This window comes from Nicotiana sylvestris, chromosome 2 (assembly GCF_000393655.2).
Source record: "Nicotiana sylvestris chromosome 2, ASM39365v2, whole genome shotgun sequence".
In the NCBI taxonomy this organism is placed as follows: domain Eukaryota; kingdom Viridiplantae; phylum Streptophyta; class Magnoliopsida; order Solanales; family Solanaceae; genus Nicotiana; species Nicotiana sylvestris.
Genome location: NC_091058.1, coordinates 16,973,070 through 17,043,835, shown reverse-complemented (window position 1 = coordinate 17,043,835; position 70,766 = coordinate 16,973,070). Strand labels below are relative to the sequence as shown.

The following is a 70,766-nucleotide window of genomic DNA, read 5'->3' as shown; positions in this document are numbered from 1 at the left end:
ATAATATGCAAAATGAATGAAATGAAACAAAGGACGAAGAACACCAACCTTCGAACCTCGACAATCCTAGAACGACAAACAGTGCTCCCTACGGAACTCGAACCGGACTTCACTGAACAAGGCACAACAACGAAAACCCCGGAACAAACTCGACGAACCCGACCTCGACTCAGCTTTTGGACTTTGGACTGGAACTCGACTTCAACTCGACCTCACTGACGGACTGTTTGGTCGACGACTGTGGGGTCAACGGGCAGTGTTTGACGGGGAGGGCTCCTAGGTTTTTTCTAGGGTTTTGTGGTGAGGAAGAAGGCGATGGGGTTGGTGGTTTTGCTGGAAGTGAGGAGGAGGGGGTTCGACTGCTGGGTAGTGACGACGAGGTGATGGTTGTTTGACGATGGTTTAGGGTGGTCGGAGGTTTTTGTGGACTGGTTTTTGTCGACTGCTCCTTTTGGCGTGGGGTGGCGTTCGGACAGTGGAGGTGAGCGATGGTCGTGGGCTGTGTGAGACGGTGGAGGGTCACGACTGGAGAATAATGAAGCAGCGATGGAGGACTGCTTGTGGTCGTTTGAACGCAAGGGAGTGGGTTGCGACTGGTTTGGTGGGTTACGCCGGGAAGATGAGGACGGTGGCGAGGAGGCAGTGAAGGTGACGGGCTGTTTGGGCAGTGGTTTTGGGGTGCAATGACAACGGGGGTCGTCGTGGGTAGTGGTCGACGATGGCTGCTGGGTTTTTGGACGTGGTCGACGATGGAGTAGGGGTTGTCGACCGGGAAGGTGATGTTTGGTGATGGGTGGTTGCTGGTTGGAGGTGGGTCGTTTGGTGGTAGATGAAGGGTCGTTTGGGTGGTTTACCGGAGGGGTCGTGACGGGGGGTGTTCGAGCGTGGGGAGGGGGTCCGGTGGTCGAAGGGCTTTTCCAGTAGTTTTTTTTTTTGGTTTTTTAAAGAAGACCGGGGAACAGTGGTCGTTTGCAGTAGGTTTTCTCCTTCTTCTTTTTAAGAAGAAGGTCTACAGTAGCTCCCTAAAAAAAACGGAAGTCCCCCTTTTTGGCTTGTTTGTCCGTGTTTTGTAATATTTTGCCAAGAAAAATGAGCCCCACGCGTGGTGGGGTTCAAGGTTTATGTCCCCCACGCGTGGTGGGGTTCCCCGTGTACGGTGGACTCGGTTTATTATGGGCTAGGTCCGAAAATTAGGCCTAAAAACCGGGTAGTTTGAACCCGAATATTATTCTTTTGCCCGGAGCCGAGAAATAGAAAACGTTGCTTAACTAGTCCTACGTAAATAAAATAACTACCAAAAATAAGACTAGTATTTAAACAAAACTATATCTTTTTTTAAATATTTTTTCAAGATTTAAAATAGCTACAAAATATTAATAAAACCATTTTGTGTAATTTTCGTTTTTTAAATATTAAGATAAAATATGAGGTAATATTTTTGTATTTTTCAAAGTTAAAATGACTATAAAACCTTAATAGAACTATATTTTATTTATTTTTTGTAATTTTCGAAATTATATAAAGTACCAAAATAAAGTACAATTTTTTTTTATTTTTCAAGTTTATGAGAAATACATAAACTAAAATTTATATATATTTTTTTGAAATTTTTCTTTTTGCAACGAAATAAAGTAAAAATAGTTAAAATAGCTATACTAGTCCTAAATTAGATATTTAAGCTTAAGAACGTAAAAATTCCCGGGGAGGGTCAAAAATCACGTGCTTACAGCTGCCCCTCTTTGACTGGAAACACGAAGAGTTTTCCGACAAAGAACGACTAGACGTGTTTTTGACCCGACCATTACTTGGACGGACTACACTTAAGGAAAGGGAGGGAATGTGACCGAGCCCTGGTATCTGAGCTGCCTACATATCCTTGGTTATACAGGAATCAGGCCACGTGTAGTTCGGGAATGAGAGAGATAGTGAAGTGTACCGAGGTGGAGAGCCGATCGAGGTGCCGTTCCGTTGAGGTTCCGGTCCGCGGTCCTGTCATTACAACAAAAATGAAAACTGAAAAAGACTAACTAAGCCTATCAGCTACTAGTTACAAGGATTCCTATCTCTGGGTCTTCTGAAACTTGATCTTGAGTTTTGAATGGTGCTTCATACAGACTTTGGATTTGAACCTTGATACTTGCTAGTTGTAGGCGCTAGTTCTTGAGCAGATCACATTTGTTCTCCACTTCCGTGCTTTGGATTCATTCATTTTTCTTCTTTTTTCTTCTTTTTTGTTTTGTTTTTGTGACTAGCTTTTGTTGACCATCCCAGACTATTGATTCGCGTTCTTGAGGCGAGCTTCTAACTTGGATTGAATGTTGGGGATTTCTGTTGTAATCCTTCTGCTTTCCAGTGGGTCACTGCTTGATCTTTGACAGGCGGACTCCTGACTTCTTCGATCTTTGACATACCACAAACTCCGTTCTACAGGCGGGTCCCTGACAATCAAAACAAACAAAACAAACAAAATTTCCTAACCCAGTTTGCACTGGGGAGGTTTGTGAGTCGTTAGCAAAATCGTAGCCCACTGATACTACTGATGCAGTGCTGAGAGTGAACTAAACACTAGATTAGGATGTATTCCCTTGTTATACAGGTGGGCGCCTAACTTCAATGCTTGAAATGTAAGGACTGAAATGTATTCCTCTGTTCTATGGGCGGGCTCCCAACTTCAACACTTGTAATGAAAAAGACTGAAATGTGTTCCTCTCGTTATACAGGTGGGCGCCTGGCTTTAGGAAAATGACTCTTTTTTTTCAAACGTTTTTCTTTTCTTTTTTTTCTTTTCTTCTTTTCCCTTTTTTTTGGTATCTTAGGAGAAAGATTCATCAGACTAAGATTTTGATCCTAGGAGAAGGTTCGTCAGACTAGGTCTCTATCTTAGGAGAAAAATTCGTCAGACTAAGATTTTGATCCTAGGAGAAGGTTCATCGGACTAGGTCTTGTTTTTTTTTTGATATCTTAGGAGAAAGATTCATCAGACTAAGATTTTGATCTTAGGAGAAAGATTCATCGGACTAAGATTTTGATTATTTTTGGTTATCTTAGGAGAAATATTCATCAGACTAAGATTTTGATCCTAGGAGAAGGTTCGTCAGACTAGGTCTCTATCTTAGGAGAAAAATTCATCGGACTAAGATTTTGATCCTAGGAGAAGGTTCATCAGACTAGGTCTTTTCTTTTTGTTATCTTAGGAGAAAGATTCATCAGACTAAGATTTTGATCCTAGGAGAAGGTTCGTCAGACTAGGTCTCTATCTTAGGAGAAAAATTCGTCAGACTAAGATTTTGATCCTAGGAGAAGGTTCATCGGACTAGGTCTTGTTTTTTTTTTTTTTTGATATCTTAGGAGAAAGATTCATCAGACTAAGATTTTGATCCTAGGAGAAAGTTCATCAGACTAGGTCTTTTCCTTTTGGTATCTTAGGAGAAAGATTCATCAGACTAAGATTTTGATCCTAGGAGAAGGTTCGTCAGACTAGGTCTCTATCTTAGGAGAAAAATTCATCGGACTAAGATTTTGATCCTAGGAGAAGGTTCATCAGACTAGGTCTTTTCTTTTTGTTATCTTAGGAGAAATATTCATCAGACTAAGATTTTGATCCTAGGAGAAGGTTCGTCAGACTAGGTCTCTATCTTAGGAGAAAAAAAATTCGTCAGACTAAGATTTGGATCCTAGGAGAAGGTTCATCAGACTAGGTCATTTTTTGTTTTTGGTATCTTAGGAGAAAGATTTCATCAGACTAAGATTTTGATCCTAGGAGAAGGTTCGTCAGAGGTCTCTATCTTAGGAGAAAAATTCATCAGACTAAGATTTTGATCCTAGGAGAAGGTTCATCAGACTAGGTCATTTTTTTTTCAAAACAACTTAGGAGGAAATGCATCTCCTATGGGTAAAACTTAACTTTGAGGAAGTGCGTCTCCTGTGGGTACAATAAACTTAGGAAGTGCGTCTCCTATTGGGGATAACTGTTCTTAGGAAGTGCGTCTCCTACTGGGTGAAACTATTCTTAGGAAGTGCGTCTCCTATTGGTACAATGGATCTAGGAAGTGCGTCTCCTATTGGTAAAACTTAACTTAGGAAGTGCGTCTCCTATCGGTGAAACTTTCTTAGGAAGTGCGTCTCCTATCGGTGAACTTAACTTAGGATGTGCGTCTCCTATCGGTGAAACTTTTTAGGAAGTGCGTCTCCTATTGGTGAAACTTAACTTAGGAAGTGCGTCTCCTATTGGTGAAACTTTTTAGGAAGTGCGTCTCCTACTGGTACAATGGATTTAGGAAGTGCGTCTCCTGTGGGTACAGTAAACTTAGGAAGGAAATGTATGCCTCTGTTATCTGGGCGGGCTCCCAACTTCAACACTTGAAAGTAAAGACTGAAATGTATGCCTATGTTATCTGGGAGGGCTCCCAACTTCAACACTTGAAAGTAAAAACTGAATGTATGCCTCTATTATCTGGGCGGGCTCCCAACTTCAACACTTGAAAGTAAAAACTGAATGTATGCCTCTATTATCTGGGCGGGCTCCCAACTTCAACACTTAAAATAAAAAGACTGAATGTATGCCTCTATTATCTGGGTGGGCTCCCAACTTCAACACTTAAAATAAAAGACTGAAACCAACATATCCTATTTGAGGGCGGATGAACCCAACATATCCTATTTGAGGGCGGATGAACCCGACATATCTTATTTGAGGGCGGATGAACCCAACAGATCCTATTTGAGGGCGGATGAACCCGACAGATCCTATTTGAGGGCGGATGAACCCGACAGATCCTATTTGAGGGCGGATGAACCCAACAGATCCTATTTGAGGGCGGATGAACCCGACAGATCCTATTTGAGGGCGGATGAACCCGACAGATCCTATTTGAGGGCGGATGAACCCGACAGATCCTATTTGAGGGCGGATGAACCCGACATATCCTATTTGAGGGCGGATGAACCCAACATATCCTATTTGAGGGCGGATGAACCCAACATATCCTATTTGAGGGCGGATGAACCCGACAGATCCTATTTGAGGGCGGATGAACCCGACATATCCTATTTGAGGGCGGATGAACCCGACAGATCCTATTTGAGGGCGGATGAACCCGACATATCCTATTTGAGGGCGGATGAACCCGACATATCCTATTTGAGGGCGGATGAACCCGACAGATCCTATTTGAGGGCGGATGAACCCGACATATCCTATTTGAGGGCGGATGAACCCAACATATCCTATTTGAGGGCGGATGAACCCGACAGATCCTATTTGAGGGCGGATGAACCCGACATATCCTATTTGAGGGCGGATGAACCCGACAGATCCTATTTGAGGGCGGATGAACCCGACATATCCTATTTGAGGGCGGATGAACCCGACATATCCTATTTGAGGGCGGATGAACCCGACAGATCCTATTTGAGGGCGGATTAACCCAACATATCCTATTTGAGGGCGGATGAACCCGACAGATCCTATTTGAGGGCGGATGAACCCGACAAATCCTATTTGAGGGCGGATGAACCCGACAGATCCTTAAGACTTGAAAATGTCTTACCTCGAATACTTGCTGGGGATTGGGATGAATTTTCATTTTCTACCTTCCCCATTTTTTATTATTATTCTTTTTTTTATTATTTTTTTTTATTTTTATTTTATAATTATTATTATTATTATTATTATTAGCTTCCTCCTTTGAAGTCTAACCGCTGAGGATACCGACTTTCCAACCTTGTGTTGGACCCCTCGCAACTGCTAGGGATAACACTGTTGAGGAATTATTTACTTACCTGTTGGGGGTAAAATGTTATCAGCTGGGGGTACCTGACTTCCAGAAAATTTTCTAAATGGAAGGAAAATTTTCTGCCCCAGTTTGATAATATCCCTTGTGGCATGCGTTTCTGCCTCAATGCCATTTCCCTTACCTGTTTCAAATCAAACAAAATTGTTAGTTTAAAACATGGTGGTTGGTTGTGATACTCCTGCTGGGATGGTTTTCCCTTTCTCCCTCCTTGCTCTGTGTTCCACAACTTGTTGGGGATGATATTATGTGCTGGGGATAATCCCTTCCTGCTGGGGATATCCATCTTCTTTTGTGGCATAGCTCGGAAACTTGCATTTTCCCGACCTTTTAGTCTAGTATGGATTTCGCCAAATCATGCTCACTGCTCTCCTTGCTCTGTTCAACGGGCCTTGTCTTTGAGGTTTATAACCTTGGTTTTGGCAAGGATATCCCTCTTGATGCTCGTCAATCCTTTTGTCAATTCCCTTTTGCTAGGGATATCTTTATTGACACTGGCCTCGCGTTTGTTCCCCGCTGACTATACCACTTTGATGTACTAGTCAGATCCCATTTTGGGAAGCTGATGGCCTATTTTGAAGTCAATTCACACTTGTTCTGACCAAACAGACTCTATTGGGGATTTTTATGAAAGGAAAAGATAAACGAGGATAGAATAAAAAAGACAAAGGAAAAATGACTCTTTATCAAAAGAAACTACAAATAAAAACCTATCAAATGCAGATACCGACTCTACTGGTCACGACATGCACATGTGGCCTATCCTCTACCGTCAATCATTTTTCAATTGGCAATTCCCACTCGATTCTCAATCTTGTTCGACTTGTAGTGCCCGAAGGGTTTTCACTATCAAGTCTCTCTCATTTTGGTTTCTCTCAGCTTTCATCGCCTTATGGTGCCTGTGAAGGTTTTCACCAATAAGACTCTCTCGTTTTATATTTCTCTCCAGCTGGGGGATTTGGAGTGTTGCCGGTATGACTCTTTATGTTGGAGATTAGAGTCCTTTCTGCTGTGGAACAGAATGTTATGTTCGCCGGTAAGACTCTTCATTTGTCTGACTTGACATCTTTTGAAGACTGATCAGAAGGTCTTTCTTTGGACCGTAATATGGTTTTTTGGATAGGGCTAGAAAGAAAGGGTATTAAAGGCTCAAAAATGCATCGATTTTGGGTTATTAATTACAACCTTCGGAACTAGATTTATCTACAACAAACGCAACATCTGCCCCAGTTTCTTGCTTGGGGATATTTTAATTGATTTTTTTTCATTTTTCAAAACTATGACCGAGTCGTGAAGCGCCTACGTATCCTCTTTGAGGAATCAGGTCAAACGTAGTTCCCAATTCCTCTTTTCATTTGATTTTCTTTTTTTTTTCTTTGTTATCAATTTCTTTTCTTTTCTTTTTCTCTTTTTTTTCTCTTTTTTTTCGTTTTGTTGTTTTCTTTCTTTCATTTTTTTTTTGTTTTGTTACAAATTCCGAACGAGGGGTATGAAAGAAAAATAAATAAGGCTCAAAAGGGGTAACGAAGGATAAAGTGTTTGGGTAGCAGAACAAAATGTCTTCGTCATTCCAGTCTTCAAAATATGCCAAATGCAAACAACACGATTTAAATTTGTAGTCTCTTCTGATGGTGCTGGACTTGACAATTATATTCAACATCTGTTTGTTCATTTGTCACTTCTAAAGCACCGTTGGGCGACACTCTCATTCTCATTATTATGAACGACCCTCATGCCAATTTAGGCGAATCTTTCTTTAACGGTTTTCTTTGTGTTTAACTTGCCCCAGTTCCACATGACTCGGGCTCTGAATAATCTCAAACCGTCCTTATTTTCTTTAAATGGTCTGATCGCCTTTCCAGGGTTTTATGATTAACTTTAAAGACTAGGCCCAAAGTGTGTGCGCATGTCATGTCCCTAGAATCGGCATTGAACGAAATGATAAAAGGACTAAACAAAAGACGACTGGAACTAATAAAAGACCGAACTTTGTATTAGACTACCGGTGAAATGGTTTAAATAACAAAACAAGCAAAACAATCCAGAACAAAAATCCTAAAAACAAACTGGACAAGACAACATCCGACTCATAACCCTAATAATCCGAACAACAGAAATGACAACAAAATGAGCCACCACAAGCTTCTCTCTTGCTGACCAAGGAACAAAACGTCCTCCCACTTTATCAAAATTGGCATTTTAGCCACTGAGCTTTGCATCAATATTACCAGCTTCAACCTCATCAACCTCCGTCGGCAAATTCTCGAGGAGGTTCGAGTGCTCCATGTCACTGTTATTAATCGCAACCCGCCCTTCTCGGATCATTTTCTCTACTTCCCTTCTCCAGCTATGACAGCTCTCAATGTTGTGCCCTATGACATTGGAGTGGTAGGCGCATCGTGCTGCCGGATCAAAGCTCCTTGCAAGCGGATTTATAGTACATGCGGGGAGTGGCTCAATCGAACCAGCATGCCTTAGCCTTTCAAACAGACTGGCATAAGATACCCCGATGGGGGTGAGAGCCTTTCCTCGTTTCAGCAACCTCTTCATTCTTGCATGTTGACAGGGCCGGAAACCTGATCCAGGTGGCTTTTGGTAGGCTTGTGTAGGTGGGTAGGCATTTTGTGGAGTCGGGTGCCTGGAAAGTGAAGTATGGCGGGGAAAGAAGTGGTGTTGGGGAGTGGAGAAGCATTGAGGAGTGATGGAGCTACTCGGGTAGCTGGGAAAACTGTCATAAGCGGGTCGGGATGGTGAGTATGGGGGATCTTCCGCTATGGTGTTGGGTGCTTGGGAAGCGACAGAGTTCAAGAAGCTTGGCGGGGGAGGGGGCGGTGCTTTTCCAGTTATCCACGCCTGATACATGTCTGCCACATGTTGTCTCAGCATTTTTACTTCTTCCGCCAACCCGTTGTTCCGTTTGACCAATTGTTGTCGGTCATCAGTACCGACCCACTCGGTTCTGCGGTTCTGATCCATTGTCTTTTGACTTTGCTTTGCAGGGCGGAGTTACCACAACCAACCACTCTCTATATATGGACACATCAAAGGGAAGTCATCACGTTAGTGTTAGGGCATTGGACAGACAATCATATATCAATAATGTACCCAAGCAGTTAGGCAATTGTGCCCCCGGAAAATCTTCCACACTCTCTTTTATTTATTTATTATTATATATTTATTTTATTTTCTTTTTTTTATTATTATTTTTTCATTTTAGTGGTGGTCGAATCTTATGGAGATTGCCTACGTATCATGTCCCCGCATGAATCAGACCTTGCGTAGTTCGGACCGCTGAAAGATACACAATACAAAATATTTTTCAATTTTCATATTAAAACAAACTGGGTTTCAAAGGTTTGAAGATGGCCTACAAACCGGCAAATCAAACAACCCACATATTTTAATCAAAAGCTTTACAAACTCAAAAACAAAAGGCTAGCTCCCTTTCTCTGTTCGACAAATGCAACCAAACGGTTATTTTTGCAAATGTGGCCCCTTCCAAATTTCACATGAATTTTGAGGCCGGGGAGGATTATTTATGATACTTTACAAACTTGTCCGTTCTTTTACAAAAATAACCTTTTGACAACTGAAAGATACTCTAAGGCTATTTCGGCAAGAACGGTTTAAGACGCGGCCGAAGCTGGCTCGGCTTATCATGACAAAATTCAAACGGTATTCACCTGACCGCTGACCCTTTGTTTTTTTTTTCAAATTATAATGAAAACTTAGTGTTGCAAACACGACCCTTCAGCGCCTCGGGGACGAAGATTTTTTAAGGCTGTGTGGGTCCATATCTCAGAATGACCCAAAGGTGGCTGTTTACGCAAAGTCAGCCTTCCGGCGTCCCTTTCGGGAACATTCGGCTATTTATGACAAAACAGCATCACCTGACTTATTTATAACTCTTTTTTCATCGTTTTTCAAATTAGAAAAGTCAATATTGCAAACACGGCCTTTCAACGTCTCGGGGACGAAGATTTTTAGGCTGTGGGGGTCAACTGGACCAAGTCTTAAAAATGACTCAAAAGTGGCTGTTTATGCAAAGTCAGCCTTCCGGCGTCCCTTTCGGGAACATTCGGCTATGTCTTGATAAAACAGCGTCACCCGACTTCTTTATGACAAAAACTAAAATTTGACATGCATTTTTTGTTATTATTATTATTATTTGTTTTTTTTTGGCTTTTTAGCAAAAGGTGGGTTGGACCCGATGAGGGTTGCCTACGTATCTCACATCCGGTGAGAATCGAACCCGCGTAGTTCGGGCAATCAAGAATAAGTAGATGAACTAATTTTTTCTGAATTCGTGAAAGAACTACTTTAAAAGAAGAAAGGAAGTATATTTTTTGATTTTTGATTGATTTTCTTTTTAAAAGAAACACTTCTAAGATATATTTTTGAATTTTCATTTGCTCTTTTTTCCTTTATTCTAAAGAAGAAGAAGAAAATATTTTTCGGAATTTTGCTTTTAATAAAAGGAATGCTTCTCAAAATGTTTTTTTTTTGGATTTTGAATTTTCTTTTCAATTTTGAAAAAGAATCAAAATATTTTCGGATTTTTTTTTTTTATATTATATTATTTTTTGAAAACAATTAGAAAGACTTCCTAGAGAAGCCAATAATGGAGAAAATATTTTTGGATTATTTTAATTTTGTCATTTTCATAAACAAATAAATAACACATATTTTAAAAACAAGACTCTTTTTTTCATTTTTATGGCAAGACAAACAATTTTCTTTTCTATTAATGCTTTTTTTTTAATAAAACAAACTAATAAGACATATATTTTTTATTTTATATTCTCAAAATTTCGGCAGAGTTTCGACACTACTTGGACATTTGTTTTTTTTTTCTTTCTAAAAATAAGTAGTTATATCTCTACACTGCCATTTCCTCATCTTTTCACGATTTTCTAATTTGTGGAAAATGATGACAACATACAAAATCTTTTGAATTTTCATGCCTTGTTTTTATATGTATTTTTATTTTTTTATATTTATTGTTATTTTCAAAATGTGGCATGGGAAACATAAGGATTTCCAAGACATCTTGGATTTCGCAAATGTTCCCCATGCGCTTTTTCCAACATATGAAGCGTGGGGGACATATGGGAATTCCAAGACTTCTTGGATTCCACAAATGTTCCCCATGTGTTTTCCCAAAAAGCAAGCGTGGGGGACATAGGGAATTCCAAGGCTTCTTGGATTCCACAAATGTTCCCCATGCTTTGATTAAAATAACATCATGCTGGAAATGACCAAATGACCCATACGCCCTTGACTAAATACAACATGTAGCACATAGGATGCCGAAAGATTGTCTATTATTTTCAGGTTGCTTGTCCTAGACGGACCCAACCCCTATGTTGAGTCCCCTAAGTCAAATGCACATGATGCAAATAAACGTTCCTACTAGGGATCCGGCATGTGGCTTTGTTATACTAGGTTCAAAAACCTGGGTCGGTGTTCTAGACAGTGTACCCGAGCGGACAACTCGAGCTGAGGAAGGAGCTCCTTTCCGGGAACCAAAAGGCCAGCCGGCTTAGAAACTTTCCGAGCCTCTTTTATTTAGGGTATGACACTAACAGAATAGGGAGTCTCAACCAGTGAGCACATCCCCGGAGGTAAGAAGAGAAAGGTTTCGGCACAGTTTATATACAGTTCAAATAATATCAAAGCGGTAAAAGCAGCATTTAGCACATTAGGCTCAAAACATGTAATAATATATCGGATAATAAAGCCAAATATAACAATTATTCTAAGCTTGAATCCTTGAGCCCTGAACCAGTGGTTCTGGGTTTAATTTCCAGCAGCGGTTTTGTCATACTGGGTTTATAACCTGGGTATACGTTCTAGACTGTGTACCCGAGCGGACAGCTCGAGCCGAGGGGGGGCAGCGTACCGGGAATACAGAAGCTTCACCGGCTTAGCAACTTGTCCGAACCTCGTTCTAAATTGGGATTTGACACTATACAGAAAAGAAGTCGTACGAAGTACACCCTTCTTCATGATTCAGAAGACTCAGAAAGGATATGGGTTTCGGCACAGTTTATATACAGTTCAAATAATATCAAAGCGGTAAAAGCAGCATTTAACACATTAGGCTCAAACATGTAAAAATCAGATAATAAATAAAGCCAAATAATAACAATTATTTTAAGCTCGAATTCTTAACCCTGAACCAGTGGTTCTGGGCACCAAATCCCCAGCAGAGTCGCCAGAGCTGTCACACCTCCTTTTTCCGCACCCGAGGGTGCAAGGGAGTTTTTCCAATTAAAGGACAATCGAGACGGGATTGGTTTATTTATTTCAGAGTCGCCACTTGGGAGATTTAGGGTGTCCCAAGTCACCAATTTTAATCCCGAATCGAGGAAAAGAATGACTCCATATTACAGTCTGCGTACCAGAAATCCGGATAAGGAATTCTGTTAACCCGGGAGAAGGTGTTAGGCATTCCCGAGTTCCGTGGTTCTAGCACGGTCGCTCAACTGTTATATTCGGCTTGATTATCTGATTTTATACAAGTATGAACTTATGTGCAAATTTTAACTTTTAACCGCTTTATTATTATTGTTTTTACAAGAATGTGAACATCGCTTAAAACACGTCTTTGGACTGCGTCACATGAAATGCACCCACAATCCGGAACGCATTTTATTTGATGTTTTGAGATTTGGATTTGGGTCACATGAAATGCACACCCGAGTTTAAGAAAGTAGATTATTAAACACGCGCCTAAAGAGACTATCGTGTTATTATTTTGGGAAGGCCACGAAATTCGCTAAGCGGCCCTCCTGAATTCTAAATATTTTTAATATATATACATTTAGAGGGCCCCGCAGCTTCTACATTTTTGTTTGTCGAGGCTCGTCTCATTCATTATTTTTAAAAGAATTTGCAACGTCATGGAAATGCATCTCGGGCCACGCCATAATCAATATACCCGCGTTTAGAGACACATTTCGATTCCGTCGAGATTAGATTTGGGTCACATAAATGTGCACCCGAATTTAGGAAAATTAAATTATTAGAGGCGCGCCTAAAGCCACTAGCGCATTATTATTTTTGGGTTGGGCCGTGAAATTTGCTAAACGGCCCGTCCCGGAATCTAAGTATTTAATATACATTTGGAGGGCCCCGCAACTTGTATTTTTTTTGGCGAGGCTAGTCTCGTTTTTTTTTTTATTTTATTTATTTATTTGAGGGCAAACTTAAAGCAACTACGATTTTCTACCAATGAAATCATCCGAGGTTAAACAAAAAAACAACGATTCTAACAGGTAATAATATCCAGGGTAAAAATGAAAAAATAGAATAACCTCGTTCATATGCTCGCATTTACTTTAAGCATGCAGTAACTAAACATAGAATAAACATTTTTAACATAACAACAAAAATTGCATTGTTGACATTCATATATATCGAATATTCTCATTTATTGCCTTGAACCATAATATGCAAAATGAATGAAATGAAACAAAGGACGAAGAACACCAACCTTCGAACCTCGACAATCCTAGAACGACAAACAGTGCTCCCTACGGAACTCGAACCGGACTTCACTGAACAAGGCACAACAACGAAAACCCCGGAACAAACTCGACGAACCGGACCTCGACTCAGCTTTTGGACTTTGGACTGGAACTCGACTTCAACTCGACCTCACTGACGGACTGTTTGGTCGACGACTGTGGGGTCAACGGGCAGTGTTTGACGGGGAGGGCTCCTAGGTTTTTTCTAGGGTTTTGTGGTGAGGAAGAAGGCGATGGGGCTGGTGGTTTTGCTGGAAGTGAGGAGGAGGGGGTTCGACTGCTGGGTAGTGACGACGAGGTGATGGTTGTTTGACGATGGTTTAGGGTGGTCGGAGGTTTTTGTGGACTGGTTTTTGTCGACTGCTCCTTTTGGCGTGGGGTGGCGTTCGGACAGTGGAGGTGAGCGATGGTCGTGGGCTGTGTGAGACGGTGGAGGGTCACGACTGGAGAATAATGAAGCAGCGATGGGGGACTGCTTGTGGTCGTTTGAACGCAAGGGAGTGGGTTGCGACTGGTTTGGTGGGTTACGCCGGGAAGATGAGGACGGTGGCGAGGAGGCAGTGAAGGTGACGGGCTGTTTGGGCAGTGGTTTTGGGGTGCAATGACAACGGGGGTCGTCGTGGGTAGTGGTCGACGATGGCTGCTGGGTTTTTGGACGTGGTCGATGATGGAGTAGGGGTTGTCGACCGGGAAGGTGATGTTTGGTGATGGGTGGTTGCTGGTTGGAGGTGGGTCGTTTGGTGGTAGATGAAGGGTCGTTTGGGTGGTTTACTGGAGGGGTCGTGACGGGGGGTGTTCGAGCATGGGGAGGGGGTCCGGTGGTCGAAGGGTTTTTCCAGTAGGTTTTTTTTTTGGTTTTTTAAAGAAGACCGAGGAACAGTGGTCGTTTGCAGTAGGTTTTCTCCTTCTTCTTTTTAAGAAGAAGGTCTACAGTAGCTCCCTAAAAAAAACGGAAGTCCCCCTTTTTGGCTTGTTTGTCCGTGTTTTGTAATGTTTTGCCAAGAAAAATGAGCCCCACGCGTGGTGGGGTTCAAGGTTTATGTCTCCCATGCGTGGTGGGGTTCCCCGTGTACGGTGGACTCGGTTTATTGTGGGCTAGGTCCGAAAATTAGGCCTAAAAACCGGGTAGTTTGAACCCGAATATTATTCTTTTGCCCGGAGCCGAGAAATAGAAAACGTTGCTTAACTAGTCCTACGTAAACAAAATAACTACCAAAAATAAGACTAGTATTTAAACAAAGCTATATCTTTTTTTAAATATTTTTTCAAGATTTAAAATAGCTACAAAATATTAATAAAACCATTTTGTGTAATTTTCGTTTTTTAAATATTAAGATAAAATATGAGGTAATATTTTTGTATTTTTCAACGTTAAAATGACTATAAAACCTTAATAGAACTATATTTTATTTAATTTTTTGTAATTTTCGAAATTATATAAAGTACCAAAATAAAGTACAATTTTTTTTTTATTTTTCAAGTTTATGAGAAATACATAAACTAAAATTTATATATATTTTTTTGAAATTTTTCTTTTTGCAACAAAATAAAGTAAAAATAGTTAAAATAGCTATACTAGTCCTAAATTAGATATTTAAGCTTAAGAACGTAAAAATTTCCGGGAGGGTCAAAAATCACGTGCTTACAATAACCACTGACAGATTTCCTTGAGTCTGGGCAAGCTGCCCAACCAGAATCACAATAGGCTTTGATGGACCAGTCTGGATCATTAGGCATAAACACACCTAGAGTAGGATCACCTTTGAGGTATCTCAACAAACGGAAAGCAACCTTCAAATGCAATGTCCAATCTTGAGCTTGTGAGGAAGTTCGGCTTTCTAACTAGCTTTCTATAGTAAGTGAGGTCTGTTAAAGGCATCCCCTCTTTTGCTCTTAGTTTTACATTGGGATCAAGGGGTGAAGCGAGAGTACTGTACTCCAGGCAGTCATACTCTTTTAGAACGAACTTCTTTTGTGAGATGATAACACCATCTGCCTTGTACAAAACCTCCAAACCTAAGAAATAGTGCAACTTTTCGAGATCCTTGATCTTGAACTTATTGTGTAGGAAAGTCTTCAGCTGGTCCATTTTTGATTGGTCTTTCCCTATAAGTAGAACATCATCAACATAAACTGCTACATATGCAACTGAGTCCCCCTTCCTCTTAGAAAACAATGAGTAGTCATTCATAAAATGTTCATATCCCCTTGAACACAATGCCTCAGTTAATTTTTACACCATTTTTTGCTTGCCTGTTTCAAACCATATAGAGATTTATTCAATTTACTGGCCAAACCTTGACTATCCACCATAAGTTCTGGTGGGACTTTCATATACACCTCTTCATGCAAGTCACCATGAAGGATTGCATTATTTACATCCAATTAGAAGATGTTCCACTCACTCTTTACTGCAACTACAATAAGTGTCCTAACTGTATTCATCTTCACCACCGGAGAAAATGCTTCTGTGTAGTCCACTCCTACTTGTTGTGTGTAGCCTTTCACTACTAACCTAGTCTTGAACCTTTTAATAGTTCCATTTGCTTTGTGCTTCACTTTATAAACCCATCTACATCCTATTGCCTTCTTTATAGGAGGCAGAGGTACCAGGTCTTATGTATTATTGGCATAAAAGGCTTCAAACTTCTGAACCATAGCTGCTTGCCAAGCAGGGTTGATAGCAGCTTCCTCAAATGAAGATAGTTCACTATCATTGCATATGCTACTTACCAAATATTGACTGTCATGAACCAAGGTATTAGCAGAAATATGATGATGTTTAGGGAAAGAGGCATTCAAGGAGAAATCAGTATGGTTATGTCTGTCTGTATGTTCATGAGGAGTTGGTGTATGCACAAAATATATATAATCTTTCAAGTATACAGGTGTTTTGTGTTCTCTTAGTAACTTTCTTAAATTTTGGAGTTGGATTAGGTGTGTGATGTGTTAGAGGTGAATCATTGGTGTGTGGGAAATATGCATATTGTGATTGTTGTAAGCCTGCATTGTTTGGTGCATGTGAAGGAGGTAGAGGACCAGGAGAGGAACTCGTAGAGGAAGGTGACAATATATTGGATATAGTACCTACATTCCTTTGATCACTTATAGTACCTTCTTAAGATGACATTGTATTAGTATCAATCATGTGACTAATAGGAAGTGGATGAAGAGTTGAAGGGAAAAAGGAAGATTCAAAACTAATATTGAAGGGGAAAATAGACTCATGAAACACTACCTCCCTGGAAATGTGGATTTTCTTGGTGGCTAAATTCAGCACTTTGTAGCCTTTCGTGCCAAAGGGGTAGCCTATAAAAATATGTGGTGTTGTCCTTGGTTCAAACTTATCTCTATGGACTTTTGGTATTGTTGGAAAACATAAGCATCCAAAACTTCTTAACTGAGAGTAATCTGGTCTTCTATTGTATAAGACTTCAAAAGGAAACTTGTTCTTAAGATAGGTCGTAGGTAATATATTTATAATGTAAGTGCCTGTTAGAATACATTCCCCCAATTACTTCAAAGGCAAATTAGAATGAAACAATAAGGCTCTGGCTGTTTCAAGAATATATTTGTATTTCCTTTTCACCACTCCATTTTATTCTGGTGTATAGGGGCAAGTCTTTTGGTGAACAATTCCTTTTGAGTAAAAAAATACGGTAGCTTCAGTATTAATAAACTCCAGTCCATTATCAGATCTTAAGGACTTGATGGAGGTTTTGAATTGGTTTACAACTAAGGAAACAAAAGCTTTGATAGTCTGGAGGGCATTGATTTTACATATTAGCAGGTGAGTCCAAGTGGACCTGCTAAAGTCATCAACCATAGTAATGAAGTGTTTGTATTTATCATGTGTACATTCATGGTAAGGACCCTACTAATCCACATGCAAGAGTTCAAAGATTTTATTTGAAATACTGATTCTTTGAGGAAAGGGAGCCTGGCCTGTCTAGCCATAGGACAAATTGAGCAAACAAAGGATTGCTTAAGGGAAAAAGTTGGTATGAAGGATATTCCCCTCATTTTTACAAAAGGCACATGTCCTAGTTAGGGGTGTACAAAGGAAACCGACAAATCGCACCAACCCGATAATCCGAGTCAAACCGAGAAAAAAAACCCCACTATGGTTTGGTTGGAAAAAAAATTCGACCATAATTGGCTTAGTTTGATTTTAACTAAAGAAAGTCAAACCGAAACCAAACCAACCCGACATTACATATATAGAAATTTTAGATATATTTAATATATAAATATACTTATTGTGATGTAATTTATAAATATTTCTTAAAAGATTTCATAATTTTATCTTTTGAGGTATTTTTTCAAGGTTGGACTTAGAACTTTTGAATGTTCCAATAAGTTTTATAGCCATTAACATTAGTAAATTAAATAGTTTTAACAAAAGCCCAAACCAAAATCAAATCAATACTAATGCTAACAAAAGAAATTCAACTCAATACTACGAACGAGAATGTATTGAATATCTATTTTTTGTTTTGCAATAATTTAGATAAAAATGCATAACATATTTTTATTTTTTCTTAGCGTTTAGTCATGTAATTAATACTCCCTTATTAGTCTACTTATTTTAACATGACTTAGTACTTTTAGATTATGTTTATTTTATTATGGATTTTAATTAGCGATATTTATAGAATATAATTTTATTTTCTTTATTGTTGAATATTTTAGGATAATGCCATGACATATCTCATATTTTGTATTATTTTCTTAGAAAATACTTTATATAGTTGTATCTTAATAGGACTAAAGAAATATTTTGAGCACAATTTACATGTTTTGTTCTACGAAGATTTTATCAGGAAAAAAACCCCGAAAAAATCCGAATAACCCGAAAACCCGAGAAAATTCGAGAAAAACCGAGAGTGAAAAACCCGAGTTTTATTGGTTTGGTTTGGTCTTTAGATTTAATAACCCGACACAATTGGTTTGTTTTGGTAATTGTAAAATCCGAACCAACCCGATCTATGTACACCCCTAGTCCTAGCCTATCATGCCACAGAAGGTTAACATTATTGACTTGAAACATGCATGAATTGAATCCAGAACAATGACTCTTATTATCCAGGTATGGATTATTTACAATTGAATATTGATGATTCTGCAAATGACTCAAGGATGATCTATTTACATATGGAGATGGATGAGAATGCAGGTTATTCAGAAGAGGACTATTTACATCACATGAATGAGTAGAAGAACAAACAACAGAGTTGTTAGCTAAACTATTGTTTCTCAGACATTGAGAGCATATCAGGTACAGTCCATCCTTGACTTTACCAATCTCCAGAGGCCTCTTCAGTGAAGGGGCTTGCAGAAGACAAGTATTGTCAGTGAAAGAAGTCATACCTCTCAAATGTTTGCTCAACCAATATACAGAAATAAGATTGAATTTAAATGAAGGAATGTGAAATGCTTTATATAGAGTGATCTTAGGTGCAAGTTTTACATTTTCAATTTCTATCACCTTCACTTTATAACCATTTGGTAAAACAACTAATAAGGGATAAGGTAGGATTTTGATGTCAGACAATAAGGACTTGTTAAAGGTCATATGATTTGAGGCTCCTGAATCTAGTATCCATGTGTCAATCTTTGATTCAAAGCACCTACATGAGAGTTTACCAAAATCAATAGAAGATGTGCAAACAATAATACCTACAAAGTTTACAACATTGGTAGGATTTGAGTTGTTTGAGTTCTTTCCATCATTGCCAAGTTGAAAATGCTGAAGTAGATTAACAAGTTGTTCGTACTGATCCTTATTCAAATTTACATTCTGATTCTCATCTTGGGCATCACACTCATCAAGCTTGCTTGTCATTGCATCAGTTGACATCCTTTGTACATTTGCTAACATCTTATTCCCTCTATTGTGTCTGAAGTTTTGATTGGAGTTCTGGGCATTCTGAGGGTATCGTGTATTTTGATTAGAATTCTATCCATTTTGTGAATAACCGTATAGCTTATAACACTTATCCCTTGTATGGCCTGGCCTCTTACAAAAATCACACATAGGACGCCCTCTGTTGTTCCTAGAATAGTTGTAACTTGGTGAGAAATTTGTTCTAAAAAGACTTGGTCTTGAATTGCTCACATTCAAAGAGGTGGACTTAATCGACAACTTTTATTTGGCTTGATCTCTCTTTGCTTTTCATCCTGGATAAGTAAGGAGAAGGCTCGAGCCAACGTAGGCAGTGTATTCATCATAAGAATACTCCATCGAATGATAATGTACACTTCATTGAGTCCCATGAGAAATTGTATCAACCTCCTATCTTGTTCAGATTTGTACATGCTTTCCTTTGGGCCACAATTACAAAGGCAGCTACATTGAGTCCTCTTGTTCAGAGTATTCAGCTCTTCCCATAACTTTTTCAGCTTAGTATAATAGCTAGTGACGTCAAGGGCTTTTTGGGAGAGATCCTTGATTTCTTTCTGAATTTGATACAATCTAGCTCCATTGGTTTGTTCATAGCGATCCTCCAGCTCCTTCCACCACTCAACAACATCACTCGCATATTCTACACTATCCGCAATTTCTTTGGAAAGAGAATTCAGAATCCATGAAGTGACCATGTTATCACATCGTTCCCACTGCAGATAGGTTGGAGATTGGGGATTTGGTTGCTTACATTCACCACTCACAAAACCTAAGTTTGTTCTTTACGGATAAGCCACGAAGACACTACGTCTCCGGGATCTATACCCTATCCTATCGAATAGAACAAATACAAACATCACACCAGGATTGTCGGATGGATGCAGATACAAGAGACCACTTGGGTTGATTCCCGTGCTCGGAGGCACGGTGACACCCGTACTAGTATTAGCCGTATCTTGTTGGTCGGTAATAGCCATTAGAACGCAGAATTAGTTGATTACTGATAGAGGAAAAACAATCGAAACCAAAACTTTTAGAGTTCTATGCGGTAGATTACTGACGTACGAAGAACTGATCGAATTAGGGTAGATCGATCAAATTAGGTCAAAAAACTAGAAAAGAGAAAAGAGGATTAGGAAATGAGTGAGAAGAGACGAGAAGGATTAACTTTGCTCTGATACCATGACAAGATTGTGACTGATACTAGCTTAGTGGATCTCAACCTCAGCTCCAATGGCTGAATCTGGAAGCTTCTGAAGAGTCCGTGTGTGAGAGAGAGAGAGGGGGGGGGGAAGAAGACGAAAGCAGAAGAAGAATGCTTTGATGAAGAATGAAGCTCAATTATATTGAATATGTACAGTAACATATATATATACACGCAGAAAGAGTGACAGCGGTACACCTTGACTACTAACTGTTGTTAGCGGTATCCCAACTAACTAACCAACTAACTCTACCTTTAACTAACATACAAAAATGAACATAAAAGAATAAATACAATCTCAATAAAACTTACAAATAAATTAGAAAGACGTGAAGCTATTCATATTTGAATACTTTTGAATTTATCGCGCCTGTGAGTTGAATGGTCACGCTTAGCACTGTTGAGCCTGTGAAGATGCAGCAAGATGAGACATAAAGGTAGCATCAAACTCCAACCACATGCTCATGTGCTTTAGTTTGGTTTAATTTCTTTTTGTTCTCATTTATTTCCTACCAAAAAGTGTCTCTCAAATGCAGTACAACTACATTCAATTATTTATGCTTTTGTCTGTCCCTGTTCATTTTTTAATGTACTTTTTCTCCCTATAATGCACCCTTTGCTTCAAAGCAGTTGTTTGTGCTAACCTATGAAATTTCACCAAATGATAATTTAAATTAAAAATAGCCAACAAATGTATAAGTTATATATAATCTATGTATAATATGTATATAATCAATATATAATGTATGTATATCGGTTAGGAAAAGTAAACTATATAATCGAAGGGCTATTATTACTGTTATTTCATAAACGAATCCTTCTCGAATTTTCTCATTTTTCTATGTATATATGTAATACATTGTGAAGTATAAGATGCCAAAATATGTAACACACAAAGATGGGTAGACTAAGATTGAGTAATAAAGTCGTGAAGGTACATAACAATTTTAAAAGACTAAAAGGAGGTGGCAAGATAGTAATGGATAGCACATGGTGGATGCTAAAACAGGAGAAAAAATTTGAGCACTCAGAACAAACAGAAAACAGATGGAAAGAAGATGACAAAAATAAGTCTAACATTCACGGGTAACAGAAATTGGAATTAACCATTAAAAGGAGCTAGCAGTCCTTTTTTCACATGCCAACACTACTGAAATCAAATAATTCACGCCCCAAATTCAACTGTTTCTGTGAAGTAAGTATGTCCCTACGTCCACCACCTATTTTAAGAGTTTGTGCACTGGCAGTATATAAGTTTTTTTTTTTTTTTTTACATTATAACATTAAGTTGACCTACAATAACAGATAATTATTTAATAACAAGTTTGATATAAAAATCTGTTATAACAGATTAAACTGCACTAATAATATCAAAACAATTACACTAGTGATATATATAACTTAAATTCTTAGTATTTCTTTTACCCCTTCCCTCTTCCATACCGTCAAGGGTGCTGGTTTGAATTGATTTCTCATTGTACCATAATGTATTTACTCTCAAATTCTTCTAGTTTGTATCTGCAAATATTCTTGGTTTTATTGTGGTGTATCCACACATTGGAGTTTCTTGAATTGGCAAGTGCAGCTACTCCAAAAGTGAAAGTTGGGAATATATCAAAAGTGGAAGATGCTTCATATTTTAGGATATACTATGGACAGACCTTCAAGGTTATCAAGAACACTCTTGATGGCAAGAGTTATCTTCTTATCCAGGTACTCTAATAACTACTACTACTAGTTTGCTTAAGCCATAATATTGGCACAATGATCTCTGCTTATTGCTATTCCTTCTCAGAAGTCAGTGACAGTTGAATTAATTAATCAAGACTAAATGTTGATCCTTAATAACTGTGTTTTCGTCGTTTAGTCCATTGCTAGAACATGCTCTAGTTTTGTTTAAGGAAGGGCAAGAAAAAGGATTTAAGTTATATATAATGATAATTTAAAGTTTTTTTTACACTATCAGGTGTATATTTAACCTATTATAGTAGGTTTCTTATCGTTTTTATCGTGTTAAAAAATAATGAATATCATAAAATTCACTAGTAATACCTTAAAATCGAAAAAGAAGAGGCTAGTCCTGTTTAAAATTTTGGTACTTGAGTGATTTCAAGGCTAAGATTACTCTGAAATGAATATGATAAGGGTTGCTGGACCACAAATATTGGACCTTGGATGTAGTAGGGCCAAAGGTGAAAAAAAGAGAGGGTTCTTTATCATTTGATCCTCTGTAATTGGAAATCCAAGAACTCACAAGTCCTTCTTGGTTGCTGAATTCCATGGCACAAGTTCCTTTGTGAGTTTTGTTTTGAGGGGTGCCAGGAGCTTTTCTTTTGGGGAATGGTCACAATCTGGGAAAAAGTAAAAGTGTTATTACCTAAACTATTCCATCGATTAATACAAACCATATTGTTTTGCTGAGACCATTTTCCAGCTTGACAATAATTCTAATGGTGTCATGACAACATGTGACTTCCTAGGTGAATCCCACATCGACAAAACACGGAAGAAATGCTGGGTATATAAGTAAACAAGCCTTAGACCCTACTGATCGTTTTAAAGCCGTAGAGGCTGGGCCCAAAGCGGACAATATTACTAGTGGTCTGGGCTGCACCAGAGCATACCTTTGCAAACCAAGAACTCATAGAGTTATGATACATAGAGGTAATCCATGATTTAATTCGATATGAGTACCACAGTCCACAGGTCTCACTACTCTTTTGGAATAATGCTGCTGATGTACTAGGACTATATCTACTCTTTAAATTCTTACAACCAGATATATATTGCTCGAGTCAAATATAGTAGATGTACCCCATCTACTTGTCGATAATATGCATCCAACCCTGCATACAGAAAACTAGCTAGAGCTATTATCTACTCTATAAAAATGGTTCTTGTGAATTCCAGCAAGCTGCAAGTTATCAGTTTTTTTCTGATTTAAGAATATGATTCCAGCAAACCAGCTCTCTTTTGAATTAGTATGTAAAATTGTGTGCAGAACAACACGAGAATGGCCAGCAGAACAAAATATTGCACCTCAAGAATAAAATCTTTCGTTATCCCACTAGCAAACTACTCGATCGAGACTGATTACTATTTTCCAGGTACCATTTTAACCACCTCAACTTTTCCTCTTTGTAATATCTTGTAAGCTTTACATTTTTTTTCTATATGTTAATAACTCAGGTACTGACTTTGTTTCGTTTTTTTCTTTTCTGTTCTTTTTCCTTCAATTTTCAGTTTCATTTTTCGAGGTAAGAATGCATAACTTTATTACTACTATTGTCATAGCTGTAATACTAGTATTATGAATATATGTTTTGGTTAGAAAAATCCGGAAAAGGAAAATCTTTCTCTAGTTTGACAATTCTTGCATGGAATATTGCAGCTTCTAGGCATGTTGGGAAATTTGAAAGGCATAACATCAACATTTGTCGCCTCTCAATGCGTACTAAAACTATATCAGGATGGACAAATAGAGAGCATTAACAAGAGTGAGCCTCAACAACTTGCACAATATGCAGCTCACTTCATTGCCAACACTGATGAAACTCAACCCTGCAACTTTGCCACATTTGTCCCTATTGGTGAAGATGCACCTCTCCAGGTAACAACCCTTCCCTACACGGACAGTGTAAAGAATTTTTATATTATCAGTGTAATTTAACTTGTTGTAGCATGGGTGGTCTGCCTTATGTTTGGTAACTGGTTCTACTTATTATGGACAGTTATCTTTTAAATTGTCAGTAGAAGTTAAGCTTATGAGCTAAGGCTTTGTTCTGTTTTGTCGAGCTTTGCTTTGGTCACTGGTTGGATGGCCACACATAATTTGCATTTCTTTAACAGCGTGCAGAGTGGATAAAATACTTGGGAGTTTTTGCGAATTTGGAAAACAGGGCAAACCAAGTCTATGATGCAGTAAGTGAAGAATTGAGACATACTCCTTAGTTTTCATTATGATGAAAATATTTAGAAGAATTTCTTGTTTATTAAGGATTTTTTGTTTTGTGGACAGATTAAGGAGAACTATTTGTGCTTGAGCAAATCTGCAACTAGTAAGACTTCAGTTAAACCAACTGTATCTTGGATGGAGTATAAAGATGTGCGTACACTGACTCAAGAACTCAACCTTTTCTTTGAATTTGTTTTATAATCGCCCTTAACATACAAATATTTCCTTGTATAGGGAGTGTGGTCATTTACAAGAGAGCCATACAAATTAAAGGTTAGATCTTTATCACTTTCAACAGTTTTTTGGGTAATTCTCGAGTTTTAGCTTATATTAATCTTGACAATAACGGCTGCAGTTGGTGGAGGATGCTGGTGGAGTTAATGTCGATGATTCCATCAACAAAATCACATACAATATGTCCATTCCTGATGATTTAGAAGAGTTTCATGCCATTTTGTGTGTAAGTTAATTCTCTCATTGTTATTTCAATTTAGCTAACTTATTGCTTTTGATCATTTAAATTGTCATCTACTTTTTGCTGATTTAGATATTTGTTTTGTAGACTGTGGATGTAGTGATAGATGAAACATATACCTCAGATCCAGTGGTCTATAATGCTTCCACATTTCTTGGAAACATCAATTTGGAAGATCAATCTTGCTTTGCTTTTCTCTCAAATCAAAGCTTGTGGAGATATGATAAAAGGGTGCAAAACTCTACAGTCCTGGGTAGGTTCTAAAGTTTTTTTGTGTATGCATTGCCTACATGATCCTTTTCTATATTGATATTATTCAAGTAATATGTCCTTGTTATCTGAAGATAACGTTTTATTCTACACCAAATAGTAAGAAACTAGGGTTATTTTAGTTTTCATAAACGAGGAAGAAACATATCATAGTTTCATATAAGGTGTTGATTAGTCAGAGCTTTTCTTTTCAAGATTATTCAGAGTTGAATGCTTAATTGATTTAATTGGGCAATAACTAGTATAATAATTTAGAACCTTCCTTTCAAACTTTTTCTGGGATTGATGGTGTTTCCCTTTTGGTTGTTCAAGACTGGTATGATGGAGCTGTGTCTCAACCGCAACTGGTCTTAGCAGATATTATTGAAGCTTTATATCCTACAGGAAACTATAACACAACATATTTCAGAAATATTGCAAAGGTATGACACTTTTGTATTATACATTTTTCTTCTGCGTACTCTGGACAACATAAGAAAATTTTAGACGATCTGTTCAACTAAATGTAATTGTTCACACAAGTGAGATTAATTACCTGAAAAAACAAGGTGTACTGCTTGTTACAACCTGATAAAATACACTAATAGCGTAAAACCTAATGTATTGTTTGTGTATACAACCCACCTAAAAGGAGTGGGAAGCCACCCTAGTATTTTGACGTGTTACCTATTTCAGGGAGAAGGGATCATAAGCGTTGGTCCTGAAATGTGTGAAAGAGACAGCTCCATCGCAATGGAACCTACAGTTGTAGCTTGCCAGTAGCCGCTGCTCTATTCAGATTCTTTGTCCTGATTTTTGGTTCTTTTTCTTCACGCATTTTGGCCTGACAATTGTTCAAATTTATTGTACGTTCAGAACTGAATATTCTTCATCAGTTACAGAAAGGAAAAGTTGAAGCCATAAGCATTTTGGTTATTCAAAATATGATATACTATACTGTGTTCAGTTTCTAACCAAAATAACGGAATATAATGCCATCAGTGGATAATTCTGCTCAAGTATACTGAATTTCAGTTCTCACTTCTCAGTCCTGCTCTGATCAACAACAGTTTCTTGGTTGGATATTTGTATAATGACGTCCAACTCGAAATTAACCAACACACACAAGGCCATCAACCGCACAATAACTTAGGTGCGTCCAATATGGTGCACGTATCTACATTAGCGTGTTGACTAGGCAGCACAACTAAACTAAACAAGCTAAATCTATTCGCATAAATAGGTATGTTAGAGAGAAAAGCATGGTCAAAATACAACAACAACAACAACCCAGTAAAAATCCATTAAAGATGGTCAAAATATATGTTAAATCTAAAGTCTTGCATAATCACAAGCAAAAGTTCTACATCTTTAATGGAGTACATTATGTTATTATAGTATTAAAGAAGAAAGAAAAAAAAAAGAGCTATCATCCGTTGAAGACTAATTTAAAATTAGAGTAGAAAACTTAAATAGTTTAAGATTTGATATTTGGTGATTCTCTCCCGCTTTCGCGACATTATTCGCTTGGTAATGAGTTATTTAAGGAATCCAATATTCGGGAGGTTCGTTTGGCTACCATGTTCTAGACTTGATACACTTAAAAAACGAGGCCACATGGGTTTGATTTAACCAAATTCTTGGCTATTTTTGAACTAGGTTTGCCTGATTTTATCCTAGTCCGATCTGGAATGGGTTTGCATGTGATTCTTTCCTTGTTTGTAATTTAATTGGTGTTCTTTTATAATCAAAATTATATAGGAATAAATTTTCTAATTTTAAGTCAAAATAAATTTGCACTATTAATAGGGCGTATTTTTAGTAGTCTGCTTTCCAACATAAGTGAAAGTGAAGTGTATTGTTTCCTGCCGAATAAGAGCCCCTAATCGAGAATCAGAAGGAGAAAGACAGTCACACCATAAACCCTATCTAAATCAGCCGACGGACGGTATGAGTCGATCAGTTGACGACAGCGGAACCAAGCCAGATCCGTCAAAGAAGCCTGTCTTCCTTACTAAAGCACAGCGAGAGGAGTTAGCCCTTAAGCGCCGCCACGAAGAAATCGCCGAGCAGAAACGGCGGTCCGAACAGCTTCTCCAAGAACAAGGTAACAACCGCCCTTCCTCTACTGACAACGACCGTGACCATGACCGGGATCCTCGTGAGAGAGATAGGGATAGGGATAGAGGGGACCACCATCGCTCCAGAGACCGTGACAGAGAAAGAGACAGAGAAAGGGAGTCGAGGGACCGTGATAGGGAGGCGGAGCGTCGGAAGCGGGAGAGGGATCGTGACGAAGAGCTAAAAGAACGAGAGCGAGCTCGATTGGAGAAACTAGCAGAACGAGAGCGAGAGAAGGAGCTTGATGCCATTAAAGAGCAGTATCTGGGCTCTAAAAAACCTAAGAAGCGGGTGATTAAGCCCAGTGAGAAATTCCGATTCTCCTTCGACTGGGAGAACACGGAGGACACATCACGTGACATGAACGCTCTCTACCAAAACCCTCATGAAGCCCGCTTGCTCTTTGGTCGCGGATTTCGTGCTGGAATGGATAGAAGGGAGCAGAAGAAGCTTGCTGCTAAGAATGAACGGGAGCTCCGTGAGGAGATTCGCAAGAAGGACGGAATCGAAGAGTCTGCTATTGAAGCAGCTGCTTTAAAGAAGAAGGAACTAGATGCTGATATGTATGATACTTTCGACATGAGGGTTGACCGTCATTGGTCGGATAAGAAGCTGGAGGAGATGACGGAGAGAGATTGGAGAATATTCAGGGAGGATCATAATATATCCTATAAGGGGTCGAGGATACCCCGGCCCATGAGGAATTGGGCTGAGAGCAAGTTAACTACCGAGTTGCTCAAGGCCGTTGAGAGGGCTGGCTACAAGAAGCCTTCTCCTATTCAAATGGCTGCAATTCCGCTTGGACTTCAACAGCGTGATGTGATTGGCGTGGCAGAGACTGGTTCAGGTAAAACTGCTGCTTTTGTTCTCCCTATGTTGACTTATATCACTAGGCTTCCTCCGTTGAGCGAGGAGAATGAGGCGGAGGGTCCATATGCTGTTGTGATGGCACCTACCCGAGAATTGGCTCAACAGATTGAGGATGAGACAGTTAAGTTTGCGCACTATTTGGGTATAAAAGTTGTTTCTATTGTTGGTGGGCAGTCCATTGAGGAGCAAGGTTTTAGGATTAGGCAGGGTTGTGAAGTTGTGATTGCAACCCCTGGACGACTTCTTGATTGCTTGGAGAGGCGTTATTGTGTACTGAACCAGTGTAATTATATTGTTCTTGATGAGGCTGATCGAATGATTGACATGGGTTTTGAACCTCAAGTTGTCGGTGTACTGGATGCTATGCCTTCGAGTAATATGAAACCAGAGAATGAGGATGAAGAGCTTGACGAGAAGAGGATTTATCGAACCACTTATATGTTCAGTGCTACTATGCCACCTGCTGTAGAGCGGCTGGCTAGAAAATACTTGAGAAATCCTGTTGTCGTGACTATTGGCACTGCTGGAAAGACTACTGACCTCATTACTCAGCACGTGTTCATGGTTAAGGAATCCGAGAAAATGTATAAGCTGCAGAAATTGCTGGATGAGCTTGGAGATAAGACGGCTATCGTGTTCATCAACACTAAGAAGCAGGCTGATACTGTTGCCAAGAATCTGGATAAAAACGGCTACAGGGTAACCACACTGCATGGTGGAAAGTCACAGGATCAAAGAGAAATCAGCCTTGAAGGATTTAGGACAAAGAGGTATAATGTGTTAGTTGCTACTGATGTTGCTGGTCGTGGGATTGATATACCTGATGTGGCCCATGTGATAAACTATGATATGCCAAACAATATTGAAGCATACACCCATCGTATTGGACGTACAGGTCGTGCTGGAAAGACTGGTGTAGCCACAACATTCTTGACCATGCAGGATACTGAAGTCTTTTACGATCTTAAGCAAATGCTCACTCAAAGCAACAGTCCGGTCCCCCCTGAACTTGCCCGGCATGAGGCTTCGAAGTTCAAGCCAGGAAGTATACCCGACAGACCACCTAGGCGGCAGGAAACTTTATTTACTCATTAAATTGTAATTGATTTATGTTCTATCGTAGTGGTCAAGAGTTGAGAGTTTCTGTAATGGGATCTGCTGAAAGATGGAGCGAGCTGGGAATGATGGTGTTGGTAGATACAACGGAGGATTCCAACATAATGAAAGTGGTAAACACGTGACCAGTTATTTTGGATAAATAAGTTTCATTCTGTTACTAACAAGTAATGAGTTGTTAACTTTGCCGAACACATTTGCTTTCTTGTTCTGATTTGGATTATGGATAGCTAAGCTTTACTTAAGGTCTTCTTGTAAATTTTTGATGTCTTGTTTCTTATGATTCTATTATATATTACTTTATCTTAAGAGTCTCAGGAACTTAAATGGAGTGCCTTGGTTTGATGACAGGCCGAAGTATGACATTTGTTGCCATTAAGTAGCTAATTCCTTCAACGATAGGTAGACATGCCTATGAAATTATTTCTTCAACCAATCAGTTTCCGGTAAAAAAGACCAACTTCCTTTGTCCAGAAAAGCAACGTGTTATAGTTGTTTTACATTATTAATACAATTTTCTCATTTGCTTCAAATCCTTCTTCTAGCCTGCCATATAACTTTCCTAATTTGGATTATCCAGCAGTTCACTTTTCATCCAAATGCAAAGATCTCATGCTTACTCAACTACTTAACTGTGTGAATTTCCATAAAATGGATAGTGTAGAGATAAACATGATAGTGAGGAAAATAATTAGTGCGGTTCACTGACAAAGTGAAAATAGTTTACTCTCAGTAATCAGTCATTACCATTTAAATCATCTTTCTGTATTTTTTTTTGGAATACACCAAAATTTATAAGTTGGTGTTAATTCTGTTTAAGATTTTGATCGTCATATCGTATATCCGTATGTCCAACTTGTGATTTGAGAAGAATGGCTGTGTTTGAGTATTGCTTGAAGTTGAAATCTGTACTTTGTGAGTAATAGGGATTTACTTGCTGTGGATATCAATTGTTGTGCTAGTAAATTCTGGACTTTCAGTATTCAATGAAAGATTCAAGCAATCAAACTGGATTTCGGAAGCAAACAAAAACCATCAATGCTGGTTTCATTTATTTTCTGCCTTGAAATTGAATTACAAATCACACTTGAAAATTACACTCTCTTTATTTGTTGTTTCCTTCCACAATGGTAATCCTTCACATCTTGGACCCTTCAAGCGCCAAACAACCTGGAAGATTGGAACACTTCAAATTGTTAGTTACCTCCTCAAACGGGGAGGGAAAAAAAAAAGAAATAGAGCATCCATGATTCATGCAGTAGCAATTTTATCTAATCTTACTTCTGCAACCTTGATTGTGAGCGCCTGGTACACAGAAATAATTAGTATGTCAGTACAGTTGTAGTAAAAGAAGTACAGGAGAAAACAATGAAGGAAGACTACCATAAACAAAGTAGGAGTAATAACAATCAAGCATAGGAAAGGGAAAATCCCAATTTATTGATTTTGTCAACTTGATTGACACAACTGGTGATTTAGAAAGGTGAACAGCAAAAGCTGCATGCTGTATAATTCTAATTTAGTACTAGAATATACTAGGGTCTCTTGAAAAACTGTAGGCAAAAGCTTTAGAGCATGCCTTTGTGATATCTGTGGCTTAACTTTCTCCCTCTCCTTTGGTCCTTGTGGTGTTTCGTCCTTTCTGATAGGCACATTTTTTACCTGCAATAAGTGCCATTAAGGAAGCAAAGGTTAAAAACAATTTTATTAAAAGTAATTCATCTCATAAAGATGTTTGTGGTATACTGTCAATGTCATGCAGCACTATACCAAGTTCCTAAACTCAAGATTGTAGAAAGTCTCGATGTATCTTTGCTTTGCTTGTTTCTGATCTCTGTACAATGTCCTCCAAAAAGTATAGATGGACCCCATATTCAATACCTTGTTTGCATAGATCTTCCATGTGTAACTGCAAAAAATTAGGATTAAAGGATTAAGAAATTTTCTGCAAGATATGTGCCTCTTTGCAATTTGAATGGCTTATCTGTGAGTTACCATTCATATATACGGTTTAGACCCTGGACTGAAATCCTGTTCCAATACTCAGGATCCTCCCTGCATTTTTGGAAAAAGTTGGCAATTTTGTTGCTTGATTCATCCCCATTATTTGGATCAATATGAAAGCCTGAGACCCCATCAACAATAATCTCAGCAGGGCCACCTTGGTTGGTAGCAAAGGTTGGTAATCCACAGTTCATTGCCTCAATGACTGTTAGACCAAATGCTTCATACAATGCAGGCTGCACAAAAGCTCCTTTGGAATCTGCTATTGTGCGGTAGAGTTCACTATTTCTGTATCTGTCAGTCTGAGCTGCTATCCATCTAATCTGACCCTTAAGCTGGTATTTCTCTATCAGCATGTGCATCTTTTTTATTTCAGCTGCTTCTTCCCTATCCTTGGATTTTGTAGGATCAAAGGAACCACCAACCACAACAAGGTTAACTAAGCTTCTGAGCCTCTTGTTCTTGCCATACCATTCTGTTAGTCCAGATGTGTTCTTCACTGTGTCCAGCCTTGCCATGGTAAACAGGATAGGTTTCTTTCTGTCTTCTAAATATCCACTGTTTGAAACAAGTGAAACATCAATACATAGAGCAGTGGGATGTTCTAGGCACTAAGCTGAAGTTTAACACTTAGACTTACACGTGCTCGTCATTGTCCACTTTACTAAAAAGCAGTTCCTCAATGGCAGGGCGGAAAGCAGTCAAACGCTTCTGCTTTTCTGTGTAAGGGAAATACACCGACTGGTCTGCCCCAGGTGCAGCAATATTAAATTTTGGATCAAAGACATTGATACCTGAAGCAACTCTGTAAAGCCCTGGAAGGGTAAATGCACTATGGCTCTCATACTGTCCTGGTTTATCTTTGCTGCATATGTTGAAGCATTCAAGAATGAGATCCATTAAGTTGCAAACTTTTGAGCAAATACATTTACTGAGTAGTGGTGTGTATTCGATGATGGTGAAAGAGCGATGCTGAAATACATATGAATGCATTACTTATTAGCTCTAATTCTTACCTTCCAGCTATTTCTTGGTATGTGCTAGTGATAATGAAATCTGCTGAATTCATTGCAATCAAATCAGCTGTGAATTGGCAAGAGAAGTGGTACTTCGGATCGAGTTCCTTCAATTTTATGTCAGAGTCTTCATATTTTGTCTTCTCCAAAGCATGAGCAATAGTTCCCTGTTGCAAAGATGGTCTAGGTCAGTGGAGATTAAGAACTAACTTGGAGAAGAAGCAACATCAAATATGATTAAGAAAAGTTACCAGAGTTATCCCAAGTTTTCTAGCCATTAGTGAAGCCACTAGATTCCCATCAGTGTAGTTACCAATGATTAGATCAGGTTTGCCTTCCATTAGCTCGACGATTTTGTCAGCAGCATCCTTTTGCCAAGGGGAAAAATGGAATTGAGGAAACAACACATCTTTGATGAGCAAGGTTGATATAAAAATACATACCTGAGTATATCTCTCCAGATATGGATAGATATCAAATCGTGAAACCCATTGATTAAGCACTCCTTTTTCTGTCCTAAATGGAACTCTGAGGATGTGTGAATGTTTTGTATTCTTGATTGGTTCTAGTTCCTGGTTGCACTTTGTTCCTTTTGCATCCGGAATCAGTCGGGTTAACTGTGCAATCAACATATGATATTAACTTTTCTAAACAGCCTCTACATAATTGCATAGTCACGTCGATTGTCTAGGAACTCACCACAAGAATTTGAGGCTTAATATTGAGCCCCTTCTGTTTAATTCTTTGTAGCATTTCTTCTTCAAAAGCTACAACTTGATCCAAAACATAAACTACCTGTTGAACAAGAGCAGAAGTGGTCAAACTGTTAAAAATTATTTTATTGTCAATGTATAGAAGTTAAATGTAAAAGCTATTAAATGCTTACCTGACCACCAGTGTCTGGCAAGCCAAGAACATCTGCTTGGCCAAAGTATCCATGGACAGAGAACAATACAATATTGAAAACAGTTGGAACCCTTCCAAAGAACTTCTGAATGTTCAATGGATCTGGTGCCTGAAGCACCTCAGACAGTGTTCTCATGGTGTCGCTGACCCTTTCAGCTGTATCACCCCATCCTTTCTCAAAACCCCACTGTTTGAATCTTTACAAGAATTGAAGTTACTTAGTACTACGTAGCATGGCACAAGTGGAGGGAAGTAGAGGAAAAAACAAATCACCTTAGCTCAAAGCTCTCATATGGTGTATCTGTTGGTAAAGAGGAAATAGATGCTTCTGCTACAACCAGTGCAGCCTGAAGCTTTGAGACAGTGCTGAGTGTCTCATTGATCATCAGTTTCTGCAGTTGAACATAAAGAAAATTTGTTACATGAATCTTCTTTTCCTATTTTTTCTTCTTAGAGTTGACAAGTTTACTTATGGAGTTTGATTTTTGTTGACGTACATCTCCTTGATGATTCAAAGTGAGCAAGTAGTCAACCAGACACTGTGCACTCGCGGAGGTAGCATTTAGCTTTGAAGTTAGAAACTTGGAAACATAACTGAGACCATTGCCAATTGAAGAGGATAGGGTCAGTCGAGGCGTTGAGAAGTCTACTGCTCCAAAATCAATTTCCAGTGCATATTCATCTTTTGCCCTGCATTTCATGTTCACACAAAGGTAACTCTGATGAGTTTTCTGATTGAAGTTATAAAACCACAAAAGGTATGATAAGCTGCAACGTATACTATACCAGCATTCATCAACTATCATTTCCTTGAATTTCAAGTATTCTGTAGCTGTAATACCCTCAACAGAAAGATCATTAGCATTCACTTTCACATATTCCCAGAATCCAGGATTCTGTCTCGTGGCAAAGGCAATGTAGGGAGGAACAACTGCAGCCTCCTGTAAATTTGATCAAAGAAGGTTTTAAGAGTAATACATCAGGAAACAATATAAGGGCATCATAAGTACATATGAATCTAGCTATACCATTGTAGTGCATAATATGTAGCCAAGTAAGCCTTCCAAAACATGGTTCCTTTCAGCAGGATCATCAATTACTTTCTCCAACTCATCCATCAAGTTATGAAGTTTCATCATCCTCTTTCCTTGCTCTATGTACTTGGCAAAACATTTCTTCATGTGGTACCGGCTTTGCCTTAAGGCCTCTGGCATGCTATCAGCTATGGACTCTGATCTATTTAGGGCTGGTGCAGTAGCCATTTTTGCAAGTTCTAAAAGCTTAAGGTATGGATATGTACAGAAAGAATTGGTTTGATTGACTTGGGATTCATGTTGAGATTTTTTGGAATTTATAGGTAATAGCAGGAGACAAAAATGAACTCATACAAGGAAAAGAGGAATGAAAGAAGGAGAAAGAACAAACTTTCTACTAAGAAAATGAGCAAAGAAAGGAATTTTTTGTCATTTGTGAGAATGGTCGAGGTATAGGTATCATTCTTTTCTTTGTGTCTGATTCTTGATCACAGCCATGAGAATATTCACTATTTCCCGACAATAATAAACTGTACCAAATGAGAAAGACTACGAGGAAACCAAAAGGAACATTAAAATAGCAATCTTGATGATCAGGACAGGCAAGAACCTTTGTATCCTCATTTCCTCACTTTACAAAAACGTCCCATGAAGCAACTCTTCATTTCAAATTCATTTTCCTGGCTTAAAGGTTAGGCTTTCAAGACTGCATCTTTTTTGGTTCACTTGTACCACCTAAAATTATACTATGAGGATTGAAGTTAGACGCACTTATTGTTTAAAGAATTTTTATACTATTAGTGTAATTTAACATGTCTGTTGAAAACAGCTCTCTATCCTCTCAAGGTAGGGATAAGGTCTGCATACACACTACCCTCCCCAGGTCTCACAGTATGGGATAATATTGGGTATGTTGTTGTTGTTGTTGTTGTGTAATTTAACATGTTAAAGCAAGTAACTTACTCTTTTTTTAGGTTACCAATTAGTATAATTATAAAAGGTTACCTATAATTGCTCTTTAAGTGATTTGATTATGTATAATTATTTTTACATAGTCAATACATAAATTACTAGTCCAACCAAATAGCAATGGCCATGAAGTTGCTAGAATAGACACTTACATTTTGGCTGCAATTGTGACATCTTGTTCATTAGATTGTCCCTTATGAACATAGTGACAACTTTAAAAGTTTCGTAAGCATTTTGTTCTTGTCTTTTTAAAAATATATGAGCATTTTGCGATTAACCATGACATCTTGTTCATTAGGTTGTCCGATGTCACTTAGCTGTTTTATAAAAGCATTTTTCTCTAGCTTACATATTATATAGTAACAACAACAATAAAAACACCACCACCAAATCCAGTGTAATTCACAAGTGGGGTCTGGGGAGGGTAGTGTGTATGCAAACCTTACCCCTACCTTGAACGTAAAGAGGCTATTTTAGATAGACCCTCGGCTCAACCAGGGGCGGATTTAGGAGGGCGTAAGGGTGTTCACCCGAACCCCCTTCGCCGAAAAATTATACTATATATATAAGACATAATTTATTTTTTATATATACATATATTATGTTTTGAATCCTCCTGACATAGCTTAAAAGCATAGCTTAGTGGTCTAAGGGGTTCAAAACTTTTGTAAGGTCATTGGTTCTATTCCCCTACATATAATCTTTTTAATTTTTTTTCTTTTTTGAACCCCCTTTAAGGTTAATTCTGCCTCCGCCACTTGCAACAACAAGATAGTAAGAAAACGAGGCGAAAGTAACAACATGTGGTAATAGAAATCTAACAATAATAAAATACAAGACTAACACTAATATTCTCAACTACCTAGTACCCGTCTACCTTGAAGTATCTTCTGCCTTGAGAAAAGAAAGAAGAATGAGATTTTTACGTTGTATAGTCGCCATTAAAAAAAATAGCCAATAGATATATAATATATGTAAAATTTGTATATCGACTAGCAGATATAAATTTTTTGACGGAATGGCCAAATGTGTTACTTCCAAAAATGAACAAAATTGTACACAATCCTTGAGGGGTGTAATTACCAATTTGTAAAACTTTAAGGGTATATCTTCCGATAACAAACTCGAGGAAGCTCAAATGCCACTTTATCTAAACCTCACGGTATCCTTGTAAACAAAAATAGAGAGGCGCCCAAATCTCAATTAGGGTTTTGATAAAACCAAAACCCTAGAGCTGCTACGTCACTTGGCTATATAAGCAACAGACACAAACTCTCTTCTTCATTGGCTCCCTCTTATCCCAATTTCCCATCCCGTCTCCTCCCCTCCGGCGGCCACCGTTTCTTCTCCGGTGAATATTCTGTGAATAGGGTTAGCTGTTCCTATTAAATCAGTTGTGATTTGGTCTTTGAATTATCTTTGTCCATTTGATTCGTTACTATAGCGTAAAAATAAGTTCTGAATTTTTCTTGTTTTTTCTATAAAACAAATTTTGTAAAGGAGATGGAAGTGATGAGTATTTCCCCAGATGATCGAAGCTGAAATTACTGAGCGCTTTTTATGTATTTCTTCCTTTGGGAGATAATCCAAGCCAGATATTCTGATCCATTCTCCTTTCAATTTGACATATGTTTTTCAATATTTTTGATTTCTAAAATTGCATGTGTGAACTTGAAAATTGTATTCATTTTTTTGGAATTTGGGTATGGATATGATGACTATTTCCCCAGATGATCGAAGCTGAAATTACTGAGCGCTTTTTATGTGTTTTCTCCCTTTTAGGGAGAAAATCCAAGCCAGATATTCTGATCCATACCCATTATTCTGTATTTTATATAAGATTAATTTCATTCTCTGTGACTGGTGATCTTGTTTTAAAATAATTCTAACTTATTTCAGAACATAAACACATGATTTAGGTTTCCGAGTCATTAATTAATTGATTTGTAATACTGACAGAAACTTAAAGGTTTCCCACAAGAGGTCTCTCTTTTTTCCGTAGATAGCTGTTTGTTGCCTTTGGTTTAGTCGTAAGAACACAATGCATTTGAGTTACTGAGAGAGACAAAAGCTTCAAAAACTTGGTATTTAGCTTGAGGAAATAAGGCATGGGAGCTCGTTATTATTAAAGAAATTGTTCGACTACAAGCATGAAAACGGGATAACGATAGACAGATTGGAACACATAGAGTTTATTATCATTAGTTATATTAAGTTTATAGTTTTGCAATAGGCTTTATCATTGAATTTGTGGGTCACTAAGTAATAGCTATTACGTCGGACAAAGGTTTCTCTTCATGAAAATGGGCAGAACGTACCTAAAATCAGTAAGAAGTTAAATGAGCTAACTAAAGTTGCTTTGGGCAAATGTTTAAGCTAAAGAAATTATTTGCTTACTGGGAAAAAATTCTTAAAAAGCAACACTATTCATCACGATGAAGGAAATCTTCATCTATCGTGAAAGGCATTTTACTTAACAATAGTTAACCAATATTCCAAAGAATACTATTAGCAGTCATACACACATTTTCAATCAATATTCCAGTGCAAATACTGTTCAATTTGTTTATGTTGTTAACAATCAATTGTTGTTCAATTTGAACCTAACACACCAATTCTTGAAAAAGAATATTTGAACCTAGCACACCAAGAAGAAAAATGAAGGGAAAAATATATAAGTCTGTCTTGTTTTCTTAATTATTGACAATTGCAAGAAATAAAAGCGCAATACTCCTCTCAAATGACCTGAAATAGGATTCACACCTTTGTGCTTACGGCTCTTCTGGAATAGTTAAGCCAGCGTAATAGTAACTAATTTGAGGGGAATAAAGTACGGTCAAGCTAGCATAATAACTAGAGAAACAATATTTAAGTTTTGACAAATGATAATCTACCTTATGTTTGAGGATTTTAAGATGGAAAAGTCTTACAAAGAGGGTGAATGAAAAATGGAGGGAAAATGAAATTTTTGAGTAAAATTTTAAGTTTCTCTCTCGCTCTTCTTATAGCTCTTAAAGAGTTAAGAAGAAGGTAAGCTTAGCGCCGTCATCGCTCACTCGGCTGCAGCTTCGGATTTGGTTAAATGATTGATTGATTGATTTTTTGGACCAAATTTATTTGTTAATTGTGAATATTAACGTAATATTATCCGTGTTTGTAACGGATATTTTCCAATTCGTGGATAGAATCCAAGTGTCCAACCAATTCGGCCAAGTGCATGCTCCATTGTCCATTGGCAGCCTAGTGCTCCATGAGCAAGTGCTCCTTCCATCATGTCAAGTGCTTCTTCCATAACAGTCTAGTGATTGCTCCACCGTGAGTGGTGGCTGGTCATTCTCTTAATAGCTGACTGCACTATAAATATGTGCAGTAGCTGTTAGAGCAAGGATACACAACACAAAAACTGAACGGAAAAAACGGTATAAGAGCTGTTAGGAGAAGGCACAAGCAAAAATGAAATTGAGAGTTGGTTGTCGTTGATATCCTCTTTAGTAAGAACTCAACATCGGCTATAAATTGTAGTCCTTCCTCTCAGAATTTCCATTCGACTTATGAGTTCTCCTCCCTTGTTTTGCATTGTTTTAAACTACAAACAAAACAACCGTAAGTGTGATTTGTTGCCGAACTTTGTGTTCGCTGAAACACTGGGGTTTGAAGTACTGCTACACCAGTGTGTAATTCGTTCTATCCTGGGAGGAAATAATCCATAACCTTGAGTACTAGGAGGGGATTAAATTTCTTAAGGAAATACTGTGAATTCAGTGGGCTCGAATTAATTACTGTTTCATTTATATTTACGTTTATACGCTAACGTTCTTTTCTCTAGAATTATTATTTACAAATACAGCAAGTAAGAAGATAGCAACCAACAAGCTTAAGGAATTTAACATCTTTATTTCTGTATTTGTGGTATACTTACTGCTCTGGAGACTAAAACCTTTGTGGTTTTGTCTACTCCCGCTTTTGGAGGTTAAAGCCTTCGTGGCGTTTTGTTGGAGAACTTGCAGTTATGAAGACTAAAACCTTTGTGGTTTTGTCTACTCCCGTTTTGGAGATTAAAACCTTCATAGCATTTTGTTGGAGATTAAAATCTACGTGATTTTTACTCCAGATTTAAAGCTTTTGTGGCGGTTTGTTGGAGATTAAAATCTACGTGATTTTTTACTCCAATTTTAAAGCCTTCGTGGGGTTTTAGTGGAGATTAAAATCTACGTAATTTTTTACTCCAGATTTAAAGCCTTCGTGGCGGTTTATTGGAGATTAAAATCTACGTGATTTTTTTTACTCCAAGTCTAAACGTTTATTAAACGTTTGTTTGTGTCATTCTTTTACAGAAAAAATGACGAATGACAACGAAAACCAAACTGGTCTGATGGTGACTGCCAATGCATCAACATGGTTTCTGAAGAAGGGTCAAGCAAACATGATTGAAAAACACGAAGATATTGATGACTTGTGTGCTATGGAGTGGTGGATTAATTCTGGAGCTACTCGCCATGTTTGTGCTGTGAGGGAAGCATTTTCTACATATGCTTCTGCTGGACCAGAAGAGACGCTTTCTATGAGAAATGCTGCTACAGCAAAAATTGAAGGATATGGGAAGATATTTCTCAAGATGACTTCTGGCAAGGTCATGACTTTGAACAACGTCCTTCATGTTCCCGAAATTAGGAAGAACTTAGTCTCTACTGGACTTCTTGTAAAGCACAGTTACAAGTGCATTTTTGTATCCGACAAGGTGGTGATAAGTAAGAATGAAATGTTTGTAGGAAAAGGTTACCTTACTGAGGGCCTTTTCAAGCTGAATGTAATAGTTGTCGAAACTAATAATAAAACTTCAGCTTTTTCTTACTTACTTGAGTCAAATGATTTATGGCATGTACGTTTGGGTCATGTCAATTATAAAACCTTGCGGAAAATGATTAACTTGGAAGTATTGCCTAAGTTGGAATGCAAAAAATCAAAATGTCAAATATGTGTGGAATCTAAGTATGTTAAACATCCTTATAAGTCGGTTGAAAGGAATTCAAATCCTTTAGACTTATTCACATAGATATTTGTGACATGAAGTCAATACCATCTCGCGGTGGAAAGAAGTATTTCATAACTTTTATTGACGATAGTACTCGATATTGTTATGTTTACTTACTTAATAGTAAAGATGAATTCAATAGACGCATTCAGGCAATATAAAAATGAAGTTGAAACACAACTTAACAAGAAAGTCAAAATGATAAGAAGTGATAGGGGTGGTGATTATGAAACTCCTTTTGAAGAAATATGTCTAGAATATGGAATTATTCATCAAATAACAGCCCTTACATGCCCCAATCCAATGGGATTGCGGAAAGAAAGAATCGTTCATTAAAGGAGATGATGAACGCATTGTTGATAAGTTCTGGTTTGCCACCAAACTTGTGGGGGGAAGCCGTTTTTACGGCTAACTGGATACTAAATCGAGTACCTCATAGCAAAACACAATCCATTCCCTATGAAAATGGAAAGGAAGGAAGCCCAACTTGAATTATTTGAAAGTGTGGGGGTGTTTGGCAAAAGTGCAAGTTCCTAAACCCAAAAGGGTAAAAATAGGATCGAAAACAATTGATTGTGTTTTCATAGGATATGCGACCAATAGTAAAGCATATCGATTTCTTCATAAATCAAAAAATCCCGACATTCATAATAATACGGTTATAGAATCAGATAATGCTGAGTTCTTTAAAAATATATATCTGTATAAAAAGGAATACGAGTTGATTAGTGAAGGATCTAAACGATCTCTGGAAGAAACAAAAGAAAGTACATTTAATCAGGGGGATCCAAGACGTAGTAAACGTCAAAGAACGTCTACTTCGTTTGGACTAGATTTTGTGACTTTCTTATTGGAAAATGAGCCTCGAACATTTAAAGAAGCTATGTCTTCTTCGGAATCATTGTTCTGGAAAGAGGCAGTCAATAGTGAAATAGAATCCATATTGAACAACCATACATGAGAATTGGTTGATCTTCCTCCTGGAAATAAACCTTTGGGTTCTAAATGGATTTTTAAGAGAAAAATGAAAGATGATGGCACTATTGATAAATTCAAGGCAAGACTTGTTGTCAAAGGGTATAGACAACGAGAAGGTCTTGACTACTTTGATACATACTCCCCAGTTACAAGGATTACGTCCATACGGATGTTAGTAGCATTAGCTGCAGTGTATGGTCTTGAAATTCATCAAATGGATGTTAAAACGGCCTTCTTAAATGGAGAGTTGGAGGAAGAAATTTACATGGAACAACCTGAAGGGTTTGTGGTTCCAGGTAAAGAAAATAAGGTATGTAGACTTGTTAAGTCCCTTTACGGACTAAAACAAGCACCCAAACAATGGCATGCGAAATTTGACCAAACAATGTTGTCAAATGGTTTTAAGATAAATGAATGTGATAAATGTGTGTACATTAAAAATGTTCCAAATCACATAGTCATTGTTTGCCTATATGTGGATGATATGCTGATAATGAGTAATAACATTGCCAACATAAATGCTACTAAGCGTATGCTAACTAGCAAGTTTGATATGAAGGACTTGGGAATTGCAGATTTAATTCTGGGGATTAAGATCCAAAAGACTCCTCAAGGCCTGGCATTGTCACAATCTCATTATATTAAGACAGTACTTGAAAAATTCAAGCACTTGGGCTTTAAAGTTGCAAAGACTCCAATTGACGTGAATCTTGCACTAGCAAAGAACAAAGGCCAAAGCATATCACAATTGGATTATGCTCGTGTGTTGGGATGCTTAATGTACATCATGAATTGTACACGACCAGATATAGCTTGTGCTATAAGTAAACTAAGTCGATACACGAGCAATCCAGGTCAATCTCACTGGATGGCAATGAAACGAGTTTTGGGATACTTAGAACATACCCAAAACTTTGATTTGCACTACAGTAAATATCCTGCGGTGATTGAAGGATATTGTGATGCAAATTGGATCACCGGTTCAACTGATTCGAAGTCCACAAGTGGATATGTATTCACTATTGGTGGAGGAGCGGTATCTTGGAAGTCGTCCAAACAAACATGTATTGCCCGCTCTACAATGGAGGCTGAGTTCATAGCCTTAGATAAAGCCGGTGAAGAAGCTGAATGGCTCCGGAATTTCTTGGAAGATATTCCATTTTGGCCCAAACCGTTGGCACCAATATGCATACACTGTGATAGCCAAGCGGCAATTGGAAGGGCTGGGAGCGTTATGTATAACGGTAAATCTCGTCATATACGACGAAGACATAAAACCGTTAGGCAACTTCTCTCTAGAGGAATTATCACGATTGACTATGTAAAGTCAAGTGATAATGTGTCAGATCCACTTACAAAAGGCCTAACTAGAGAGGTAGTTGAGAAATCATCGAGGGGAATGGGACTATGGCCGAGAACAAGTCATTGTGGCGGTAACTCTACCTAGAAGACTGGAGATCCCAAGATCTAGGTTCAAGGAGATCAAACAAAGTCATTAATGACGGTTCAACATTGTCAACAAAATTTGTTTTAGTCCATTCTCGTGATGAGACAATGTTCAGTACCAAGGATAAAGCATTAAGGCTTTTTAATGATTTCTAAATTTGATACAGGGTATATCAAATAGTGTATCTATGAGATGACACGTTTAGGAATCACCTATGTATGTGTGAAGTGTTAGCCGCTTCAAGGAGAATTTTGCAAGGCCAATTCTCTACGCACTTATGAAACCAGGCAGTGTTCATGGCTGAAACGAACACAACAATGAGAACCAAAGACGGTTAAGGGATTGATTGTGTGACTTATGGTTGTCTAGGTATACACTAAAGTTCGACGGTTCAAAGATATCAAATCTACCGATTGACCGAGTATATCCGACATAAGTTCACTACGGAAAGTTCAAAGGGAAACCTACTTATCCAGATGCAATTAATTCTTGTTTGCAAATCACACAAGTTTTTCATGCATACTTCCATGATATAGCCATTCCCCATTCATGTGGGGGATTGTTGAGTTTTTGTTTAAGATGAAATAGTCTTAAAATTAGAGTGAATGGGAAATGGGATTTGGATTCGGATTTGGTCAAATGATCGATCGATTGATTAATTTTTTGGACCAAATTTATTTGTTAATAGTGAATATTAACGTGATATAATCCGTGTTTGTAACGGATGTTTTCCAATCCGTGTATTGTGTTGCAACACTAAGCAACAATGCAGCCTAGTGCACCTCCCACAATGGTGCAAGTGTTCCTCCCAAATTTATTTGTTAATAGTGAATATTAACGTAATATTATCTGTGTTTGTATTGGATATTTTCCAATCCGTGGATAGAATCCAAGTGTCCCACTAGTTCGGCCAAGTGCATGCTCCATTGTCCATTGGCAGCCTAGTGCTCCATGAGCAAGTGCTCCTTCCACCATGTCAAGTGCTTCTTCCATAACAGCCTAGTGATTGTTCCACCATGAGTGGAGGCTGGTCATTCTCTTAATAGCTAACTACACTATAAATATGTGCAGTAGCTGTTAGAGCAAGGACACACAACACAAAAACTGAACTAAAAAAATGGTATAAGAGCTGTTAGGAGAAGGCACAGGTGGAAACGAAATTGAGAGCTTGGCTGTCGTTGATATCCTCTTCAGTAAGAACTCAACATCGGCTATAAATTGCAGTCCTTCCTCTCAGAATTTCCATTCGACTTCTGAGTTCTCCTCCCTTGTTCTGCATTGTTTTAAACTACAAACAAAGCAACTGTAAGTGTGATTTGCTGCCGAACTTTGTGTTCACTGAAACACTGGGGTTTGAAGTACCGCTACACCAGTGTGTAATTCGTTCTATCCTAGGAGGAAATAATCCATAACCTTGGGTACTAGGAGGGGATTAAATTTCTTAAGGAAACACTGTGAATTCAGTGGGCTCGAATTAATTACCGTTTCATTTATATTTACGTTTATACGCTAACGTTCTTTTCTCCAGAATTATTATTTACAAATACAGCAAGTAAGAAGATAGCAACCAACACCTTAGCGCCCCTAAACCATTTTATCACTCCCTTCTATTTGTTTTTTCACCATCCCCTCTACCACCATAATCGCCATCATGAACAACGGAGTATTAATTTTCAGCTAGTCAACTCAGATCAAATCGAAGTATCTGAATAGTATGAGCCTGAATGTCCATCGACAAATTCTTTGAGCACCCGGTTCTGCAAAAAAAAACTTCAATTAGTCACCCCCAATATCCCGCGCACTAGTAGTACATAATGAGATTATTTAGTTTCTCGAGGAAGAGAACTTCACCTGAAATTTGAGAAGCTTCGGATTGTATTGAATCCAATGCGAGCGATGGTGGCTAAATGGTGGTGGAGATGAAGGAAATTTTAGTGGTGGTAAAAAAATAGAATGGAGGAGTAAAATGGGTTAGGGGCGCTGAGGTTGCATGCCACATAGCATCCACTTCATAAAATATTAGTGTCACGTAGGATTGGATATCTACCTAGAACAAACTTAGCGGTAAATGGGTACATTTAAATCAATAGTATAACCGCAGGGGTATATTTAAACTCAAAGTATAACGGGGAATATATTTAAACATCTTCTCATAGTACAAGAGTATATTTGGTCATTTACCGTAGAAAGAATTATATACAGTCAGATCTCTATAACACTTCACTATAGCAGCAAAAAAAAGTATAGAAACAAATGAGACTATTATGGAGAGTTGACTCTAGTTCAATAATGTATTAGTGTGCTCCTTAACATGGTTTAGTAACTCAGTTCCTCCATTAGTTAATACTCCCTCCGGTCTACAATAAGTGACCAATTTGCTTTGAGCACACCCATTAAGGAAATATTAAATTCTAGACGAAAATAGTTAGTGTGACTAAACTACCCTTCATTAAATGTTGCACAATAGTTATAGTAGCACTTACTTGTCTTCTCAAATGTGAGGAGTAAATGGCTTTTTAAGTACGTACATAAGGGTAATTTTGGAAAAATAAATTAATTTTTTTCTTGATTATATAAATGGATACTTATTTTGGACCAAAATTAAAAAGCAAATTGGTCACTTATTGTGGACCCGAAGGAGTACAAAATAATCATACTTTGTTGTGTGCTACTATTAATACCAAATTTTTATTGTTTTTCTAGCTTCTTGGAAAAGAGAAAGGGAAGGTCTTAAGGCAAGTTATTTACGCAGATCTAATACTTGCAACACAAGTATGATTTAAAGCTTTGTCGTCTTAACTAATGCAGGAGCATAGAGAACTGTTTCTACCAACGACATCTGATTACAAATGACGAAATCAGATTCACTAGACTACCCAATTACAAGACTTAATAATTTTACGAGCAAGGGGTGGTAGAAAGATCGGGATCCCCCCTACCTCTGACCAAAAGTCTCGAGTTCGAAAAGTAGAGAATCTCTTGGTAATGAGCGCTTTACCCCGGCTTTACCTAATGTGTAACTAGACCAGTCAGGTAAACGTAGAGAATCTCTTGGTAGTGAGCGCTTTACCCCGACCTTACCTAATGTGAAACTAGACCAGTCAGGTTAGTGGGTTTCGAGTATCGGATGCCCAAAAAAAGAAATTACTTAAATATAGGCTTAATGAAGATTTCCTCGTATTCAGAATCTTTTGAAGAAATAATTTCATTAATAACCTCGGTACAATGTATAATGCAATTGCAAAGTATTTTTTTGTAGTGATGTCTCCATTGAATTGCTAACTTCCATCTCTCTATTGACCTTCTAGCTACACTTGACAGGACATAAATGTCTTCACTAAGCATATCCTTGCTTTCCATGAAAGCACAAAGCTCACTAGCAAGTGGTGGCGGCATCTCTTCAATCTCCACGAGTTGATGTATATCCTGAAATTTATCAAGGATGATGAGTAACTTACCGTCTTCTTCAGCAGTAGTTGGAAGTATGTCCAATGTTGTTCTGCATTTCTTTGCTAGCCATCTCATTGCAGCAACTTCATTATGTGTTGAAAGTCGGTTTCCTGAATAAACAAGGTGTAAAAGGGACCTGCGCTTTTTTTGAGGGACTGCCCACAATCGCACTGTTGATAGTAGCGCAAAGGATGGCTTCCCATCTGGCTGAATATAGAGTAACTCATTCTCCCATGAACAGAGAGAATACATATCTGGTTCTAAAGGTATAAAAGCCTTGTCATTTAGGTTGTCAGTCAGAAGAAATCCATAATGTTGAAGAAGCTCCAAATTTGTGTAGGTTCCGTAGCTTAGCAGAACCTGCATCAATCAATAACATTAGAGGCATCAGCGCTACTCTTACAAGCTAGAAACAATAATGCAAAGGGGAAATGGCAAACTGTCTTGATAATGACACTGGATATTCAATGCATGACATTCATTTCTGTAGTTCTTAATTTCCAGAATATCACATACTAGTAGTGTCAGTCTGTCAGACAAAAAGAAAGGAAAAAGTATTAAAAGGGAGAAAGAATTTCAGTATCACCTGTTCTCCTTTCTGGTAGTTTCTTCTAGCATAGAAACAGTATGAAGAAACGTCTTCCTCATATCCAGCATCTATTAGCCTATGGGCTGCGGCCAAATCAGTTGCTGATTTAAGCATACGGTCTTCTTGCAAAGAAAAGGCTTTTCCAGCAACCTGATCTTCAGAATTAGATGTTTCCTCTCCAGGTGCTGCGTAGTTGAAGAAATCTCCCACAGGGCATAAACATCCAGCTTCATCCCAAGATATATGCATGGTGCGCGAGGATATCTTCAGCGAGAACCTTTTTTAGGTTAAACTATGAAAATAAGAAGAAAAACGGGGAAAATATAGCAAGTAGCGGACAGACACTGAATCCTCAAGTACATCATGAATCAAGACAGAAACGACAGACAATGCTAAAGTCCACCATGAATCAAGCACATCATACGTATATCTTGCGATGAGGTTAAAGTTCAAGTACATCATGAATTAAGACAGAAAAGACAGACAATGCTCAAGTCCACCATGAATCAAGCACATCATACATATATCTTGCAATGAGGTTAAAGTTCAAGTACATCATGCATCAAGACAGAAAAGACTGACAATGCTCAAGTCAACCATGAATCAAGATTCAAGCACATCATAAATATATCTTGTGATGAGGTTAAAGTTTCTAATAAGAAATGGTTAACTAAAATAATTTTAGAAATTAGCTCTTATGAGTTGATTCCGTACTTACAGAACCAGAGGCCCACACCCAAGCCTTGAGAGTCAGGAGCTGTGGCTTGAGCTTGAGATCATGCATAAGCACACTAGCTTCTTTCCACTCTGCTTCGGCCTTCAGAGAAGCCTTTTGTGCAGCCCAGATGGCATCATCAATCTAAAATCATTAGAAATAATTCAGATGAAGCCTTTTCGTGGTGAATTTCAGTCAACTAATATGACAGACATTAGCAATGCAATGAACAATAGTAGTGCTTGACTGCTTGTAAACAAAGAAATAAATTTTAGCTTGTAGGGATTGCTACAAACTTGCAATGCTTGTATCTCGAATTTGCCAAAATCCACAAGTGTGTCATAGCTGCGAGGGAAGTGTTTTAGATAGGGCCACCACCGAGAACTCTTTCCCTTGTTCACTTCATTTAACAGTGCAACAGCCAATATCTGCAGTAACAGTAAGTTCAGAAGGCATAAACATCAACTTGAAGGAACCATCTGTATGGGTCAAAATCCCCCCCTTAGAATATTCAGGGCGAGATAGCATTACGGGAAGAATCCTCAAGCCGTCACTTGTTAAGACGGTCCGAGAAGCCGCACGGCCCGCGGTCAAAGAGTCGATGAGAGTTGTAGTCAAGGTGTCAACAAGGATTGAGGTCGAGGTCGAGTACGTTCGATAGGGCAGAAACGGCTAGTTTTTGAGATAGGATATTAAAGAGAATATTCCCTTGGATATTCTCTACACTTGCACTTTTGGGGTTTCTTGGAAGTATGTCCCCTATAAATAGAAGAAGAAACAATGATAGAGGGGATATTGATTTTCTTTAAGAAAAGCACTTTGACAAAAAGATTTAGTCTTCACTCAATACAAAGATCTACTTCTCACTAAAATTCTTATTTATACTTTATCATCAGATCCGATAAATCCTCGATTGTTCTAGGATTTGTCTTTCAATCATTGTCACATGGAAGGTTCACTTATTCCGTCTTTTATTGATTGAATCATTCCCCTTATCTACTTAAATGCCATTTATTATTGTCTATTGGATGTTATATGCTATTGCTACACCACCGCATGAACACCTGTTAATTGCTTTTTCTAATATTAAGATCTAAGGATATAATTATTAATTAGGATTGACCTTTGTTTATATAAATTTAATTATTTGAACCAAGATTTATATTTTTGGTCAAACACCGTCATCACTGGCCAAAAAAATCACAAACTGCAGAGTAGGTGGTTAGCACTCGGACTGTGGAGATACGAGCAAAAGATTCACTTGCACAACCAAGGTAGCAAAGCATTTACAACAAACATTTGAAGAAACTACAGACTCAACATAAAGGTCAGGCCTTTCAATACTATAGTAGCTTCTAATTTGTGTTGTTTCAAATTTGTATTAACTTTCTTTAAAGCAATGCTTTTCTCTACACTATCCAAAGCTTTTCAACACTTAACAAAAATTCACTTTGAACAACACCTTTTCACTTAAAGATTTTCATTTCAGAACGTTATCCACTCTCGTGCAGATGTAACAAAACTTTAACTCTCACCATAATATGGTACATAAACTAAATAGAACACTTAAATTGGGGCAGTGAGTAGTAGTTCAGTGAACGGAGAAACTTTAAGCCACAGTTCTTTACCCAATTTGTTGTAATAACAACTGATAGCTCCATAATCTTTTATAGTTGCAGAAACACGTCGAGTTAACTTCACACTACTGGTTGAGCATATAAAACTCCAAAAAAGTTTCTGCCTTTAGTCCAAAAAACGCAAAACCCAAGTTCTAATTCTTAAATAAAAAGAATAACCTGAGTGGAGGAGAGAGAAGGGTGCTTCTTGACAACAATTGACAGCACCTCATCGCTAATCATAAGGCTTTGACTAGTCATTAACGCTCCGTTTGGAACTTTAAGAATCAATTCCCCTTTCCTAATATCACGAGCTGCTGCTAAACCTCTCCTGCAACATCAGAAAAATCATCCATTCATCACCATGCGTATATAACATATTCATAAGCAGAAAAGAGTTTTGATTAATATATATATACCCTCCGGCATCAGGGAAATTAGAGAGAAAAAGGGAGTGTCCCAAACATGAATCTGATTGAGGGGTTGAAGTTAAAGGAGTGTCTGAGATTCCTAAATCAGCTGCCCATTGCAGGAAGCTCTTTAGGTTCAATGCTTCTTCCATGGCGGCTTCGCAGGGAAGCTGTGGGCTTTTCCCTTTCTTCTGTTAGAGAAAATGCTCAAGGGTAAATTAGACAACTACTTCATCAACTCCAGCGTGGAAATAACAGCTGGCAGCCACTTTTAAGCATAACATTTAAAATATATTTACAAATCATAATGTATTTAAAATTAGTCAATTTGTTCAAACTTCATAATATCGTGTCTTAAAGTTTAAAAATTATATCCAAATTTTGAATCTTATGTCCTGAATTTTAAATTAATAGTTCAAAAATTCAGGGCACTTAGGGTGTGTTTGGTATGAAAATATTTTCCGGAAAATATTTTACAATTTTTCCATGTTTAGTTGGCTTAAATCTTTTGGAAAACATTTTACTCATGAACTCATTTGGAGGAAAATATTTCATTATCAAGAGAAGGGAAAACATTTTCCAAAACTCCTTCTCAACCTTCCCCACCCTCACCAACCCCCCCTCTCCAAAAAGGTTTTTTTTTAAAAAAAAAAATCAGTTTTTCCGTTACCACCCACCCTACTACCCTTCCACCCCACCCCACCGCAAAAAAATAATTTTTTTACCTTAATTTTTTTTTTTGCAATTTCAAATTTCTGTTTTTTTCATTTTTCTGCACCACCCACCACCCGCCCCAACCCCTGCCCCTCCCCTCCCCCCCGATCCCTCCCGAAAAAAATATTTTTTAAATATATTTTTCAATTTTAATTTTTTTATTTATCGGTTTAAAGGTTCAAAATTTTACAAGTTCCAAAATTATGAGTTCGGAGGTGTATGTGTTTGGAAGTTTACAGGTTTAGAAATTATAAAGTTTACGGGTTAGAAATTCCGCGGTTTTGAAAGTTCAGCGGTTCGAAAATTTATGAAATTTGTGGGTTCGGAAGGTTGTTGATTTGAAAGTTTATGACTTCATATTTATTATATCTAAATTGTTTATGTATACTCTTGAGAGGTCATTTCCCTTAATTTACATACCAAACACCAAAAAATGAATAAGATTACTACTTGTTTTCCAAGAAAACATTTTCTTGGAAAATATTTTCCATTATACCAAACACACCCTTCGTTTAGAAATTCAGATTTAGTCCCGAATTTCAAATTAACAGCCCAAAAATTTAGGACATTGAGTCCTAAATTTTAAATTAACAGCTCAACAATTCGGAATACAAAATTCAGAATATTTAATCCTTAAATGGTAAATTGGTTAATCTTTAAATAAATTATAAATTATAAATATATTTTAAATAGGAATTTTTATCAAGCTATACTAGAATAAAAACATATTTGCCACTTTTATGTAGGTTCCTTAGGAATTACTTTGTGTGTGTGTATATATATATATATATATATATAGTTATATACAAAATTATTAAAAAGAAAAAAAAATTCAAAATCCCTTAATTTTAGCTTGTCAATTACATGACACCTACTCCTATTTCCAATAACTCCCCCTATATATAAGATTATGTTCCTTTTTTCTCTCTTTTTTAATAATCACCCAAAATCTCTCTTTTATTTTTATAACCCCACCCCCAAATTTCCAATTCTTTTCAAACCCAGTTTTTCTTTTTCTTATTAATCGCCCAAAATCTCTATTTCTTATTGATACAATGCAGACGAAATTCAGAATATTGCTCTAGAATCAAGTGGTGGGTAAGTTTTTGAATGTTGTTTTTTTTTCCTTCTAAAATCTTTATTATATGTGACTTGTATATGATACATCAATACCCAAACAATACTCGATACAATACTAATACAATGATAATACTATTATATTATTTTTTTAGTGTAGAGTTGTGATTAAAACTTGAAAAAGATGAAGATCATAATTGTATCATAATTTTTTAAAAATGTATGGCGATTGTTTTATAATTGTATATGTATCGTAATTATTGCAGGAATTGTATTACAAATGTACGATAATCATATGTTGTTACGAGCAGTTGTGAGTTCGTGACGAATTTCACAGTTTGTATCACAAGTATGATAATTGTATATTAATTTATTAGTATATTAATTTGGGTATTAATGTACCGGATACAAGTTAGATATAAATTGTGAAATAAGTATGATACAATTATGTTTTAGGCATTGATGTATCCGATACAATTCAAATATAATTATGATACAGTTATTATACTATTATCATATATTTTTTGAATATGTTTTAATAATATAAAGTTGTCGGCAATGGTAGAAAGAGAGAAGATAGAGATTCTGGGCGTAGATTAAGGGATTTTAATGTAAAAAGAAAGGAGAGAGAAGAGTGTCACACCTCCTCTCTGGTGTCTGGACCTCGATTTTATTGGTGTCAATAAGATCCTGTATGGCATGCCTTAATTTCCAGCACTTCTCGGTATCATGCCCGAGCATCCCTGAGCAGTATTCACAACTGATTGATCGATCCAAATTCTGAGGTGGGGGATTTGGTTCTCGAGTCTGGACAAGACTAACCAAACCCAATTGCCTCAGCTTGTGGAACAAAGCGGTGTGGGTTTCTCCCAACTCCGTGAAAGTTCTCTGTTTCCGCAACCTGTCATTCCTAGCATCTGGATTTCCCTGAAAACCTACCCCTGGAGGGTTTCTATACGCCCTTGGTGGAGGGTAGGTGTTTTGTGGTGGTGCATATATGTTCTGGGGAGCCGGCGCGCGCCATTGTGGGCGAACCGGAGGATGAGTGTATGCTTGGGCTTGGTGTACGGAACAATGTGGTTCTCGAGGTGGATAGAAATTTTGTGGTGGGTTGTATGGGTAGTTCGACCTGTGAGGTCTGGGTTGGTTGTAGTGCGGCCTGCCAGCCCTGGACCAACTGCCTGCCTCGATCGTGGCAACCTCTTCTTTCTTTCTTCTCAGCGCACCTCCCGTGCCGCTTTGAATAGCCTGGGTTGTGGCTTTGAGTGCCGAATAGTTCAAGATTTTGTCAGACCTCAGACCCTCTTCTATCATGACCCCTATCTTGACCACCTCGTTGAAAGATTTTCCAACTGTTGTCACCAAGTGACCAAAGTAGGTTGGATCCAGTGTCTGCAAGAAATAGTCCACCATCTCTCCCTCTCTCATGGGAGGATCGACTCTAGCTGCTTGTTCTCTCCAGCGGAACCCGAACTCGCGAAAACTTTCCCCGGGTTTCTTCCCAGTTCTCAATAATGTGAGACGGTCAGGGACTATCTCGAGATTGTACTGGAAATGACCTGCAAAAGCCTGCGCCAGATCATCCCACGTGTACCACCTGCTGGAATCCTGCCTGGTATACCATTCTAGTGCAGATCCGCTCAGACTTTGGCCGAAATAAGCTATCAGCAGCTCATCCTTGCCGCCTGCCCCTCTCATTTTGCTACAGAATCCCCGCAAATGTGCCATGGGATCACCGTGCCCTTCATATAAATCAAACTTAGGCATCTTGAACCCAGCCGGGAGTTGGACGTCTGGGAAAGGGCACAGATCTTTGTATGCTACGCTGACTTGATTGCCCAGCCCGTGCAAGTTCCTGAAGGACTGCTCCAGGCTTTTGAACTTTCTCAATACTTCATCCTGTTCAGGGGCCTTAGCCGGCTTCTCAATCTCTGCCGGCACTTCCAAATGTGGATTGTAAGCCTGTGGTTCGGGGGCATGAAACGTAGGCTCGGGGGGGTAGTATTGTGTATCGTGAGCCTGAAACAATGGCTCACTGGTCGTTCTTTGCAAAGGGGCTGATGTTGGTCCCACAAAAATGGGAATATTGGGTGTTGGGAGAGGTTGATGGGGTGGTGGAGCTTGGGAATCATGAGGGCTTCTTTCTTGATGATAAAGGGGATTTGGGCGGCTTGTGGAAGGGCCAGAGTGAGGGTATTCCGGCGTGTGTCCCAGTGTTTCAGGGCTCTTTTGTGTTTTGGCTATGGCTAGCTGCATTGCACTCATCTCTAGTCCCATCCTTTCAATCTTTTCCATCGCTTCTTTCAACAACTGGCTCATCGGCCTCTCTTCCTCATTACTATTCTCTGAGGTAGTCATGCTTGTTGCTATCGGTCCTTTGGATCTGGTTTGGTAGGAGTGTGTTGCCAGAGTTCTTTAACAACTAACTTGTCTGGATCAGACAACAACAAACTTTGTTAGCGTTAGAGTTTAACAGATTTGATCATAACACATAAAGGATGCCATGCTCCTAGGCAGTTAACCGTTTCTACATGCTTTGCTTCGAACAACATGCGTCATCCCGGCTTGCTCATTTGTCCTTTTATTGTTATTTTTGTTTTTTCTTTCTTTATTTATTAAAGCGGTCGAATCTTATGGGGATTGCCTACGTATCACGTCCCCGCGCGAATCAGACCAGGCGTAGTTCTGCCATGAGGCTAACATTTATAAAAAAGATGAACAAACATTACATTTGAAAACTTTGTAAAAACAATGTCTTGAAATACACACATTCAAATTGAAATAAAAAGATACAATTCTTAACATCTCACAACGTGCCCCACTTTCCACTTGTGTTGTAAATTATTAGATCATTTGCTCAAGGCGGGGCTTGACCTGGATGACCTCCCAATGTACGATACATCCTTTCCAACTCCACTGCTAGATGACGGGCAAAAGTGGCTGCATGCTCTGTAAACCTTTCATAATCCATTCCTTGGCAGCTTACATAACTTTGAGAGGTGTAGACCTCCAGGTCGTGGATCTGTGCCCTGAAATCTTGGAGATGTTGGCCTTGATTCTGCAATTGCTGCTGGCGAGTGGTGGCTATATCTCTGATACGATCTTCACGATCTAGGGCTGACTCTAATAGAGCTTGGAGTCTGGCCTGCTCTAATCTCACCTGCGCTCTTTCTCTATCAATGTCCGCTTGTTGATGCTCTCTGTACCTTCTTGCCTCTTCTAGTTGTGCACGAAGTTGGTCTTCTGATCGTATCCAATGGTCTTTTTCCTTCTTGAATTGTGCCCTGTCTTTCTCGGATTGCCTATCTTGGCGTTCCTTATCAGATCTGGCTTCTTCGTTTAATTGTTGGATCCTTTCTTTTGCTTTGCTCAACGCCCTTTCATTTGCAGCAAGAACGGAATCATAATCTTGCATTCTTTCAAAAAGATTGGCGATGGTTTTTTGATCCTTCCAATTCCTCATTGGCGTTTCAGAAGCCTTTTTCATTCTCAGAAATCGAGCATGAAGACTTTCATTCTCACAGGCTAGACTCTTCTTCTCGCCTTCAGCTTCTTGTGCTTGCAAATCCTTCTCCAGACTGAGGTTCCTTAGATTTTCCTTTAGGGCATGGATAGTTGCTTTGTACCCCTTCTCTTTTTCTCCCCAGATCAACCGCTCTTGGATTTTATCATTAAAGTTTTGAATATGGGGTCTTTTGGTTGGCCTTCTTAGCTCAGGTTCTGGTACATCATCCACGCGAGACCGTTTCTCGAACCACCTTGCATATCCAGGATTTATCTCACCCTTTGTAGTGTCTGGGACTTGAGTATCGCTTTTCAAGTATCGACATCCATTCCACATCTGCTGAAGTAAAGCCTCAGGAATAGTGGCCTCTGGGTGTAATTCGATTTCTTGCGTACTCAAATCTTCATCATCAGGAACTACTTGATATCTTCCTATTTGTCTTAGGACTCTCAATGGCGCATACGGCTGGATGCTTCTCAATCCCAATAGTAGCAGATAACTATTTGAGTTTGACATATGTATCACTCATCGGTAGCCATCCCAGAGTCCATTCAATTTGATTTGCCGTTAGAGCCCTTAGCCGAGATACCCATGCTTCTATCCCTTCTGGAACCTGATAATTTTTCACTCTTTCCTCATAACCCTCGATGTAATTATCGTTGCTTGGCCCATACTGTATGATCTTGGGCTGTTGTTGGAGATGTTCAATCAGCCACATTTGCAACAAAATTTTGCATCCTTCGAAGACTTTCGCTCCTGCTTTACATAAAGTCAAAGCCCGATAAATGTCTGAGAGAATGATGGGGACAAGGGTGTGGTTTTCCTTGGTGGTGAGGATTTGCACAACTTTTGCGGTGCGAATATCGATTGTTCGTTCTTTGTTCGGGAAGACCATGATTCCTAGAAAAGCCACCATGAAGGCGAAGCGACGGTGAACCTGCCATGCGTCTTTGTCTTGTTTGTTAGTAAGGCCTTTCTCATGAATTTCGAACCCATCTGACTTTCCGAACCTTGAATACAAAAAGTTGAAAGAACAACATCCGTTGACGACATTGCTTTTCCTGATTTGACTGCTGATGTTCAGAAGACCGAAGAATCGATGTACCGAGGGAGCCTTCGTGAATATCAAGCTTTGATTCCTTAAACTTCCGTCAAAACCAACATATCCAGCTACCTCTTCTAATGTAGGAGTGAGCTCGAAGTCAGAGAAACGAAAGACATTGTGAACAGGGTCCCAAAAAGTTACTAATGCCGCAATCAGATCATCACGGGGTTTAACTTTCATAATATCCGGGAGATTTCCCAAATGCTTGATGACCCACTTTTGACCATCTTCGCCTAATTCACACCACCACATTTGAAGCTGGAATAGAAACTCTTCTGTATTTGCGGATGAGGGGTTTTGTGTGGTGCTCATTTTGTATCTGAAATTTAATTTAATAAAGTCAAGACTTATTTTGAAAACATACTCTAATCATTTTCAGTCAAAACTATTTTCAAGATTTAAAACTATTTTTGGGAATTTTTCAAACTATTTTCAAGATTAAATACCTTTCAAGATTAAATACCTTTATTTCAAGATTTGAAACTATATTTTACCTTTTTATTTTACTTTATTTATTTTATTTTTTTATTATTATTATTTTATTATTATTTTTTTATTATTATTTTTTTATATTTTTTTTTTAAAAAAACAACCCATTTTATTCCTCAGCTCTTACCATGATTTCATTTAAGCCGGTCAGCAAGCATGTTCGAGGCAAATGAATGCACAGGTAGCAAGTAGGATGCATCAGGATGGTCTTTTTATTTCGGGTTCACCTGTCCTAGACAGACCCAACCCCTGTGTTGAGTCTCCAAGGTCAGATGTACATGATGCAAATAGACGTTCCTACTAGGGATCCGGTACATGGCTGAGTTATTCTAGGTAAAAACCTGAGGCATATTGTTCTAAACCTGGCTTACCCAAACGGACAGTTTGAGCCGAAGTGGGGGCAACGTACCGGGAGCACGAAAGTCTACCCGGCCTAGTTACTTGTCCCAACTTCGTCTTATTTGGTATGACTTTAACAGAAAGGTGGGCCACGCGCACGTGTGCACCATAAATTTAGAAGACTCAGAAAGAAGGGGGTTTCGTAGCAGTTGTATATATTCATAATTCAAATAATATTAAAGCGGTAAAAGTGTCATTTAGCACATTGGGCATATATCATGTAAAAAAATCAGATAATAAATAAAGCCAACTATAACAATTATTTTAAGCTCGAATTCTTGAACCCTGAACCAGTGGTTCTGGGTTACATGTTCCCCAGCGGAGTCGCCAGAGCTGTCACACCTCCTTTTTCCATACCCGAGGGGGTAGGGGAGTTTTTTCCAATTAAAGGACAATCGAAACGGGATTGGTTTATTTATTTCAGAGTCGCCACTTGGGAGGTTTAGGGTGTCCCAAGTCACCAATTTTGATCCCGAATCGAGGAAAAGAATGACTCCATATTACAGTCTGCGTACCAGAAATCCGGATAAGGAATTCTGTTAACCCGGGAGAAGGTGTTAGGCATTCCCGAGTTCCGTGGTTCTAGCACGGTCGCTCAACTGTTATATTCGGCTTGATTATCTGATTTTATACAAATATGAACTTATGTGCAAATTTTAACTTTTTACCGCTTTCATAATTATTATTATTAAGAATGTGAACGTCGTGAAAACATACCTCGAATCACGTTACATCAATGTACACGTGATTGTTGACATATCTCGACTCGGTTGAGATTTGGATTTGGGTCACATAAATGTGCACCCGAGTTAAGGAAAATAAATTATTAAAGGCGCGCTTAAAGCAACTAGCGTATTGTTATTTTGGGGAAAGCCATGAAATTCGCTAAACGGCATGTCCCGAATTCTAAGTATTTTTATATATATACATTTAGAGGGCCCCGCACTTTGTACATTTTTGTTTGTCGAGGCTCGTCTCATTCTTTATGAAAGGAATTTGCAACGTCATGGAAATGCATCTCAGACCACGCCACAATCAATGTACCCGTGGTTAGAGACACATTTCGATTCCGTTGAGATTTGGATTTGGGTCACATAAATGTGCACCCGAGTTTAAGGAGATAACATTATTAAGTACGCGCTTAAAGAGACTATCGCGTTATTATTCTGGGAGGGCCGTGAGATTTGCTAAACGACCCGTCCTGGAAACTGAATGCTTCGATAATATACATTTAACGAGGGCCCCGCAGCTTGTGCGTTTTTATTTGTCGAGGCTCATCTCGTCTTTATTTTAAAAGGATATCCTATAGCAACTACGTTTCTTGTCGCATTTGTTTCTACTAATTGAAAGCGGAGATAGTCCTAGTTAATTATATGCTTGCAGGTCATTTATAGTAGGATTCAGAATGCTTAAAAAAATCAGAAACAAGGCTGCGCCCCACAGACAAGCGATCGAATCTCATGGGCCCAAACCCAGTTTGTGCGGGATTGGCCAGGCTTGGGCCACTGATTTTCTGACGAGGCCTGCTTGGTCTGTTTCAACTTGGGCTCAACCTTCGTGAGGTTGAGACCGTAAACTTGTGTTCTTTGTTTTAAAGGTGTGGTTTATCAATTATAATAAGGCAGTTTATCAAAAGGAAATGAACTTAGCTAACAATGGATAGCTTCATGCTTGGCATGTATTAGAGAATATGCTACACGATTAGACTAAGTCTAAGATACAACCTACTGCATTGGGAATACTTTTACCTAACAGCAGGCATATACAAACTAACATTCAATCACCATGCATTGATATCTACTAGGCGTGCAAGCTACCATCAGTATCCAAACAAAATGTAAACTATTATACATTACATGATATTCAATATAATAGTCTATGTATAAAAACATCTTCAAATCTTCTCTTTTGTATTCATACTCAACTTTCAAGTTACATTGATACTGTTAATCGTGTACCTGGTATAGAGGACAAAGAAGAAGGGAATGATCAGCTGGGCAGTATGCAATAAACACAGCAACAGCAGATACACAACAACAACACAACAACAAACCAACAACCACAAGTGTTTTCCACAGTCCACAGACAACCAGCAACAGTTTCCAGAACAAAGAAAACCAGCAGATGGTCGAGCACCAAACAAGTAATCCCAGAAAAGAGTAATGAAACAAACAGAAGTAACAGAGTGTTCTATGCAGCAACACCAGCAGTCCAACAATCACAAGCAGCTCAATCAGTGCAAACAACAGAACTTGGCCAAGACAGCTTGACCAATACAAACTCTTATGTAGCTTTCAGACAGTGTTTGGTTACAGTGTTTACTAGAAATTTCCTTATGTTTTCAGTTTTTCTTTAAACTCACAAGACCTCTCTTAAGACTAAAAAATTTCCAGCCCCTTTTAAGTTCTGAAATGGCCTATTTTAAGCCAAACGACCCAGTGCAGCTAAACTGCCTGGATCCTCCCACTTGCAGACTGCCCTTACCCTTTAAACCCATGCTTAAGCATCTTTTGATGCCAGCCATTGGTTCCCCACGCCTGGTTTATTCTTTAATCAAGAGTTATGGGCTCATTTTAGTATTCATTTTAAACCCCATACTCTTGTGTCTTGTTCCCCATTGAGCATTAGTTTAATCTTAATTTAGTACCCTACTTGTCAGCTCCTTTAAACTAAGCTTTTCTGTTCTTTTCAAACCCCAGACTACCCCTGTTAAACCCTGATTATTACTGCTCTAAACCCATTGCAGCATCTGTGCATTTTGAACTTCTAAAAGTTCAAATGCAGAACTGCCCATGGGCTGAATCTTTTCAGTCGTTTTGCAATACAAACAAACCCATTTCAAAAAATGTCGGGCATTCAGTTAGTGTCATGGTTCGATCAGTCATGTGACATTATTAGTTCATTTGATCAATTAGTTATAGAAAACTAATCGACGATGTTTATCGAGTCGACTATACTAAATACAACAGGTAATAATCAATCGTTCATATAAACAATACGTACAGGGACCCAAAGGGCATCAGACAACTTTTGTTCAATTACTGGGAACCTATATGAATTATTTATGCGACGGCTATCCTAATCGAACATATATATCACAGAATACATTCAAATCACACACAGAAAACAATCGACCAAATAAAAGGTCTTCGACAGAGATGGAAGAAATCAGAATGAAAAAAATCACAAAATAACAAACAAACACAACGAAACATGCTGACAACTTAATTAGCAGTGGAATAAAACAAAAAGGAAAAGAAAAACTTACCGAGAAATGTCCAAACAAAATTGATCCAAATCTGACTCAACTCTGACCCTTTGAGGTCGAACAAACTTTAATCAGGGTGTTCTCACATGAGAACACCTTGATTAAGGTCTATTAGACCTCAAACCCCCGTTAAGGCTAACCGGATCCCCAGGTGCATGTGTTTTAAGGTCTGGATTTTCAGATCTGGTTTTTTTAGAAGTTGTGGGTAGATTCGGACCAAACTAAGCTTGGTTTGGTCACGAGGAGGGTCAGAGGAGTGTCTGGTATGAAGATGGTGAGGTTTGGGTATAGGTCCGGGTTCGACTCGAATCTTCAAATGAAGATTCGAGAGGAAGGAAGGTGATTCGAGGCTAGAGGGTAACAGATCCATGCTCAGGAGAGTGAGGGGGTCTTAGGGTGTTCAGGAGGTGGTCACCGGCGTTCATGCCGCCGGGTTCTGGTGAAAGGGAAACTAGGGCGGCTACTAGGGTTTGGGGGTTTCAGGGCTTGGGGAAGGAGACGAGTGAAGGGTGGGGTTCGGATAGGGGGCGTGAGGTGTGAGGGAAAGCTTATATACGGAGTAGGGGATTGGATTTGAGCCGTTAGATCATATGATCTCAACGGCTTGGATCTGATGGTGAGAAATGAGACGGGGTCGTTTGATATTTAAACGGGGTCGTTTGGTTTAAGTGAGGGGCTGGGTTGAACCGGTTATTGGGTCGGGTTATGTTAAATGGATCTGGGGGTGTGATCCTGGCCGTCGATCCACTTGAGATCAACGGCCCAGCTTAGACGGGACAGAACGACGCCGTTTGGACCGTGTCCGGGCAGCCTGTGTTTGGGCTGTTTCTGGGCCTTAAAATTTTGCAACAAATAGGCCCAATCCGATTTTTCTAAATAATTTGCACTCTTTTCCTTTGTTTTTCTAATTTTAAAATACAACTAAATTAAAATGAGTTTAAAAACACACATTAATCAACACTTAACACAATTATCACACACATATTACAAATTCTTTAAATGATTAAATCACAGCCTAAAATAAAAGACGCATATTTTGTGAATTTTCTTTTAATGACTGAATTATGGCTTAATTAACATGACATACATATTTTGTATTTTGCTTGATAAGATAAAAATGAAAAATGGACAGAACCACAAACGACTACCAGAATATATCACGTAAAATCAAAAAATTGTACAACGAGGAATCAATGATTGTATTTTGGAGTGATTGTCCGTGGAGCAAAAATCACGTGCTTACAGCTGCCCCTCTTTGCCCGAAGACACGAAGGGTTTTCGCGCAAAGATAAAGCGGGCGATTTTTGCTCGTCCGAGTACTCCGTGTGAAGCATTTTTGAAAAAGATTTGACCGAACCTTTGCTTCCGAGGTTTCCTACATATCCTGGGCTAAACAGGAATCAGGTCAATGTAGTTCGGGAAACTTTGGTAGCTGGGACTACCGTGTGACTGTAGTGCTCGCTGCTATTGTGCGCTGTTGCATGCTGCTGTAGGATGCTACTGCTCACTGATCTCCTTGTTACATTGTTCTTGAAAGGAAAAACAAGAAGCTAAGCTAGAGTATGGATCGTGAGATGTCATCCATCTTCAACTTGTTCTTGTTGCCTTGCTTTCTTGTCGGCTAACGCTTTTCCTCCGATGCCTTTATTTTGTGAACTTGGGGATGATACTGGTCCTTCGCCTTTTCTGAATGCCAGTTTTCATCACTTTGCTTGATTTGCTGGGAACATGGCCCTCTTCTTTAAACCTTCCAATGGTTTCTTCAGTGGTATCACAGTTTGTTATGTTGGGCGTGCTATAACGTTCCCAAACTGCTTCTTTTGAGACGTGTTCCTTCTTCCCTTTAAACCGCGCGCTTGCCTTTGCAGTCTTCTGCTTCTTGGCGCTGGGGATTTTATTGTTTCCTGCTTGGGGGTCTCTGTTGTAACCTTCCGCCTTCAGGTGAGGTTACTGATTCCAAAATCTAGAGCTGAAATGTATTCCCGCATTTTACTGGTGGGCGACCTAGAACTTAAAATGTATTCCCGCATTATACTGGTGGGCGACCTAGAACTTAAATGTATTCCCGCATTATACTGGTGGGCGACCTAGAACTTAAATGTATTCCCGCATTATACTGGTGGGCGACCTAGAACTTAAAAGTATTCCCGCATTATACTGGTGGGCGACCTAGAACTTAAATGTATTCCCGCATTATACTGGTGGGCGACCTAGAACTTAAATGTATTCCCGCATTATACTGGTGGGCGACCTAGAACTTAAAATGTATTCCCGCATTATACTGGTGGGCGACCTAGAACTTAAATGTATTCCCGCATTATACTGGTGGGCGACCTAGAACTTAAATGTATTCCCGCATTATACTGGTGGGCGACCTAGAACTTAAATGTATTCCCGTATTATACTGGTGGGCGACCTAGAACTTAAATGTATTCCCGCATTATACTGGTGGGCGACCTAGAACTTAAATGTATTCCCGCATTATACTGGTGGGCGACCTAGAACTTAAATGTATTCCCGCATTATACTGGTGGGCGACCTAGAACTTAAAAGTATTCCCGCATTATACTGGTGGGCGACCTAGAACTTAAATGTATTCCCACATTATACTGGTGGGCGACCTAGAACTTAAATGTATTCCCGCATTATACTGGTGGGCGACCTAGAACTTAAATGTATTCTCGCATTATACTGGTGGGCGACCTAGAACTTAAAAGTATTCCCGCATTATACTGGTGGGTGACCTAGAACTTAAAAGTATTCTCGCATTATACTGGTGGGCGACCTAGAACTTAAATGTATTCCCGCATTATACTGGTGGGCGACCTAGAACTTAAATGTATTCCCGCATTATACTGGTGGGCGACCTAGAACTTAAAATGTATTGAAATTGTTTCCCCGTTCTTCCGAGAAAATTTTCGACAATTGGCAGAAAATTTTCTGCCCCGGTTTTTAGTGATTTCCCTGGCGTTGCGTCTTGCTGCCATTATCAATCCTTTGTTTTCCTGCAGCAGACAAAAGGATTTAGTTAGTTTTAATCGTGGTGGTAGAGGGTGCCTTTCCGGCGGATGATTTTTCCTCTCTTCCCCTTTTCTTGCTCTATGTCCCCATAATTGGTTGGTGGACAAAATTGCTTGCTGGGGGTTTCTAGCCTGCTGGGACTGGTTTCAATTTATCCCCTTTTCTGCTTTCTCTTTAAGCATATGCTGTGGGAATCTGCTTTTATTCCCGAAACCATTCCCTTTGGGAGCTTACTTCCTCCAAAATTGCGAGGCACGATCATTGCATTGCCTAGGGCCGGCCTTTAAGACTGTTTGTGTTATCCTGCATGGGATGAATTCCCCTTCGGTCTCTGGTAGTAAGCTTTGAAAAATCCTTTTCAAGACGAATTTTTAGGAAGAGAAATAAAAGCTAGAAAAGGAGAAAATCTTTCTGAACCAATATTTGGTGGGAGAAGAAACTCAGAAGAACTTATCTGGAGGACATGACTGGTCCCCGTGATCATGACGTGCACCATAGATTCCCGACTCAGTCTATTTGTATCAATCGATTTGCCCGATGGTATGACTTGCTGGGGATGATAAATGACTGTCCATTTTGTTGCGAATGTGGTCGCTTTTTGTTGGTCTGTCTTGTCGCCTCATAGTGCCCTTCGAGGGGTTTTCACCAATGAGACTCTCTCTTTTCTCTCATCTCCCGGCGCCTTATGGTGCCTGTGAAGGTTTTCACCAATAAGACTCTCTCATTTCATATCTCTCATCTTACGTCGCCTTTCGGTGCCTGTGAAGGTTTTCACCGATAAGACTCTCTCATTTTATTTCTTCATTGAAGAATCGGGGTGTTATCGATACGACCCTCTCTTCTGGAAATCCCTTTGACCATCAATTCAATCCTAGTCTTATGATCCTCTTCTTTGTTGGGGATCGGTGTATTATTCTCGGCCTTATTTACCTGACTTGGCATCTCTTGGATATTGATCGGGAGGTCTTTTGGACGTCGATGTTGGTTTTGGTGTGGGGCAAAAATGAAAAAATAGTTTTGATGGGTGATCTGCTACAACTTTTGGAATCAAACCTTTGTTGGAACTTAAAACATAACCTCTGTCCCAGTTTTCTTGCTTGGGGAAATTTATTTTTACACTTATATTGAGCTACGTGCGTTACGCACACTGTGCCTATTATGCACACTATGTACATCATGCATCCTATATTCTATGATGCATACTATGACTGAGCCGTGAGGCGCCTACGTATCCTCTTTGAGGAATCAGGTCAAACGTAGTTCCCACGGTTTTGTATTTCTTATGCTTTTATCTTCTTTTTTTCTTTGTTTTTTTTTTCTTTCTCCTTCTTTTCATTTTCCTTTAAAGATTTTTTTCTTTTCTTTTCTCTCTTTTTTTCTTTTCTTTTTTTTTTCTTTTTTTTCCATGTCTTTTCCATTTAGTGATTCCAAAAGAGGGGTATGAAAGAATAACTTAAGGCTCAAAAGGGGAAGCAAGGGTTAAAAGTGTTTGGATAGAAGAAAGAATTGCCTCCGTCATCCCATTATCCAATAAATGCCAAATACAAACAAACGAACCAATAATTGCCATAATTAAAGAAATTACGCATAATATCTCTTGACTGCATCAGAATTGATAGCCATGTCGACACATCTCCCCTCGATATCTGTCAAACACAAAGCACCGTTGGACAATACTCTGGTCACGATATAAGGCCCTTGCCAATTTGGGGCGAATTTGCCTTTTGCCTCGACCTGATGTGGGAGGATCTTCTTCAATACCTGCTGCCCTACCTCAAACTTCCTGGGGCGCACCTTCTTATTATATGTTCTCGCCATTCTCTTTTGGTATAGCTGACCATGGCACACTGCTGCCAATCTTTTCTCATCTATCAAACTCAACTGTTCCAATCGAGCTTTGACCCATTCATCATCATTAATCCCGGCTTCAGCGACAATCCGGAGGGACGGAATTTCGACTTTCGCTGGTATTACGGCCTCAGTTCCGTACACCAACAAATAAGGAGTTGTACCTATGGAAGTTCGGACGGTAGTGCGGTAACCCAACAAAGCAAAGGGTAATCTCTCGTGCCATTGTCTGGATCCTTCCACCATCTTTCGCAGTATCTTCTTGATATTCTTATTGGCTGCTTCGACCGCTTCATTCGCCTTGGGACGATATGGGGTGGAATTGCGATGGGTAATCTTGAATTGCTGGCATACCTCTCTCATCAGGCTGTTATTAAGATTCGCACCGTTATCCGTGATGATCACTTTTGGGATTCCAAATCTGCAGATGATATGGGAGTGAACAAAGTCCACCACTGCCTTTTTGGTTACCGACTTGAAGGTTTTAGCCTCAACCCATTTGGTGAAGTAATCAATGGTCACAAGAATGAACCTGTGGCCGTTGGATGCTGCTGGTTCGATAGGTCCAATGACATCCATGCCCCATGCTACAAACGGCCAGGGTGCTGTCATCGTATGTAACTCTGTTGGCGGAGAATGAATCAAATCTCCATGTATCTGGCACTGATGGCATTTCCTCACGAAAGTGATACAGTCGTGTTCCATGGTGAGCCAATAACACCCTGTTCGAAGGATCTTTCTTGCCAATACATATCCGCTCATGTGTGGCCCACAAACTCCAGCATGTACCTCTGCCATAACCGTCGTTGCTTGACTGGCATCTATGCATCTCAACAATCCCAAATCCGGGGTTCTTTTGTACAATACTCCTCCGCTGAGGAAGGAACCATTCGACAAACGTCGAATGGCTCTTTTTTGGTCTCCAGAGGCATGTTCTGGATATATCCCCATTCTGAGGTATTCCTTGATATCATGAAACCAGGGTTCGCCATCTACTTCTTCTTCTATGGCATTGCAGTAGGCGTGCTGATCACGGACCTGGATGTGCAGAGGATCAACATACATTTTGTCAGGGTGGTGCAGCATTGATGCTAAGGTGGCCAAGGCATCCGCAACCTCATTGTGAATTCTCGGGATGTGTTTGAACTTCACCGATCGAAATTGCTTGCTCAGATCATGCAAGCATTGTCGGTATGGTATGAGTTTTAGATCTCGCGTTTCCCATTCACCCTGAATCTGGTGTACCAAGAGGTCCGAGTCTCCCAAGACCAAGACGTCTTGGACATCCATGTCAGCAGCCAAGCGCAGACCCAGAATGCAAGCCTCATACTCGGCCATATTGTTGGTGCAATAGAAGCGTAGTTGAGCCGTAACAGGATAATGCCGTCCTGTTTCAGAAATGAGTACTGCTCCTATTCCAACCCCTTTCGCGTTTGCAGCTCCATCGAAGAAAAGCTTCCAACCCGGTTCCTCAGGCAATTCCAACTCATTTGTATGCATTACCTCTTCGTCAGGAAAATACGTTCTTAAGGGCTCGTATTTTTCATCAACGGGATTCTCTGCCAAATGGTCTGCCAGCGCCTGGGCTTTCATGGCCGTCCTCGTTACATAGACGATATCAAACTCTGTGAGCAGAATTTGCCATTTTGCCAACCTTCCCGTGGGCATAGGTTTCTGAAAGATATACTTCAATGGGTCCAAACGGGATATGAGATAAGTAGTATACGAAGACAGGTAGTGCTTCAACTTCTGAGCTACCCAAGTTAGGGCACAACATGTTTTCTCGAGTTGAGTGTACTTGACCTCATGTACTGTGAATTTCTTGCTAAGATAGTAGATGGCCTGCTCCTTCCTTCCTGTGTCATCATGTTGCCCCAATACACAACCAAATGAATTTTCCAAGACCGTTAGGTAAAGAATTAAGGGCTTCCCAGGCTTTGGCGGGACCAATACAGGTGGATTAGACAGATACCCTTTGATTTGGTCGAAGGCCTCCTAACACTCTGCCGTCCAACCTACCGCAGCATCCTTTCTCAGCAGCCGAAATATGGGCTCACAAGTTGCGGTGAGTTGAGCGATGAACCTGCTGATGTAATTGAGTCTACCCAGCAAACTCATTACCTCTGTTTTGTTCCTTGGCGGTGGCAAATCTCAGATGGATTCAATTTTGGATGGGTCTAACTCGATCCCCCGTCGACTGACGATGAATCCTAGCAGCTTTCCTGATGGAACCCCGAATGCGCATTTGGCCGGGTTGAGCTTGATATCATACCTTCGGAGTCTTTGGAAAAATCTCCTTAGGTCTGCTACATGGTCTTCCTGACGCCAAGATTTGATGATCACATCATCGACGTACACCTCGATTTCTTTGTGTATCATGTCATGAAATACAGCAGTCATTACTCGCATGTATGTTGCCCCGGCGTTCTTCAATCCGAACGGCATTACTCGATAGCAGTAAGTTCCCTATGGCGTAATAAACGCTGTCTTTTCCGCATCTTCCTCATCCATTAGGATCTGATGATAACCCGCATAACAATCTACAAAGGATCCGATCTCGCGCCCCGCGCAATTATCGATCAAGATATGGATGTTGGGCAATGGAAAATTGTCCTTGGGACTTGCTTTGTTGAGGTTGCGGTAGTCGACGCACACCCTGATTTTTCCATCCTTCTTTGGGACTGGTACCACATTGGCCAACCACTCGGGATATCGAGTGACCCGAATGACCTTCGCTTGCAACTGCTTAATCACTTCTTCTTTGATCTTTACACTCATTTCTGTTTTAAATTTCCTTAGTTTTTGCTTGACGGGAGGGTATGCCGGGTCAGTGGGCAATTTGTGAACCACTAAATTGGTGCTTAATCCAGGCATATCGTCATATGACCATGCAAAAACATCTTTGAATTCCATGAGGGTTTTGATCAATTCTTCTCTGACATTCGGCTCAATGTGGATGCTAATTTTGGTCTCTTGGACGTTATCAGCGTCTCCTAGATTCACAGCCTCAGTGTCATTTAGGTTAGGCTTGGGTTTCTCTTCAAATTGGCACAGTTCTCGGTTTATCTCTTCGAAGGCTTCACCTTCGTCACATTCAGATTCATCGTCACAAACGACCTCTTGCATCATTGAGTCGGATTCAGATTGATTTATTAGACTAGGTCGAAGATCCGCTGTGCATGCCATGTCATTAGAACCAGTAAAAAGAGAACTGTTCAGAAAGAAAAAGAACAAAACAAAATTAAAATGGGACAAAAGAAAAGAACTTTATTAAACTTGCGGGATAAAAGGGTTCACACTTTTACAAAAACGAAAGTAAAATTTGGATTACACCCTTGAATAATCCGAACAAACAAACAAACAAAACATAAATCAAAGCCTACTACCAAGACTCCCCTCGGACAGGAAGAGGAGTAACTGTCCAATTGTTGGTCTTGGCCTCAGGCCCCACAAACTGTATCTCTGTTCCGCTGGAACCTTCTCCAGCTTCCACCATACTGACATCCGCGAATAGCCTTTCAAAACTCTGATTCAAGTCCTCATTGATACCGATCAACGGTCCTAGAACCTTTGGGACCGGTGACCCCTTGGCACTTGCTTTAACGAAAGACCTCGAGAGACGTGGCACCGGCTTAGGCAGAAACCAGACCCTCTTCTTCATTTTTCGCGCTTGCTTCCTATCTGCTGCGGTTGGTTTGAACCCCAATCCGAAAGTTTCCAGATTTTTAGGAAGGGAGACAGGTTGGACAATCCCTTGAAGCTCGACTCCCAGGCCTTTTCCCGGCACAAATCCATTACCCAGCATTTCTGAGACCATCATGACTGTTGCGGCAGCTACCCTAGGGTGCGGGATGATTTCTCCTTCAGAAATTTTGTTGGCCGACCCTGTATCGAAAATCTGGTAGACCCAAGGACCTTTGTCATCAGCGGTCTCTATGAAAGGTACAATGGTTCCGCCCATGGTGCACGTTGTATCCTCGCCGTGTAACACGACCTCTTGTCTTTCCCACTCGAACTTCACCATCTGATGTAGGGTGGAAGGCACCGCTTTGGCTGCATGAATCCATGGTCGACCTAACAGCAGGTTGTAAGATACCGTGGCATCTAATACCTGGAATTCCATGGTAAACAGGACTGGACTGATGGTCAGTTCAAGTACAACATCCCACACAGTGGCTGTTCCGTTTCCATCAAACCCTCGGACACAGATACTGTTCTTGTGGATCCTTCCGTGGTCGATCTTTAACTGGTTCAAGGTAGATAGTGGGCAAATATTGGCGCTTGAGCCGTTATCCACCAATACTCGAGTTACCACCGAGTCTTCACATTTGACAGCTAGGTATAGAGCTTTATTATGCTCCGTACCTTCCACCGGCAGGTCATCATCTGAGAATGTTACCCTGTTCACCTCGAAAATCTTGCTGGCAATGGTTTCCAGGTGGTTTACAGAAATCTCACTGGGTACATGAGCTTCGTTCAATATCTTCAACAGGGCCCGACGATGCTCCTCAGAATGGATCAGTAATGACAACAGTGAGATCTGGGCCGGTGTTTTTCTCAGCTGTTCGACCACAGAATAGTCTTGTACTTTCATCTTCCTCAGGAACTCTTCAGCCTCTTCTTCGGACACAGGTTTCTTGGTTGCAACTGGGTTGGTTCTTCTTAGCTCCACCGGAGCAAAACATCGACCTGATCGAGTCAGCCCTTGCGCTTCACAACTGACTTCTTCCACCTGTTTTCCTTTGTACATCACCACCGCCTTTTCATATTTCCAAGGCACAGCCCTGCTGTCAATCATCGGCAGCTGGACCACAGGCTTTATGGTCACCAGTTCTCTACATACCCCTTTTAACACGACTGCCGGTGTGGGCGGGATCCCTGATATTACCAACTTGCTTGGCTCGGGTTTGCTTGTTATGGCGGACGGGCTCTTTCCCAATATCACTACCGGCTTGACGCCTTCTCCCTGCGATTGTACACTCGTTCCTCCACTGGTCGAGACTTCTTTCGGGGCGGCTTGGATCATCATCACTGTTTGTGAGGGTTTTCTCAACTCTCCTCCCTCACACACCAACTCAATCATGTGAGTTTCGTGGTGCGCTGGCAGTGGGTTTTGGTTGATGTTAGGAGCTTCTGGTGTCTGGACCTCGATCTTATTGGTGTCGATAAGATCCTGTATGGCATGCCTTAACTTCCAACACTTCTCGGTGTCATGCCCGAGCATCCCTGAGCAGTATTCACAACTTATTGATCGATCCAAATTCTGAGGTGGGGGATTTGGTTCTCGAGTCTGGACAGGACTAACCAAACCCAATTGCCTCAGCTTGTGGAACAAAGCGGTGTAGGTTTCTCCCAACTCCGTGAAAGTTCTCTGTTTCCGCAACCTGTCATTCCTAGCATCTGGATTTCCCCGAAAACCTGCCCCTGGAGGGTTTCTATACGCCCTTGGTGGAGGGTAGGTGTTTTGTGGTGGTGCATATATGTTCTGGGGAGCCGGCGCGCGCCATTGCGGGCGAACCGGAGGCTGAGTGTATGCTTGGGCCTGGTGTACGGAACAATGTGGTTCTCGAGGTGGATAGAAATTTTGTGGTGGGTTGTATGGGTAGTTTGACCTGTGAGGTCTGGGTTGGTTGTAGTGCGGCCTGCCAGCCCTGGACCAACTGCCTGCCTCGATCGTGGCAACCTCTTCTTTCTTTCTTCTCAGCGCACCTCCCGTGCCGCTTTGAATAGCCTGGGTTGTGGCTTTGAGTGCCGAATAGTTCAAGATTTTGTCAGACCTCAGACCCTCTTCTATCATGACCCCTATCTTGACCACCTCGTTGAAAGATTTTCCAACTGTTGTCACCAAGTGACCAAAGTAGGTTGGATCCAGTGTCTGCAAGAAATAGTCCACCATCTCTCCCTCTCTCATGGGAGGATCGACTCTAGCTGCTTGTTCTCTCCAGCGGAACCCGA

The 70,766-nt window shown here is 39.4% G+C and overlaps 5 protein-coding genes and 2 non-coding genes across 10 annotated transcripts; 4 read left to right on the top strand and 3 right to left on the bottom strand.

The window, feature by feature from the left end:
* Nucleotides 1–19,444: 19,444 nt before the first annotated feature.
* On the bottom strand, nt 19,445–19,924 carry LOC104243842 (uncharacterized). The gene has a single exon (XM_009799108.1). It carries the CDS (start codon nt 19,922–19,924, stop codon nt 19,445–19,447), a length of 480 nt encoding a protein of 159 aa, XP_009797410.1.
* A 1,652-nt stretch (nt 19,925–21,576) lies between these two features.
* LOC104243826 (uncharacterized) lies at nt 21,577–26,055 on the top strand. 2 transcript variants are annotated; one of them, XM_009799100.2, is made up of 12 exons: nt 22,063–22,146; nt 22,914–23,097; nt 23,435–23,540; nt 23,677–23,690; nt 23,825–24,043; nt 24,283–24,354; nt 24,452–24,538; nt 24,623–24,661; nt 24,744–24,848; nt 24,951–25,116; nt 25,446–25,555; nt 25,809–26,055. In XM_009799100.2, exons 3-12 carry the CDS (start codon nt 23,447–23,449, stop codon nt 25,893–25,895), a joined length of 993 nt encoding a protein of 330 aa, XP_009797402.1. In that variant the 5' UTR covers nt 22,063–22,146; nt 22,914–23,097; nt 23,435–23,446; the 3' UTR covers nt 25,896–26,055. The 2 variants fall into 2 exon arrangements, with proteins under 2 accessions (XP_009797395.1, XP_009797402.1); XM_009799093.2 differs by lacking the exon at nt 22,914–23,097 and having other exon boundaries at nt 21,577–22,146.
* Nucleotides 26,056–26,939: 884 nt separating this feature from the next.
* LOC104243810 (DEAD-box ATP-dependent RNA helicase 21) lies at nt 26,940–32,232 on the top strand. 3 transcript variants are annotated; one of them, XM_070167731.1, is made up of 4 exons: nt 26,940–29,332; nt 31,267–31,495; nt 31,630–31,742; nt 31,913–32,232. In XM_070167731.1, the coding sequence occupies exon 1, from the start codon at nt 27,063–27,065 to the stop codon at nt 29,196–29,198; it is 2,136 nt and encodes a 711-aa protein (XP_070023832.1). In that variant the 5' UTR covers nt 26,940–27,062; the 3' UTR covers nt 29,199–29,332; nt 31,267–31,495; nt 31,630–31,742; nt 31,913–32,232. The 3 variants fall into 3 exon arrangements, with proteins under 3 accessions (XP_070023832.1, XP_070023831.1, XP_009797375.1); XM_070167730.1 differs by having other exon boundaries at nt 31,267–31,742; XM_009799073.2 differs by having other exon boundaries at nt 31,267–32,232.
* Nucleotides 30,233–34,824, bottom strand: LOC104243818 (sucrose synthase 7-like). Its single transcript, XM_009799083.2, has 15 exons — nt 34,174–34,824; nt 33,932–34,086; nt 33,643–33,835; nt 33,419–33,537; nt 33,126–33,342; nt 32,939–33,034; nt 32,683–32,856; nt 32,491–32,607; nt 32,240–32,406; nt 31,864–32,088; nt 31,215–31,781; nt 30,990–31,128; nt 30,799–30,881; nt 30,501–30,524; nt 30,233–30,389 (listed from the first exon to the last, which is right to left on the bottom strand). Exons 1-15 carry the CDS (start codon nt 34,405–34,407, stop codon nt 30,374–30,376), a joined length of 2,526 nt encoding a protein of 841 aa, XP_009797385.1. The 5' UTR covers nt 34,408–34,824; the 3' UTR covers nt 30,233–30,373.
* Nucleotides 34,825–36,651: 1,827 nt separating this feature from the next.
* LOC138886635 (small nucleolar RNA Z103) lies at nt 36,652–36,757 on the top strand. Its single transcript, XR_011405684.1, has one exon. It is a non-coding gene; the product is annotated as a small nucleolar RNA Z103 (small nucleolar RNA).
* Nucleotides 36,758–36,853: 96 nt separating this feature from the next.
* LOC138886636 (small nucleolar RNA Z103) lies at nt 36,854–36,962 on the top strand. Its single transcript, XR_011405685.1, has one exon. It is a non-coding gene; the product is annotated as a small nucleolar RNA Z103 (small nucleolar RNA).
* An 8,786-nt stretch (nt 36,963–45,748) lies between these two features.
* On the bottom strand, nt 45,749–49,588 carry LOC104241708 (protein SET DOMAIN GROUP 40). Its single transcript, XM_009796644.2, has 6 exons — nt 49,395–49,588; nt 49,156–49,306; nt 47,656–47,787; nt 47,363–47,503; nt 46,642–46,908; nt 45,749–46,415 (listed from the first exon to the last, which is right to left on the bottom strand). Exons 1-6 carry the CDS (start codon nt 49,535–49,537, stop codon nt 45,750–45,752), a joined length of 1,500 nt encoding a protein of 499 aa, XP_009794946.1. The 5' UTR covers nt 49,538–49,588; the 3' UTR covers nt 45,749.
* Between the last annotated feature and the right edge of the window lie 21,178 nt (nt 49,589–70,766).

Coding starts and splice junctions, on each gene's coding strand:
- LOC104243842 (XM_009799108.1), bottom strand. CDS start 19,924: ATGGTCACTTCATGGATTCTGAATTCTCTTTCCAAAGAAATTGCGGAT.
- LOC104243826 (XM_009799093.2), top strand. CDS start 21,919: ATGTATTTACTCTCAAATTCTTCTAGTTTGTATCTGCAAATATTCTTG. Junction 24,539..24,622: donor CTTGGATGGAGTATAAAGAT/GTGCGTACACTG, acceptor TTCCTTGTATAG/GGAGTGTGGTCATTTACAAG. Junction 25,117..25,445: donor GCAAAACTCTACAGTCCTGG/GTAGGTTCTAAA, acceptor TGGTTGTTCAAG/ACTGGTATGATGGAGCTGTG.
- LOC104243810 (XM_070167731.1), top strand. CDS start 27,063: ATGAGTCGATCAGTTGACGACAGCGGAACCAAGCCAGATCCGTCAAAG.
- LOC104243818 (XM_009799083.2), bottom strand. CDS start 34,407: ATGGCTACTGCACCAGCCCTAAATAGATCAGAGTCCATAGCTGATAGC. Junction 33,538..33,642: donor CTTTGAATCATCAAGGAGAT/GTACGTCAACAA, acceptor GTTCAACTGCAG/AAACTGATGATCAATGAGAC. Junction 33,343..33,418: donor TATGAGAGCTTTGAGCTAAG/GTGATTTGTTTT, acceptor ATTCTTGTAAAG/ATTCAAACAGTGGGGTTTTG.
- LOC104241708 (XM_009796644.2), bottom strand. CDS start 49,537: ATGGAAGAAGCATTGAACCTAAAGAGCTTCCTGCAATGGGCAGCTGAT. Junction 47,504..47,655: donor TCGAGATACAAGCATTGCAA/GTTTGTAGCAAT, acceptor TAATGATTTTAG/ATTGATGATGCCATCTGGGC. Junction 46,416..46,641: donor ACTACCAGAAAGGAGAACAG/GTGATACTGAAA, acceptor TGATTGATGCAG/GTTCTGCTAAGCTACGGAAC.